General features: G+C 39.3%; 2 protein-coding genes across 2 annotated transcripts in view; one reads left to right on the top strand and one right to left on the bottom strand.

The window, feature by feature from the left end:
- The window catches only part of LOC114464081 (uncharacterized), a 22,354-nt gene extending 15,108 nt beyond the window's left edge, over positions 1-7,246 (top strand). Inside the window, exons 10-11 of the mRNA XM_028448151.1 lie at positions 4,592-4,709; positions 6,878-7,246. Coding sequence (XP_028303952.1) covers positions 4,592-4,709; positions 6,878-7,073 — 314 coding nt within the window. The 3' untranslated portion in view covers positions 7,074-7,246. The remainder of the gene's footprint in view (positions 1-4,591; positions 4,710-6,877) is intronic.
- A 27,017-nt stretch (positions 7,247-34,263) lies between these two features.
- On the bottom strand, positions 34,264-50,816 carry mdfic2 (MyoD family inhibitor domain containing 2). The gene is made up of 2 exons (XM_028448169.1): positions 50,575-50,816; positions 34,264-34,517 (listed from the first exon to the last, which is right to left on the bottom strand). Exons 1-2 carry the CDS (start codon positions 50,669-50,671, stop codon positions 34,264-34,266), a joined length of 351 nt encoding a protein of 116 aa, XP_028303970.1. The 5' UTR covers positions 50,672-50,816.
- Positions 50,817-72,089: the final 21,273 nt, after the last annotated feature.

The raw sequence follows: 72,089 nt of genomic DNA, 5'->3' as shown, positions 1-72,089 counted from the left end.
AGCACAGCAGGAAATACAAAGTGTTGTGATTGCGTCTCGCCCCGGTGCTTTTGCATCATAATAAACATCCCCTCTCTGCGGAGCTGTGTGGAGGATGTGGAACGCAACCTGAGGTCCAACTTGAAAAGAGGAGGGTTCCTGTGCAGGGGGGAAACCTTAGCCCCAAACGCCAGCGGCCCTTGTTTGAACAGCGGAAGACACTTAGTTTAGCACGGGCCCAGTAAAAGCAGCGTGGTAATGTTTGTGCTGCCAACAGGTTCCTCCAGAGGAGCAGCAACACTTCATCAGCACTATGAGAGAACGGCCAGTAAAGCGCCATATGGGCCCCCAGTCCCAACTGCAGGGGCAATCTGTAAAACAGGAGCATGCTGGTAAATAGAGGCAGGCATAAAGAAAATGATCAATTACTCACATTACATCCAGTCCTTCAGGAATTTACTTTATTGGTCTGGACATCTGTTATAATATTGTCATGATGTGTAATCAGATGGGACCTGTTCCCTCCAAGTGGAGCCTAAAAAGGAGCCGTAAATGTCCAATTAAAATGCACAATGACAGCTTTTTGTCCATCTGCTGACGAGAATGTGCACGTGTGCCCACAGACACACACATACACACACACACATAGACACACACACACACCAACAGCAGATTTTTTTTTTCTTCTTTTGAACGATGGCCAGCGGCTCAAACGCAGAAAAAAGCCGAGCTGATTTGGTTCTCCTGGCTGCACGCTGACCTTACAGAGGGATCGGAGACTCTCACACTCATATCTGCACACCTCCACTGCATGGTAATGTTCTCTCCAACCAGCAGAAGCAGCTTTCTGGCAGAGTGCATCATTTGAACTCCTTATCGGCTCAGAATGTAAAGGCACGCCTGATAAAGAGATGTTTTCTCCCTTCTGAAATGGGCAATAAGTAGCAGGTTGAATGTTAAAGAGGGCTTTGGAGAATGCTCTCCTTTTACTCCCTTTTCCCTTCTCTGGGGATTACAGCTCTTTAAGACGGGGGAAAACATCAATGCAGGTTTTTTTTAAAGGATGAAGGCGCCTTCTCAATGGTATTTTGAGGCCGTATCATCTGGTCTTGAGTGAGGATTAGTGCTGTTAGGCATTTTTGAGCTGTGTTTCCTGTCCTGATAAGTCGGATTTTACCTTCAATCTGCGTGTAAGCCCTGGGCTCTGCTCCTCCCCACCTGCTCATCTGAGGTCCTAGCCTAGCCTTATCCATCCGCCCAGCCCAGCCTTACCTTGTTCCGCTATCTCCCCACAATCCCACTCTCCTCCCCTCACTCTCAGCTCACCACTCCTCCACCCCAACCTCCTTTAAACCATATTTCTTCATCACTTCTTCTTCACAACGTTTTTATTTTTTTGCACCTCAACCGCGCTTGTTATTTCTTCTTTTTAACTCATCAGAATGCGAGCCTTTTCCTCTCTGGCTCGTTGCAGCTGGCCAGTATTTATCATTGCAGCCTCACTAAAGCCATTTGGCAGTCAGTCCAGCAGGTGATGAGGTTAACTACTAAAGTTGTATGTAAGTTGGAGCCGTCCCTGTGATGATTAATCAGCCCACAGAAAATGAGCCTCTCTCAGCGTCCCATGTGGTGTGCAGCATCTGTGATGGTCAAGGCCAAACATAGGCAACTGGTGGCCTGGGGGCCACATGCGGCCCTTGCTCTAATTTTAAACGGCCCCTAAATTAAATGCACAGAATGACTTAAAAAAAAAAGAAATACAGAAATATACACTAGACCAGTGTTTCTCAGGGGGTACTTGAGAGAGAAAGATAGAGGGAGTGGAAAATTAACAAATTAAGAGTCAGTGATATGACTGAAAATTATAAAAGCTATAGAAATAAATCTATTCAGGAGCTACTAAATCAGGGGTTTTCAACCTTAGGGTCACCTGAAATTTCTGAAAAATTAAAATAGATTCTTGACATTTTTTAATTATTATTCTTTTTTTTTTCAAACTGGAACAACACAATCTTAAACAGCTGTATTTCTATACTTTTATGTTGTGAAATATAAATCTGGTTCAACGAGAAAAAAAAGAAAAAAAAAAGAGCTCAAACATGGTCAAAAACTAATTCTAGAAAAAAAATTTTTATTTGGGGTCGTCAGAAATTCTTGATATAAAAATGGGGTCACGATCCAAAAATCTGCGCAATATAAATAAAGTTGAATTGAATTGACACTAACGCCTGTGCTTCTGTTCCAGTGGGGTCATGCTGACTGTGCTCTCTGTATATGCCTTTCCATGTAGCTCATGGGGAAGCTTCAGGCTTTCCACTATAGGTCGACCGCTATGGGATTTTCAAGGGCCGATGCAGATACCGATAAAAAAAAAAAAAAAATCAGCCAATATTTAAGGCCGATATACTTTTTTAAAGCACATTATTATGAAAGACAATTGAAACACTTAAATGCACCAATAGAACACTTTACATTTATTGAACTTCAAACATACCCATACACAACCAAGTAAAACAAAAAATACAGGACGGGTAAGTAGCAGTAAAGCACCACAACAATATGTGGAAGTAGTCAATTTAAACTATTTCAAGCTTCTTTCTTAACTTAAAGTATCTAATAATTAAGTTCACTAAATATTTTCAAATATACAATCAAACAGTAACCTGAAAAGTGGTTTGTAAGCCTATTGGCTTCTACCTCTCCCAAGCACATGCTATTATTATTATTATTATTACTTTTGGGGTTTTTTTGCTGTATATTCATACATCGGAATGGATGGTTTTTATGTTCTTCCTCTTTTCCTTTAATGGCTACTCTAAAGTGCTAAATAAAAAATATACAAAAAATCGGCCAGATATATCGGCCGGCCAATATATGGGTCGACCTCTACTCTCCACGCAGCTGCTGGAATGGCAGAGTACCCAGAACAGAGCCTTACCACCAAATCTAAAATACATGCTAAATAAAGCTATTTGACTTAAGTGTCCATGACTGAAATGAGAGAAACTGACACAAAATGACCACAAAAAACTAAACTCAACAATAAATGAGACCAAAAACACATGAAATGATTACACCAACTCATTGTTCTTCCCTGTATTAATGCTCAGATCAGAAAATCACATTTTTGTGGTTTCTCACCTCTGATCAAAGCAAACCAATGGCTCCCCCACCTTTGTGGTGGAGGATAGAACATGACTGTGTACATAGGCGTAAGATACTGGGGGGATGGGGGGCTACTACTTCCCCAATATTCAAACCTCATAAATTCTAAAACATTTAATTATAAATGTCCTACGTTGATATGTGATGTATTTTACAACTATTTAATGATATGTAACACATTTTTATGCCGCACCCCTTTCTCGCTGCACACTTGGTAGCTTCCATCCCCACACACGAAGCCTTCGCCCACCCCTCCTCCTTTTATCTTCCCTTAATCGCAGGTGCATGGAGGGGTCAAAAGTTTGCTGCGGCTGCTGCTCAAATTAAGAGGTTGTCAAAATCTCAACCAACAATTCTAAGTTGTTGGGGAAAAAATGCACCAGAATGCAGGACATTGCATGCATTTTGTAAACGTTTTTCTGGGGGAGGACCCCAAGACCCCCCTGAGGGGATTAATTCTCGACCCCCGACAGATTCAAACAAACGTTAAGCCCTTGACTGTAAATTAGGGCTGTGTGATATGGACCAAACTTCATATTTCGATATTTTTTCTCAAAATGGTGATATACGATATAAATCTTGATAATTTAAATAAATTCTTACCCAGAAGACAATTCAGAGTTAAATTTGCTGATGCAAACAAAAAAACTTTTGCACGTATCACAAACATGGTCAACTAGCGGCCCCAAAAGTAAATGCACAAAATGACAGCAAAAATACATCAAATTACTGCAAAGACACAAATTAGCAGAGAAATGCACTGAAGAACAAGACTAATTCTTATAGGACAACAGAATGCCCAAAAGGAGAAAAAAATTCACAATGGGACAAAATAAATACAAAAAAGAACAAAAATAAACAGAAGGACAACAAAAGACGCGAAAGGAGTAAAAACATACAATGGAATAACAAAAATCTAAAAATACCAAAAAATACACAAAACGACTCAGAAGGACATCCAAAATTACCAAAATATACATAAAAGAACAAGAATAATACACAAAAGGAGGAAACAAAATACACAATGGGATTGGGACATTTATTAACAACCAGCTGCCGAATATGTGCCGCTTTTTCTACTATAAGGGACAGCATGTGTGAGTGAGTTCTGTAGTGTGGCTTGTTTAGGGGAAGGTCTGGGTTAGGACACACTCAGTGATCATCTAACTGTGCTTTTCATACTGTTCTTAGAAGTAACAAAAACAACGACTCCTAAAAACGAGTATTTTGATACAAATCAAGCTATAAAGTAAAAATATATCGATATAGGCGATTTTGTAATTTTCTATATCGCCAAAATAGAAAACTCGATACATCTTGCCCAGCCCTACTGTATATTATAAATTAATTTAGCATGCACCAGCAGAGAATGTGCGCAATGTGTTATTTCAGGCTTCTGGGAGAAAATTAATATTTTTATGTCCATATATTTGTCTCTGTCCTTCAGTTCCTCATCCTCAGAAGCAGCTTTCCTACAATACATCCAAAGCTGGGGTGGTCAAACTGACTCAGACGCTGGGCACGGAGTGGATCGACAGAGGTGTACGTGTCAACTGCATCTCACCGTAAGTATATACGCACCATTTTAGGCCTAATCCTCAGCGTTTAGTGCCAAAACACACGTTCCCTTCTCTGATCTGAGGAGCCTGTTTGTCTTCATGTGAAAAGCCTCATTCCAGAATGATGCACTCATTTCTGTGCTCAAACAATGCTTCCACGTCTAATTAGATGACGTCTTAGGGGATGAATCAACCAAACACTTGATCTAATTGTTCTGTTCAATTAGGGAATCAAATTTGCAACCTCACTCAGTGTCAGCCCACGAACGCTGAGCTGTTTGGAGCTTTTCGTGTGTGTGTGTGTGTGTGTGTGTGTGTGTGTGGGGTGGGGAAGTGTGTTAAGTGGAGCATCCCTCAGCCCCAGCCATTCGCAAGTAAATCCGTCCTGTGGCAGTGGGCAAGCATGATGCTATAGTCACAGCCCCAGAACAAAGCCGCCTCGCAGAGACACGCGCCACGCTCGCCTTTATTTATCCGCTGCTTGTTTGCTAATTTTAATTTGCAAAAAGAAGCAATTCTCCATCTGTGTCTCCCCCCCTTTGCTAACTGCACGTCTCAATAGGCTGCTGATTTCTTTGAAGTGACAGTCGGTAAATATGCATTAAAAAAAGGGACACAATTAGCGCCGGCGAGGTTGACTGGAGCTCGATTCCATTGGAACCTTTCGCCGCAGCGGTGATAAGCTGCATTATCTAGAAATTGGTTAAGGGAAAACAGTAGCTCTGATTGCCAGGAAAGGTTCCAGATAACAGAGCAGCTGAAGAGAAATATAATTGAGGTGGGATATGTTAACCAAGGTGTCACACGCTCTTTGCTAGCGCTAATTCATCCAAATGCTGGAGTTCCATATCAAGGCATCGAGATGCATCGAACAATGACACGAGCCTTCGACCATTAGACACAGGTCAGTGTGTTGACATGTTCATCCCAATAGAAGCTGTGTGACAGAAGGGAGCCACAAACCCTGAAACCAAGGTTCTTTAATGCAGGGGTTCTCAACCTTGGGGTCGTGGGACACAGGGAGGGCCGGATGCCTTCAAGAAAAAAAATAATTTTGAAAAAATTACAACCCATTTTTGCTTATTTTTACGCTTCTTCTGCAACTATACCAAACTTCCCATATTTGATTGCTTTCGTCACTTTTTCTTGCCAAATTTTTTCTCCTTTTAATGCATTTCTGCCACTTCTCCATCACATTTCAGTGCCTTTTCTGCACATTTTTTCCACTTTCATGACATTTTTGGCCCCTCTTAGAAACCCATTCCACCACTTATTGTCATTTTTTAACCTCTTTTATCATATTTCATGTTTATTTTTGCCAATTTAACCACATTCACGATTTGCCATGCCCATTATTTGTCAGTTTAAACTAATTGTTCCTACATTATCCAAACCCCCAATCCCCCCATTTCTGCCACTTTTAAGTCAATATTAACACTTTGAACCCTTTTTACTACTTTTTTTGTTTGTTTTTGCCCACTCTAATTTGCAACTTTCAACCCAATTTATTTCTGTTTAAAACAAAGAGTTACATCTTTAAGATGACTATATACTATGGTGCAAAAAATAATAAACTTCCTGGATAACAGCATATATTATTCAGATAAATGAATAAATGTGTTTATCACAGATAAATAGAACAATGGACTATTATTTTACTGACCTTAAAAAGCTCTCCCCTTTATTCCCCCTTATAGATGACCCTGTCTCCATGACTGTTCTTCAATGTTCATGTCTGTGTTCAACCTCCTTCAAGTACAGTAGGGGTCTCTGGAACCTTTATTTTGGGAAAGGTGGTGAACCACTGGTTTAATGAACCAACGTTCCACCATGTGAGCATCAAAGCAGCTCCTGTAGATCTCAGCTAGTGTATACTATATAGGAGTGATCAGGAATAACAATGATCAGTGTCCAATAAGTAAGTAACCAAAGGCTAGAAACAAACAATGCACACATGGGCTCGTGCCAGTCATTACCAGTGCCACCAGTCCCACAGTGAATACCAGCAAAAGTGCCACGTTGTGCCCTTTCTACAAAGCATAATTGGCTTTATTTTTGTCACCAAAGTGGTGGCTCTGAAAAACACTGTCACTCCTGGCTCTGAGCTGTGATGCCTTCTGATTTGGGTTCATGTCTGAGACCCCTCCTCCTCCTCTCTCTCTCTCTCCTTTCAGTGGGATTGTTGACACTCCTCTCATCCACTCGGAGAGTCTGAGGCCTCTGGTGCAGCGCTGGCTGTCAGATATCCCCGCTGGTAAACTGGCTCAAGTGACAGACCTGCAAGCTGCAGTGGTCTACTTGGCATCTGACGCCTCCGACTACATGACAGGGCATAACTTAGTCATAGAGGGTGGGCAAAGTCTGTGGTGATGGGTTAGAAGATGAGTTAAAGCCACTCCCCTTCCTCTTCTCAGGTTTTGTCTTAAAGATGACACATGGCCTCTACAGCAGGATGAAATGTTACTGAGTTTACTTTTTGATGTACCGATACTTTAGTTATATACTTTTGTATACATTTAACAAAATGAAAATAATGAGCATAAAAGACACACACAGTTGAAATAATGATGTCCTGAAGAAAGAGAAAAACCTCACATGCTAATATCCAAACTGTCTTGTTTTTTACACACTAAAAACTGTGAATGTGTAACAACTATGACTGTGAATTGAAGAAATAAAATGATACTATTGAAGATCAGTTTTAATTGTATTTTTTTCCAGTAGTGTGTATGTGCGTCCGTGCATGTGTCCGTGCATGTGTGTGTTCAATCAACAGTTAAGCATTTTGTATTTTTTCTGGGTTTGTTTGGACTTACCTGTAGTAATATCAGTGGTGTTGACATATTAGTGGAACGTGATTTTCATTCATTTTAAAATGTATAACCTGAAACACATTGAAATTTGGAATATAGTCAGTTTCAATCCCAACATTTACACATTTTCTTTGTTATAGATAGAAAGTTTCAAAAACTTGAAAAACAGTTTTCTGGCTTATTCTGGTTCAGACCATCAACATCCTCGAAGCAGACGCCATAATGAATAACGATGTAAAAGGTAGTTGTGGTAAGACATACAGTACTTGGTTCAAATGCAGGGTTTTAGAGTCAAAAGTGCTAATTCTGAACATAATACTATGTTGTACTCGTTTGTTCCAAATTGTAAGAAATATTTCCACAGTCAAATATGTCTTTTGTTCTATACCCATTCAATTAATCACATGTTTTTCCAGTGACCAGAGGTGAAAGCAACGGCTAACAAATACTCACGTTACTGTATTTGAGTTTCTTTCATGGGTATTTGTACTTTTTTGAGTATATTTCTAAATCAATAATTTTACTTAGTAAGTAATTATTTACATTTCTACACCCAACCGTTACTGAGTAAATTGTGATTTTTTGTTTTAAAATTATCATCAGACATTGAGAAACTACAAAAAATGACAACAATCAAATGCATCACATCATAGCCGACCAATCAGATTAAACAGCTTTAAATGCAGGTTATTTTCTCAGTTTGTTAGAGTTAATAAATGTATTTACACTAAGAGCCTGACATTTTTTTTCAATTGAATTAATTGATGTTATTTCTATTTTATTTTTTGATTCTATTTTGACAAACCATTTATTATATAAAGATGCCTTTATGGAAAATAAAGTAAGTTCCAATTGTGCAAGATTTGGTCTCTTGCTTTTTAAGTTTATATATGATATGTTTACTGTATGCAAGGGAACCATGGCAAGATTTATTACCAAAAATAAACGTGGAGGGTGAAAATAACTAGTAACTAAAGCTACTTTTGACTTGTAGTTAATTATTTTATGTATGACTTACTTGTACTTCAGTACAACTTCAAACAAGTAACAGTACTTGTACTTGAGTAGGATATATCAGTACTCTACACCTCTGCCAGTGACTAAAGAAATTGGCATAAGTGCGTACCATTGCAGGTTCTATGAAGGCCATGATCATGGGACAGATGCTGTAAGTCATGGTGATAAACAAAGCAATGGAAGTTTTTGATTATTCAAAGCTTATAGAGTAATAAAGCCTATACACTGCCCTGTGTATGAGTTTGTTTGTGTTTTTTTTTAAGAGGCTTTCAATGTTCAGAAGCCAAGAGTGTTTTTGCATACCCTACAGTGTATATTGTTATTAGAAGTGGAAATGTGCACTCTTCTCTCCCAACGGCCCAGCGACTCACATGGCTGGGTTACAGCGGCCCCCAGTCCGCCTCTCTTCAGCTCTTTTCTTGCCAAATGGTCCCCAACAAGAGGTGCTTGTGAGCGTCATCTTAATTGCTCCATTAACTGTTTGTGTGCTGAAAAACAATACTTAAAGGAGAGGTCGGGCGAGGATGTGACCTCGGTTGCTGCAATTATATGAAAAGTAGGAGCCAATTAGCGCTCTCTGCAATGAGACACTGTTGGTGTTTATGTGAGCAACTTCAAGTTCTGACTGTTAGTGAACGATCTGTGATTTACATAATTGGGGGATTGGTCATTAATGGGAATGGCGCGTGAGAGGATCCCATTAAGATATGGAGTGAGATCTGATCATCTCTTGCTCTGCACCATTTATCTGCAGCAGCATTGGCACATTGGCAATAATTGGGATTCTTATCGTTACATTTTGTGGTAAAATATCAAAAACTTTGGCCAGCGTTTGGATGTGAGACCTTATGGAAGGCCAGATTTGCTATTGTGGTGCCTTGCCACTGAGGGGCAGTATGAAGACAGGCAGCTGCAGCGCTCCAACAGGGACACACAGGTACAAAAATAGGTTATCCCACTATTGGCTGTCCTCTAATGTTAATGACAGCGAGCTTATACATGTATGTGAGCACAATATTTGAATAAAAGGACACCTTTTCAATACTTGTAGGCAAACAACTCAACATGAGAATACAATAAAAGCTGAATAAATATCTATTTTCAATTAAATTGGATCTGATAGTGGTTGGTTATATTTCAAATGCATTAAAATGTAATTATGTCCTGTTGCTGAGCTGAGATTGTAATAAATGTTTAAAGTTCATAGATCCAGTGGTTGGAAATATATGTTCTCAGTGTTCGTTTGCATAAGCAGACGCTTAATCTTTGTTCCAGACAAACTCAGCTTTTATGTGTTTTAATTTTTATGCAGGGAAAGATGAGGCTGAGAGGCATTTTGTCTTTACTACTCTCCCTTAGAACTAGAAGTGTGTGTCATGGTGCTGATAAAAGTATTCAATCCTATATTTTCATAATAGCCTACCCCAATGGTACTTGCTTGACAGAACATATGGAATTTTTTTTTTTACTATATTAAACTAAAAAAGAATAGAAAAAAAAGCTTGTTTCTGAAATAAAGTCTGGACCATTTAAGCAATATATACTATACATCTCATACTTGTAAAAGTCTTGTGTGTGTTTCAATCTTTTGTTTTTAGGCCAGGCTACCGAACTCAAAACTTGGACATTAGTCCATCCTAGTCAGAAATATTTATCTTGGTCTCAGCTTGTCGAGGTCTGGAGTCAGTATCAACTCCCAAATATCTTGGTCTTGTCTTGGTCTCAGTGCATTCTGGTCTTGGGCAAGTGTGGTCTTGCGTATTTTACACTGTTGTGCAATGTTGTGCTCAACAGTTCCTCAGCCAAAAATGCACTTGTACTCTTGATTCTGCAACTCAGCATCCATGCTGAGCTTTGTCACGCTTTCAACGTTTTGCAGTGAAGTCCATTTATTTTTTAGAGCACATTAAAAATAACAGTTGTTAACCAAAGTGCTTTACAATAAAAACAACAAATAACAAAAGGCCATTGTGGAACAACATGAGGAGATGTTGTTAGAAGGGCTGTGTGCTGGTTAAAAGAGAAGTCAGCAGTTTATGGATGATATTTGACAATAACAATAGATTATTTTAATGGATGTGAAATCCTATTCAACGATGAGATGTTAACTACATTAACCAGACACGGCGTCGTGCAACAGGAAAAATTGTTTGTGAAGGGTGACATCAGCTTCTAAATAAAAGATTTAACTCAGTTTGAAAACAGAAATCCTTTTAATCAGCTAATGGTTCCTCAAAATATCAGTTTTACTTTGTTTTCAGTGTTTTAGAAACAAGACAAACAACTGTTTAACTGAATATCCTTAGAAACCAAACAATGGTATATTGGGTTTCTACTAATTCCTTAATCGACTGATGAGTTAACTTGTGTGTCTGTGATTGGACTGATTGAATGGATGGATGGATGGATGGATGGATGGATGGATGGATGGATGGATGGATGGATGGATGGATGAACATCATAAACTGCCTGTATATTTGCCATTTATCCAAAGTTTAATGCAGGGTAAATGTTTCAGCGTTCAGAGGAAAGTTTGTGGTTATAATGGTGTGGATTTGAAAGAACATCAAAGAGAGTGGGTGTGGCATAAGTCAGCTGGTACTTTCAAATCTATCTTCTGCATTTTCATACGAAGCAAGCAATCTCCGTTCAGTACAGACTGTATTTAAAATTACGTCTCACCGCTCTTTCTATCTTCAAATATAGATATTTGTTGAAACATTCATATGAAATATGTTTATCATTAATGAAAGTTTTAACAGATACCAGTGCTCTGAAGGAAGCAAGATGTCTTTTCAAGTATTATTGTTGAAAAAATTTCAAATTATTGTATTATCTTAATAACAGAGACCATATTTTAGTTTCCAACAAAAGATGGCACTTTGCCCAATATTGGCATACTCAAAAAGTACTTCACTTTTAACTTAATATAGTTTCTAATAAAATGTACATTGTATTAGGTGGTAAGTACTGGTAGTTATCTTTAGTAAGTTTTGAAAATTATTTTTCTTAACAAACACTTTCTAACTATAACCAAACACTAAAAATGAAATAAAAACTTAATTTCAAATCAGAGGTGACTCAAGTCAACTGGCTTAACTATGTATAATAATAATAATAATAATAATACATAAATGTTATATAGCGCTTTATCATAGACACTCAAAGTCGCTTTACAGAATTAAGGGATTATTCTTTCACTCCACACTTACTGGTGGTAAGCTACTATTGAAGCCACAGCTGCCCTGGGGCAGACTGACATACTGTAAGTGAGGCTGCCATAGTGCGCCATCGACGATTCTGACCAACACTCACTCACACACTACATTCATAAAATCTGTCCTTGAAATACATTAGAATCTCGGAATCATTGAAACAATATTAGAACATTATTGAGAAAACACTCCAAGCTTACAGAACAGATGAATAAATAGACACAGGCCCACATACAGTATAAGCAGCGCTCCCATTCTGGCTCCCTGCTCCTTATTCTGTCTGTGGCCTGTGGTGTCAACCAGAAAATGGGAGGGTCATATGATATATCATAGTTTTCTGATAAACTGAATTAGCACCATGAGTCAAATGATGGGATGTCTCCTAGAACTTCCATGGAGGTTTAATTTTCCTGGAGGGTTTTACTTTTTATTGATTTTTTTTAATCAAAATCAGTCGTTATTTGGTGTTTTTCATCTCTTCTTGTTCTCTTTGTTTCTCTCTGCCCCATGTCCGAAGCTCTCGTCAAACAAAGCAGTATTTGTTGCCTGCGACACATTTGCATTCTTGGGAAACCCAGACAGTTCCATCAATTTACTTTGAGAAGAAAAAAAAACACCTTGCTCGGATGTGAAATGTTGACATGTCCAAATGAAGTTTGGTCAACCTGAGCAAGGTGTCAAAGATGTTTTATGCAAACCAGCAACCAAATCCAATTCATGATTGAAAAGGAATAAAAAGTCAAATGAAATGTCTTATAGATTTATTGTCTTTTGAATTTCTTTTTCTAGTGATTGCATACTGCACTTGACTTGCCGACATCATCGGATCCTTGTAGGCCAGTGTTTGTTGGTTAATGGATTATTCAGTGAAAAGCTGTTTTGCTGTTTGCAGACGACACCAGGACTCAGTTTAACTGACTGCTTGTTTGTGATCACCTGTTGTTTGCATGAAAGCTGTGAAAACAGGTGATTTATAGTCACATTCTCTGTTTATAAGTTAATCGCGTACCTCTGAACCATGGTTTACAATAACACATTAATCCAATAACATTACATTAGTGCTTCTTTTTCAACATGTCTTCTCAAGAGGTCTCTAAATACAATCCAAATGTCCACATCCTGTCTCCACAGTGTAAATATATCAGGCATTTATTCAACATTAATACTGAGCCGGGTAAAACATTGCACTGCGAGTTCTCTAATTACAATTCAGCTAATGTATCATTTCCTCTCCATGTGGGATTACTTTCATCTTTCCCATTAAGATGCACATTTTGTTTGGATACTCAAATTACAAACCCCATATTAAACCTGACTGTGCAAAAGGCATTGATCATAGCCCCGATAGCTGCACTCCAACTTTGATTTAATTTGCACTTCCATTAATATCTATGAGACGTCCCATTGTCGTCTTGGGCATATTGATGGTATTGTAAGCCCTGCCTTCATATAATGTTCCCCAGCGGCAATAAGGAAATGTTACAGAGAATTAGGCCGAGAAGAAGGCACAGTGGAGCTGGCACTGCAGTCGAATATTCATTATTCTAATAAATAGAGGAGGGGAGAAATGCAAGATTCTGAAGAGAAATTTCACTCTCCTTCACACTTTCAACCTCAGAAGACACACAAAAGACCTTGGCTTTAGCCTTATTACTGGAACTTCTAACTAAGGTGCTTCTCATTATTGCTGCCCAGGGGACTTCGATGGACCCCATGAAGTCTTTGAAATTAGCCTGCTGATTCAATAGAAAGGCACTCGCTTACTGCCTGTCCATCACAAGGTTTATGTCCGCACACTGAGCTGTTTAGATATACATATGTAGCTGCATCTCTTTTAGTGCATTGTTCAGAACGAAGGCCAAATCTCATTAAAATCTCCACAACACTGGTTTGTAACAGAAATGGTTTAAAGAGGCTACAATACAACTTCCACATCAGACTCAACTGGAGACGTGTCAAGTCTGGCTGATGTCTTATGTTGATTAATGAAGTACCAGTGGAGTGTGTGTACTGTTCTCTTTCTTTGTTGAGGCCTTGACATCCTGTTTTCTATAGGGAAAACACCACTGGAGCCAAGAGACACGAGTTATGCAGTAATTAATGCAATCATGAAGATGAAAATAGCTGTTGTGGCAGCCACAAATTGACAATGAGCGCACGTGGAGAGGACGAAGATTCATAGTTAGGTGACTGCATGTGTCATCCCGATGCCTCCATTCGAGGTTTGACGATCTATCTTTCCTTGAGCAGCATCTGGAAGACAACGATATTTTACTGCATTCTTTGCTCCTGCTCGAGCAAGCTTTTTTCAGTGGATTGCACATTTTCCATTTTGTTATCAAAAAAGGGGGAGGGCTTTGGTTCTCCTACGTTTATGTCGGAGTAATTCATTTGCAGGTCATTAAAAAACTCGTCTTTTGAAAGCGTTGGGCTGCTCAAGTGGAGAAGCCCACGCAGGGGGAGACGAGTCATAAATAAAAGCAGCTACATTTCAAATGCCATAAATAGGGGACACCTAAGGACCTTGCATGATTGCAGACATCTAATCATTTAATTTATGCGTGTCTAAAGGAGCCCTCATTAACATTCAAGTAGCACTCATCTGTCTCGCGGAATCACTCCGAAGGCTGCATCACTATTGGATGAAACGGATATATTTGGGCAACACAGCATGGCTACACACTCGGCAAGCACCTTCTCGCTTTCTCTCTCAATGTCAGGAGAGACACAGTATGTAGCTCTCATAACTTACACTGTGTGATTTGTGATCCAGGGTTTGTGTTGCAGTTAATATGGAGAACCTTTGACAAAGTTAAAGCTATATTCTGTAGGTCACAGTACACTATGGTGGACCAGCTATCCTCACTGTGTTGGCTCAAAAGTCTCGGGTCAATTTTGTTGATGACCATCATCAGCCTATTAATGCTGATTTGATTGCTGTTATTCTTATGACTGGAGACTGTCTGAAGTGTCTTTTAGCTCTGTGATACGTAACACACTCATGACAGAAACTCAATAACAAAGCTTTTGATAGGTGTTGTTTGCTGACAGCTGCTTTGTTCTGTGGTCAGGTTTCATTTTTACCACTTCAAAGAGTTAGGAAGCTTCACTGTGTCAGGACTGATACCCAGTCTGACATTTAGTGTTTAACTCACATTGGAAACTCTGATGAAGGAAAAAGCCAAGCAGCATTCAGGGCTGTAGTTTTCTTCTCTTTACCTCTTTTGTCGTGGAGGAAAGGCAGGTTTTTCAAATGTAATGTCACATGTTTGATAAAACTAATAATCTACTGAAAAGCAAAAACTACCACTGTTCCATAAGGAGTAACAAAACCCAGAGGTTTTGGCTGACATGTGTCGAGGCTGGAAATACATGTTTAGCGTTTCCTAAGCTCACCTATGGTCATGAGATTTGGGTAATGACCGAAAGGACAAGATCGCGGATACAGGCGACCGAAATGAGTTTCCTTCACAGGGTGGCTGTGCGCACCCTTCAGTCACTCAGGAGGAGCTCGGAGTAGAGTCGCTGCTCCTTTACTTCAAAAGGAGCCAGCTGAGGTGGCTCAGGCATCTGTTTCGGATGCCTCCTGGTCGCCTCCCTCGGGAGGTGTTTCAGGCATGTCCTATTGGGAAGAGGCCTTGTGGAAGGCCCAGGACCCAGGCTGGAGGGACTATGTCTCTGAGCTGGCCTGGTGTCGCCTCGGGGTTCCCCCAGAACAGCTGGAGGAGCTATGCGTGGATCCGGAGGTCTGGGCATCTCTGCTGAGACTGCTGCCTCTGCAACACGGCCCTGGATAAAGTGGAAGAAAATGGATGGATGGATGGACTGTGTTTATGGGTGGGGCTTCTGGAGCAGTTAAGACACACCCAGTCTATACTATACAATCTCCAAAGAACAATCTATGCTATGCTAACTACACACTAAATACTCGCTATACCTCTCTATTCACAATTTTCTAAATCCAACGTATTCGCCACAGATTAGAGTCAACAACTCCTAGTTTTTATTGAAGGGGCGGGGCCAATTGTGGTGGTTCATACATAAGAAACAACCAAAACATCACAAACCACCATTCTCAGCCAATACCAACATTTTACTGTAATAGTCAGGTTTCAACCCATAGAGGGCAGTCACTCTTACATTTTTTAGAACAAAATATGATAAATTTCAATACTTGGACTAAAATGTCAAAAGTTGGACAAGAATGAATCAACAACACTACTTCCCACATGAATGCATTTGGGGTTTAGCTACTCTAAATATTTCTGAAAAAGTGTTTGAAAGGAGTTTATTTATTGACCTCGTAGCAAAAAGGTTTCAGGCTAAGTTCCTGGGATGGGATTGGTCATTTTCTAAGGGGTGAACCTGATTTTTTCTTCCATAGTCCAAAACCCTCAAGCATAAATAAAATTTAAATAAAGGTCTCTGAATTGGCTGTAGGTGTATTAGAGAGTTAATGTGGTCTCTTCTGGTGGAATGACATCAAGTCCAGGGTGTACTGTACCTCAGTAAGTGGTATGGCCATGCATGTAGAAAACCAAGGACCTTGTAGTGATGGGAATTCCGGCTTGGCTCACTAAAAAGAGCTGGCTCTTCTGGCTCCCAAGTGGCTCCTTAAGAATTTTTGGTGCTTAAATTAATTTAATACCAACAATAATGTAAAATTAGGCACAATATGAATTACTAATGTAAAAATACATGTACCATATCAAATATTTATCATATAAATACACCCTTATTTATACAATCGACAGAGTGATAAAAAATAAAATAAATTATAAAGTGCAAAAACAAATGTTTAACTATTTACAAATGACCTTAACGGACTTTTAGCTTTTTACTACTAAACAAAGTTAATGTGAAACAGAAGCTTACAATCACATAACAAAATATAAATTAAAATGTATTAAAGAAAATGAAAAAAAATCTGCATCCAGGAAAAAGTTTTCTCTTTCAGTGAAGTTTTACATTGACAAAAACCAAGTGCCTCAGCTTTGAGGGGTTGATCCTGGTGGGTGAAGTGATTTTGCTCCACGAGCAAGCAGGAAGTGATGTCGAGCACGCATGGAGTTACCAAGAGTGCGCAGAAAGTGACGGTGCATGTAAACGTGCGAGAATTCACCTCATAGAGGGACCGCGAGCACATGCCCGCTCACTAACTACTGGTTTTATGAGCGCACTTGTTTTCACGCGTGTGGATTTTGAAACTAATGTGAAACCATAGCCCCTCCCCCCTCTGCTCAGCGCAGACAGAGACGACACACACACATTGACCAATCAAATGTGGCTTGAAGAGAAAAAAAATAAGAGAGAGAGAGAAACAAATCGGTTCAAATCAGGAGCGGGCTCCCGTCATTCACGTCAAAGTTCGCGATCGACACATCACTAGGACCTTGGGATTCATGCTAGCTACTTCTACAAATATTCTTTTGAGAATGAGCCTCAGTGAATTCTATTGTGGTAGAGTCGTGAAAGGATGCCATCTGTGCATAAAGTTCAGCCGTGAAATTTCCTCTCTACTAAATATTCCACAACGAACTGTTAGCAGTACCATAACAAGGTGGTGACGATTCGGAAAAACAGCAACTCGGCCACAAAAAGCTTCGTGGAGTGGGTTTTAATGGCTTTAAGCAGCTGCATCCAAGCCTTACATCACCAAGTGCGAATGGAATGTCACTCAAATACATTTGGTCCTATAGTCATAGTGTATGCCTGACTAATAAAAGTGAAAGTTGGGAAATGGAAATTAATTATTGTTGAAATGAAACCCTTCATTATTCATTGCAGCAGAACAAAAAAGTATTTAAACTCTGTAGTGCATGTTGGATCCAGTCAAACATCAAACAGGTAAGATAGTCCTTAGTCTTCGGAAAGAAACATTTGCACATAACTTGTTTTTGTTGCATTTAGATTTTGGACGAGAACCTAAACTCTTATGGAATTTTTTGGAGACAAACTTGCCAATCAGATCCACACAAGATTTATTGTCAAAGTTGCAGATGCAGAGACACAAACCAGTAAAGTGCGGCCGGATTCTGCCTGAGGTACGAATTCATTCAACACAATCAGACGAGTCAGGGTTCTGCTTTCTTGTCAAATCACACTTTGTGCCTTAGATGATCAAATATTGTCCACGGCTTCTTTGAGCTGACTTCTCTGCTTCTGCCCAGGGGCCACACCACTTTGTTCACAAAAATAGAAAGCAGAAGAGCAATCAGCCACTGTGCCATACGTGTAGTCAGTTTCTCATTGCAGAGCTGTTCCTTGAATCATGATCCCCTGGTTCTCTGCTAGCTCTCTGCTGACACACACATCACACATGTAGCTTCAGTCATATCAACAAAATATGCTGTTTAACAGTTTTCCCTATATTTTGGCCTCTGGTCACATTAGTAAAAGCACAAATGGCAAAAAGGTCATTCCGAGTCCTTTTTCTTCAACTCGTCCAACATTGTCTGAAAGAATGTCTTGTGTTCGAATTTTCTGCAATTATTTTAGCTTCATAAATGAAAGGTTCTCACTGAACAGAAATACTTGATTCTCCCATACAAACTGGTAATGTATCCTCAGACGATTTGACAAGTAAAGACAGGAATTATGTCTTATTTTGTGTCCACTCAGAAAGCCCAGAGCAGAGTGAAGATATTTCAGCCTGATATATGTTGAGTTTACTCATGAGCCTTAAAGAACCTCAACACCCCATCTGTAAGTACGATAAAGCAAGGCAGGGACTTTTTAATGACTTTGAGTTAAATACCTCATTTTAGCTGATGCGTGAGCAGTGAGAGGTGTGTGCTGTATAGGCAGTATCCAGCAGCATTTTGATGTCTCTAACAAGAACACAATAAATTGTTCCTCATTATTCAGTAATTAACTCCAATGCGCCGGGTCCCCATCCCCCTGTGCCACGCTCTAAATCACCACCCTCCTCTCCTCTTCTCCTGTCACGCAGCTCTTTAATTTCCTCCATGCGGTGGGGGGTACGGGCAAGAGGAGGAAGAGGCAGCGGGGGTTGTGGCGGTGCGAGGGCAGACACACAGCTCTATGCACTCCATCATTCCCGTGCCACCCTCAACTCTCCCCTTCGCCCTGTCCTTAGCCTCATCCTTTATGTGTGCTCTCCCTGCAAGATGTAGAAGAAGAAAAGCTCACCTGAGCCCGACCAACACACTTCAGTCACGCTTAGCACACAGTCACACTCACTGCAACTATCAAAGCATCAAAACTCTCCCTCCAACTCTGTGGGTATCATTCTTCTATAGGCTTTCCCCCCCTTACCCACTCCCTCCTCTGCTCTTAATTGTTAAAATGAGGTCATTAATTGGAGGCTGAGTCAAATCACCTGTCATTTCAACTGGGGAATCATCCACTGATTGAAAGGTACCATAAAAGACTGCCCAGGGCCTAGTTTTTTAGTGTCGTCTGCTGGGAGCTCCCTTTTTGTTTTACCAATCTCCGCCCATAGGCCCACATCCCTTCATTACTTTCTGTGGTGCGTATGAGCCGGGTAGTCCTATGTGACACACATCCACGCATTTGGCCCAAATATAGACTCTAGGCAGTCAGTATTGTCAGGCACAATTCCTGGAGGATGTTGTGGGGAGTGTTCAGTCTGCGCTGCACCATTAATGCTCATGACCTAATTGAGAATAATGTCCAAATACGATCCGCCTCTACTGTATATGAGTAAGGTCAGGTTCATTTGAGTGTCTAATTGTCACTAGCTGGGTTTTCATTACCCTTGGAAATGTGCAAAATCTAAATAGTGCAATAAGAACACCTGAATTTCGAAAAGCACTCAAATATCGCAAAAAAGTTTTCACGCTTTAATGAGGAGGTATTTCAGACGTTTCAATATTAAAATGTGTCGCAAAAGTGCTATGGAAACACTTTTTCCGCAAATACACAGTACCTGGTCACATGACCACTGCTCTCCGAGAAAACACGAGGCGGTACGTGTAAACAGAAGAATAGCATTATACTTTAAAATGATTACTGCCACATTAGACGTGACACAATAAAGGAATACAGAGTGTTAAAAGGAGGTTTGGAACGTCCGTCTTTCTGCAGCGAAGTCTCACGCGGGAGTTACAAGGCTCCTGTCTGAAACAACGTTCAATGGAAACATGTTCAAAGCGCAATTATACTGTGACATTTGGAAATATCGCTATTTTTTTGCAAAAATCTGTAATGGAAACACAGCTACTATGATTAAAAGGGACAATAGAAGAAATGACAAACATTCTTACGACTTTTAATCTTTTCCGTTGTCGTAATAGACGGTGCGGTCAACCTCAAACCAGTCAAACATTTCCCAGCTTGTGACATCTATATGATGCAGAATGCTGTGTTTTAACTAAATACTTTATATGGGGATAAGTTGTCTGAATTAGCAAAGAAAAAAACATGAGAAAAACCAATGTAATTTATTCTGATGGTATGATGGCTACATAAAGCTATGGGACTTCACATTTCCACATGGACCTAATCTTAAAGAACACGACCAGGGATGCTGACAAACCCACTGTTTGAAATAAAAACCCTCTAAACACATGGCATTAATATTTAATGGTGTTGCTTTCTCGGGGGGGGGGGGGGGGGGGGGGTCGCTCTGAGCAGGGCTGGGTCTGAAGGGAAAAGGTATTAGAGCTGTGTGCTCAGGAGGAAGAGCTGCTTACTACTAATAAAGCCGCTGAGGCCAGTGCTTAATGAGGAATTTCATACCTGATTATCCAGCAGAGATACATGTAAACATGGCCAAGTAGCACGCAACTTGATAACTTTGTTAATGGGAGTCTTGTGTTACTTAACACATAAACAGAACATCACGCTGTGTTTGATTTGTTGTGTAACAACTCAATAAAATAATTTGCTGTTTCTTTTTTTATCTGCTTCAAGAGTTTAGAATTAAGCTTAGACCCAAAGGAGCAGCAAGAAAGCTAATGGGCCAACACTAGAACCAAATGATCAAAAGTCATTTGTTTCATGTTCTGTTAGGTAGTCTGGAAACTAATCTCCTTGTATTATTCCATGTTTAATACAGGCGATTAGTCTGGAAGTCTGGAAGGCATTTGAATTTTGGGGGCGGAGCGGTGCGGAACAAACACACGCAAGTAACCAATCAAACGAAGAGCGGACGTGACGATAACAGCACGACAAGCGTAAATCTTTTTCCCTAAACCTTCCAGTTGGAAGCACGGTACAAACATCTTTCTTCAATATAAATGTTTTTAAAGCCTCTTCTTGTTGTTGTTTCAACAATATATCCAGGACTTTTAAAACAGAGCAGAGCGCAGCTCCGAACATGTTCTCCATGGTGGGGGCCATGTTTGATTTGACACCGCTTGGCACAGGATTGGCTCAGTTTATTTCAAAACAATGAAGTGAGCAGAAACGGCGGTATTACCATTTCTTACAAAAAGTAAAGAAGTGGGTGTGGCTTATTGCCAGGCTGTCTGTCCAAATCAATCAATAATTCAATGGAAATTTCTGGGTTTCCAACAGAATATGAACATATCGTCCGCGTCACATTTTTGAAATTGCACTTTGAATTACCCTAATTCTGCCAACATTTGCCCTATTGGAAAAGATCTTACAGGTTCTGAATAATAGGATGTTGGTCTTTGCAGCCAATGTGTTTCATTATTGTAACAGAAGGCAATGAAGCGGCTGTTCTGTTCGAAGAGTGTCGGACACAGGGTAGAGAAAAAGGAGAGGAATAAATGATGAATAGAGACCAAATAACGGCAGATTACACACAAAAATGTCAGCAGGAACACCCACCCAGATGATTAAACCTCCATGGAGATTCAGAGTGGGATTTGATCATCAAGGAGTCATAGGAGGGAGGGAACTTTTGGGAAAGAAAGTAAATCAGAATCAGAAATACTTTAATAATCCCAGGAGGAAATTATTTCTGCTGCAGCTCCAGATATACAAACAATATATATTGTACAAGCCACATCTATTAAAAACAATATAAATATATAAAATGTCAACTGTACAATTTAATTATGTGCAGAAAGTGCAAAAAGAGCAAAATTTTGAGTGTTTGAGTCAGATTACAGAAGGGGTAACGTTACTTCAATTTCTGGATTAATAAATCCTATTCTGCTTTTCTTGAGCTAGTCTCTCATTTATTTACTTAAATTGAATGTGCAAATGTGTGGTGCGGATTTTAGAACAGTGTATCGTAAAGGAGTTGTCCTGTGATCCAAAGGTTGTGGGTTTAATCCTAAGGCTAAACTGGTTGAAGTGTCCAAAGTGTCTTTGGCCAAGACAGTGGACTCTAAGGCTACGTTCACACTGCAAGCCTTAATGCTCAATTCTGATTTTGTTTGCTCAGATTCAATTTTGTGTTTGTCTGTTCACTTTACCATTTAAAATGTGACCTGTATCAGACTCCAGTGTGAATGATTTGCGGCTCCAAATTTGTCGCGTTTGCCTCAGTTTTTGTTCAGTGGAGCCGGAGAATGAATGGAGGAGGATGAGGAAAAAGAAAAAAAGAGAGAAATATTATGTTTTGCTTTTAAACACAGAGCATTTTTATGATATGAACCTTCAAGCTTTGACCCAAACTTGACGGAGCAAAACCGATACCGACAGGCTCGACAGACATTAGGTATTTATATCCGTGCCCGACCCGTAACCGACAATTAAAACCTTTTTTTTTTCCTCATACAAATGACATATTTACGTTTGTTTTAGTGGTAAGCCTGCTTTTATTAACAAACAATGTTTAATGTCAACAGAACAGATCAGCGCACGGGGTAACAAGCGCACGTCAAACACACACAGACTCGCAGTGCGCACAAGAGAGACAGTGGATGTATTTACATAATCCATGTATCAAATATAAGGATAATCCATGTTCTTGTGCAGAAAAAGGATTGTATCAACAGTGGATGCTTAAAGCCTGTCCCCCTCTGCAGAGGACAGTGCACAGTCTGCAGCACTGCAGCACTGCAGCGCTCACAGCTCCAGCTAATAATGATCAACGTATCGAACGCGCATTAAATCCGCCTTGACCGTTCACACTGAGGTCACATTGAAAAAGATCCGACCTGTATCTGATTCAGGATCACATATGAAAGTGCTCTAAATCTGATTTGAAGAAATCAGATATAGTCACTTGACTCCCAAAAAATCGAATTTGGGCCACATTTGCCTGCAGTGTGAACGCAGTCCCAAACGATTGACTAGCGCTTTCCATGGAGCTCTGTCTCATTGATGTGTGAATGAGGTCATATTGTAAAGCACTGTGGAACTACTTTATCATAAAATGTCCATCATATAACTTTTTTTTTTTTGGCAAAATGAATTGAGACACCTCTGATTTTTATTTTTTCAGTTTTTGGTCGTAAAGAAAAAAAAATAATGTGGACAGAGGCGTTTTTTTCCCTGTAGATTCCAACCTGCTGACTCTCTCTACCCTCCATTCATATTGTCCTTGTTTTTCTACTTTTCTTAAACTAGATGCAGCAGCGGCATATTGCATTGCTGCCCCCATAGGTCAGCGAAAAACAATATGTAATGGACCATAAACAGTCTATGGTACAGAGTAGACTGTGTGGACTTTTATTAGAGGTCGAGCGCTATGGGATTTTCAAAGGCCGATGCAGACACCAATTTAAAAAATAAATAAATAAAAAATCAGCCGATGGCCGATATACATTTATTTTTTAAAGCACAATGATTATGAAAGACAATTGAAACACTCATGATATAAATGTATATATTAGAAATTAAATTAAATACACCAATAGAACTCTTAACATTTATTGAACTTTAAATATACCCGTACACAACCAAGCAAAACAAAAAGTACAGGATGGGTAAGTAGCAGTACAGCACAACAACAATATACAATGTGCAAGTAGTCGGTTTAAACTAAATATCTGTTTCAGGCATAACCACTCACTTCTTCCCTCTGTTCACATTTTATTTGGCAGATGGTCGATCTTGAAAAAAGTCCATATATCGGCCTGATATATCGGCCAACCTCTAACTTTGATGACAATGATGACCATTGTGTTGTTAAAGTTTCAGACTGGCAGGAATTGTGAATCTAGCAGTAGCACTTTTAAAATCAAAAAGTCTTTTTTTGATGTGTCTGTTATTTTTATATTCAGTTTGAAACATGAAAAGCTCATACAGAAGTCAAACAAATTAAAATTGAATAAATATGCTAATAATCATTCATAAATATGTTTTGTTTTTTTTCTTTTTCATAATATTGTATCACATATCCTGAATCTAATACCATGTATCGTGTATTATCTAACCCTACTACTTATCTAAGACATTGTATAACTGTTACAAAATATATTAAAAGTAAACATTTAGGTTTTTTTTAGTACGCTGAGGTCGACTCAAGTGTCCTCTTTTTTTTATATAAATAGAAATACTTCACCTTCTCTAACACTGCTCTCTGAGAGCCCATTAAGGTACAGCATGTGTTGTGAAAAGTCCCTAACCTTGTCCACATCCGCTTGGCTGAGACAGGCAGCATTTGAACCTGAGCAGTAAAAAAAAGACAGGCCATTTGGATGTTATTAAAAACATTGCAGTTCCTGAAGCCCCTGCTACACTCCCACTGCCATCAGGTAATTTGAAAGAGATCCAGCCAGTTTAAGATGTGCAGATGTTTTGGCTTTAAAACTGGCGTCTGTTTATGCACACACACTTTATGTTTGAAAAACCACCAAGGACCGCCGATAGCTTTTATGGAGCAGTATCGGCCAGAGCACTCAGCTCTGTAATTGTGCAGCACCAGGTAATGAGAAAATTGGTCACAAGCAGTGCTCCCTGTAGATGCAACCCGTAACATACAATTTTACCCAGCATGTGCAGTATCCACCTTTATTTGGCTGTGCGCGCCCCTGTGCAGCTGTGCAGCATTTAGGAGGTCAAACATGGGCACGGTGAAGAGCCTCATTTGTATCAGAGGACTAATTGTACCTTTAAAAGACACACTGCTACGCTTCAGTTAAACTTTTTACAATGTCGTTTAAAATGTGCATCTGGCTCACAGGAAGGCTAAATGCACATAAATGATAACAGTTTTTTATGTAAAAGTACAAAAACAAAGTTTCATTTGATTGCATACATTCTCAATCATTTAACCCTTTGTTTCAAGTATTCATGAAAGTATCAAATGAAAACAGCTGAGCGGGTGTTGAGGGTTGGTGCACATTTACAATTTTTTTTCACATTTCTGCTGCTGCGGCTGTGAAACCGTATGTGTTGTCAGTGTTCTATTCTATTTATTGATTTCTTTTAAGTGTAACTAAACGCTGAGGTTTTGGTTGAGCTGCGTTAGACAGGTTAGTTTTACCCTACTAATGATGTGTTGTTGCAATAGTAACTGGCTGGAAATGAAAAAGAAATGCCTTGATTATGGGCGGGGCTCCTGGAGCACTTAAGTCACACCCAGTCACTGTAACAGCCCCAATCAGTTCGTCTAAAGGTGCTAGTTTTTATAGGAAGGGGCGGAGTCAACAGTGGTGGTTTGTGGTGTAAGAAGCCACCAAAACTAATTTCAGCCAATAGCAAAATTTGATTGTAATAGCCAGGTTTTAACCCATAGAGGGCAGTCACTTTTACATTTTTACAACAAAATATGCCAAAAATAATACTTTGACCAAAATGGAAAGAGTTTAACATGAATCAATAACACCACTTTATTCTGAAATCCATTTTTGTGGTTTAGTTATGCTTTAAGAGCTTATTGATGGACTCAGTTAAGGAATTTTGTTATGAATGTCAGTTAAAGTATCTCTAAGATGTTGAATAATCAGCTTTTGTACATTAAAACTGGTTAGGAAAAATAGGAATAACTAATTGCAGGATTCGAATCAGTATTATAGCACTCTGTGCAATGCATGTATATAATATTCTATAAAATACAAAAAATAGTTTCTAAAATCTGTCCTCACACAGAGGTCGTTTGTATGGCTATCCTAATGTTTTCAGACAATTTTCCAATTTACACTGCAGATCTATGCCCTATGGCTTGGATACACAAATTCAATTGTTTTGAATGCACCTATCCCAGAACTATTAAACAGGTCAAATAAAAAGAGAAATGTCACTCTTTGGAGAAGTGGTGGTGAAAGACCCAAGCACTGAGACTGATTGAGACAGCAGGCAGGCATAGCAGTCATATAAATAACCCATGTTTAATGATCAAAACCCCAAATCTGAAGAGACACAAAGAAAACAGGGGCCACAAACATAGCAGCACACAAACAGGGTAGCATTCACAATGAACCAGCCATCACTCTGTGTCCAAACACTCAGCTAAATGGTGAAGGAGTCTTGACTGGGAACAGGCCACACCTGGGTGCATAACATGTGACAGCTAATCACTTATCAACCCAAACACACTGACATCACTGACATCACTGGGACATGAACAGGAAGACCTGAGAAAACAAAGACAAGAGTTAAAACATGAAAACAGAATAAACAGAAAAACTAAAAGAGGACCACAAGGGCTAAAGACAACTAAAACCAAACAGAACCTGACAAAGTCACATTGCACCATGTTTTCATCGCTAGTTAATGCATAAAAATGTACTAAACCAAAATACATTTCAACTTTTACTACAGAAAACTTGTTAACACTTTACTTGAAGTTTTGTACATAAGGGCTGACATTATTATATCATTATTATAACATGACACCTGTCATTAGCATGAATAAGGTGTCATGAAGGCTTTCATTAGAGCAGATATCCAGAGTTTCTGAAAGAACATCTCGATGTCCCGCCCTCAACAGCTCTACTTCCTCTTCTGCCTCTGCCAATCTACCAGGAGCCACGCCTCTGCGTTTGTGCACGCGCATTGCAAAACATAACAAAGTCACATAACTACAAAAATGACACATTTATTGTTAGAGTGCCATAACTTTTGATAAAAACATGTTTATCACCTGTCCATGAGAAATGTTGCCAAATCTTGGTCCGTTCGGAATCCTTTTAAAAGAAGCAAGTCCCTCCCCCTAATTTTTTGCACTTTATTAAAGGGAGAATATAAAAAGAGAGGGCAGTGTTACACCTTAGTGAGGAGGTGGGGGAAGGGAACAGGGGGGAGAAACTCAAGGTGGGAAGTAGAAAGGGTGGGGAAAAGTTGATTATTTTAAAGTGAGAATGAGTTGTGAAGCTGTAGTTGTGTATATTGGGCTTATTGTGTTGTGTACTCAAGCCAGTCTGGTGACAAGTATGAAGCATAGGTATAATGGTGGTGGCTGTGGACAGAGGGAAGGAGTGAGTGGTAATACCGAGAACAGGTATTTGGGATCAACGTGTCTAAAGTTAAGCCCACCAGGAGTTTTATCCCACAGCCCAAGGCTTGCCAGTGCATCGTAGTCCAATGTATGTGCAAAAACTGCTACTGCAAACCCAAGCGCTTCCCGGAACCGAAGATGCAGCCAGGCTAGCAGTGCCAGTGCTACCTGTTTGCTGTTGTGACGGTGCACACGCATTCACTTTGACTGACAGTGGCCCATTCCAGGAAGTCGAAGCCTATTGGCTGGGAAAAGTCGGCACTTTCTTGCATTTGTATAGGGGTCTATGGACTTATATACATTAATGTATATGAATGACCACCGGCAGTAGACCATAGTAAAAGACTAGTTAGATATATTTTGGCATTTCAAAAGAACGATACATAAGCATAGATTTCTCAGAAACTCTGTATATCAGCTTTAACTGTCATTCGTTCTAACCCTTTGTTACCCGAACCCTAACCCCACCTAAGCCCACTAGATCCCTCCACCTAACCCAAAAAATGCCAACATAGCTCCAAAGGTGTCATAATTTAGCGAATGACACTTAATGACAGCCTTCATTGCAGATGGCAGGGTAATGTCAGCCTTATGTGTAAAACTTCAAGTAAAACTTACAATATGGCCCACCTGCAAAACCTTCAGGGCCCACCAGGGGGCTGCAGCCCCCACTTTGGAAACTGTTGATCCCACAGGATTTTCTCTCTTATCTTGCTGTTTGTGGTCAGCAATGATAGATACACTTGGATTGCAATGTGTGGAATGATTAACATCTCAAATAGAGAACATGGACAGATTTATAAAGTTTTTGAACTGAATCCTAAGAATCACAGTGATATTGTACGCCTACTGTAGCGATGAGTGATGGAGCAGTCTCAGTACTACACAGCATCTCTCAGAGCACATGTTACTACAAAGCAGGAGTGCACCATAAGAGCCTCCTTGTTTATGGAGTGCAACTACTCTCTCTTTATATGTAATGGTAGAAAACAAATGTTTGGCACAGTAATTGAACATAATCCAGTAACAGTGAGCTGTGCGCACATGCACTCACGCTGACCTCAAATGATGCTCAAGAACAATGTAGTCCTGTGCACTGCTCCTCACACCCATAAAGCTGCTTTGCTCTTGTGTCCTTTTCCCATTATGTGACAAGGACATATTTGAGACTGAAGTGATCCAAACAGTGATCTGCCACTCGACACAACTGTCTTTGAGAACGGAGGTCGAGGGGAGTGACAAGGACAAGTGTCCTACAAATGCCAGATCCACCAGCTCCTGTGGTTCCAATGGCACTTGAACTCAAATAGGCATGTTCGACAGGAGACATGCTTCAAGTTTTTTCCCATCCTTTCATGAAAACAATCTGTTGAAGACAAGCTGGTGGCTGGTGTGTCGCTGTGTGAGGATCAACAGGGCAGCTGTGGAATTAGGGGCATTGTGATGATACTCCCTGGTGCATTACAATTGTTTCAGTGTTTCAGAATCACATTTATATCTGTTAACATTCATGGAAAAAGTTTTTTTTTTAATTTTTTTTATTGTAAATCAATACAATTAACATTAACCAGTGACCACAATTTGCGCTTGTTAGGGGATATTTTCACCGGCGTTTATTAATTTATATGTTTGTTAGCAGGACATCATACTGCTCACAACTTTTCACACCATTTACAGTGATGTTCACCCCATATATCATTACGTGCGACCAGTTCAAGACAAAATCTCGTCTGTAGTTTTAGCATTTCAGAGCATGGAGGATGCCGCTAGACGTTTAATGTTAACCTAACCACTAGGAACGAGTGTATCATGTTTTTCCTGCAGTCTGTGCCTTCTCCTCGCCCTCCGAGGGCTCTCTTTTCTGTTTTAGGTGTCTTGATGCTAGAGCTAGGAGTTCTTGACCAATGGTTTGCGGCTCAACTAGTCTGGGACACTCAAATGGACTATCCTTTTATCCTATCCTGTTTGCAATTATGTCCACTAACCCCAACCAGTCAAAGTGCATGGCTGCCACCTCTGAACCTGGTTCCGCTGGAGATTTCTTCCGACAAAAAAGAGGGATTTTTTTCTTCTCACTGTCGCTAAATGCTTGTTCATGTAGATCTTGTTGGGTTCTTTCTTTCTTACTATGGACTCCATATTTTGTTAAGTGATTTGAGATGACTTTGTTGTAATTTGCGCTATATAAATAAAGTTGAATTGAATTGAAAGTTGAATTATGTCAAAAGTACTTTTAACTAGTAGATTTTGACTAAATTTTAACCAAAGATAGACCTTGTGCCATTGAAGATCCCATTATATTTGAGAGAATATCCGGATGAATATACTGATTCTGGATCAATTAAATTCTGTCATCATTTGCAAAATTTTAAAAACCACATCTTGGTTAGTAATTGAACAATGTTTATGAAATTGGATATGAATATGTCGGCTTGGTTCCTTAATTAACCCACTGAGTTTCATCTGGATCAGATCTGGATTGCACATTTCATCTAAAGAATTGGGGTGCTCATATCTTTGGACCTACTGTTTGGTTAATATGGGATAGAAATTTCTTCCAAGCTTTTAAAGTGTAAATGATCATGCACAATGATCACCATCACTGATCCAGATAACTGCCAATAACTGGTAAAGAGGAGATTTGGCACTTGTTGGAGGTTTGCGTTCTCTGAGTGCTTTTGTTTTCATTCAAACATTGTGAAATTTAGGGGACTTTGCTAATATACCTTTGCTCCTCTTTCTTTTTTTAATCAGGAAAACAACAGTTTAATAACTGAGCGGATGAGCCAATCATTTTTCAATAGAAACAAAGGCTGCGTTCGAAACGTCATACTATTGTAGTACTTATACTGACGCCAAAATGAGTATGTGGTGTGCTCTATGATGCATTGCAAGCAGAATGTAAAATCGTCCTGGGACTGGTGTCATGTACTGAGTGCGCATTGTACTGAGATTATATATGCGCATGCGCACTCCCGGGAAAAAAATAAGTTGCTAAAGAAATAATAATTCATTTTTGTTTACAAAGTGAACGGACACGTGTTTTATTTGTTTATTGAATTAGGTTAGGGTTATAGGCTCAGTACAGAGATAAACTCAGTACGTGAGCTTCAAGCTAAAAATCAAACATTCCCCTTTCAAAACAAAAGCACCTCTTCTTGTCTTCCATTCGTTTTTAACACTTTTATAAATAGGGCTCTTGTTTTGAAGTAAACCAGAAGTTTTGACAGTTGCACAATGGCGGCTCTCCAAAAATCTCTGAAATGTCGGCATTAAATATGTTTTTTGGTGTCATGTGGCCTTTAAGTTGTACTTAATGACATCTAATTTAATTTCTCACACACACACACACACACACACACACACACACACACACACACACACACACACGGAATCCCCTCTACTGATACTTTTTTAGACTATTGCTTATTTAGGAAAATAATCCAGATCAGACAACATATGGGGAAAATAATTGTATTAATATTATGTTGTTTCTAAACCAAAAGTTATCATGAATAAAGTACAATAATAATGGTTAACTTTATCTTTAAACTTAGTGTAAATTCTGTCCTAGGGTAATAGAACTAATTAATGTCATGAAAATGTATTCAGACTTAGCACTTTGATGATGCATCAGACTTTATTGAAAAAAAGTACAATGGCCATGTATTTACTTGGTATCACATTGATATCAAATCTTGCAGCATTTAACACCGCTAATGTCTGGCCCTCTAGCTATAGCTTCCAAAAATAAGGTAATGACATAAGGTGTTGATCTGATTAGTCCATATCAATCAATCAATCTTTATTTATATAAAGGTCATCTCATTGTGCTATCAAAATATAAAATTCATAATAATAAGGAAAAACCCCAACAAAATACATATACCCCTACACAATGTATCACAGGATATGCTAAAATCAAAGAAGCATTTTACACAACATAGAGTTGGGGAAAAAAGAAAGATTATTTGGTCGAATTACTCAAATTCCAGTTTAAGCTCTCTCGTTACCTCCATTTGCAAAGCAGTACCTGCTGAAGTTTAAGTTGTGTAAAATAGCACTTTAGTGTAGTTGTGTACCGCTACCTTCCCAGTTATTGTTTTATATACTTCATCATGACTTCAATGTACTGCTGGCTGAGTGTCTTCTGCTTACCGGAGCTTTTAAATGAATAGACTAGTGCACTAGTATCACCCAACATGTGGTAAGAAGTTGAGGTGTTGATCGCTTTCTTTAATGTATACATCTATGTTGTTATCAGTTGTTTATGAAGTAATGTGGCCCACGAGTGCAAAAAAGACCACAGCCCTATGATGACGAAAGACTGCCATGAAGTACAAAGATATTATATGATGTTATAACTTATTTGCCCTTCCAGTCTATCTATCTATCTCTAAAGCAAGGAACCTCTGTCTGTCTGTCTCTCTCTCTCTGTGTGTGTGTCTCAAATATCTCTGCGAATCAGCCTCAGATTGACTTGAGACTTTCAACATGGCTGCTGCTTGGTTCAAGGGTGTGCACCGTCGGATTTGTTTGGACTGCAATGATACCGTTCATTAACATTGTCTTAAATGCAGCTTTGCAGAAGGGCTCAATGTTGACAGGTAGTCATGGTAACTCAGGATAAGTCAGAACAGCTCAATGTTGACAGGTAGTCATGGTAACTCAGTATTAGAAGAGCTCAGTGTTGAGCCACCACTAAACAGGTGGATACATAATTTTCCATTTCTTGATCTATTTTTGGTGAACATCTTATTGGCCACGGTTATATGAATCAGAATCAGAATCAGAATCAGAATCAGAATCATCTTTATTGGCCAAGTGTATGTTGTACACACGAGGAATTTGACTCGGTCAACTGTGCTCTCTCCAATAGTGAAACATTCAATAATAAACAATCAACTAGAAGAGATGATAATAAGTATAAACATAAGTATAAATATAAACAGTAGTTAGACTAGAATGTGCAAATAACAAGATGATAATAATAATAATAATAATAATAATAATAATAATAATAATAATAATAATAATAGTATAAAAAAAAATAAACAAATACAAAACAAAAAAAAAATAAATAAATAAAAAAAAAAAATAAGATAAAAAGAAGGAAAAAAATAATAGAAAAGAAAGATAATAATAAAATATAATAATAATAAAAGGAAAATAGTGCAGTAGAGCATTGATAAGTAGTGCAGGAGAACATTTAACTTAAAGGTATGTACATGAACATTCTCAGTGTCAGATTGATCCAGGGTTGTTATGTTTGGTTCCAGGGTTTTTCCACAGAAACAGGACTGACACTCTTTGACTGTTTAGTGTTGATCAGAGTGACAGCCTGGGGGAAGAAACTGTTTTTATGGCGGGTTGTTTTGGCGTACAGTGATCTGTAGCGTCTGCCAGAGGGGAGGAGTTTAAACAGATTGTGTGCAGGGTGTGAGGGGTCTGCAGTGATGCTACCTGCCCGTTTCCTGACCCTGGACAGGTATAAGTCTTGGATGGAGGGCAGATCAACACCAATGATCTTTTCTGCAGTCCTGACTATCCTTTGTAGTCTGTGTCTGTCTAGTTTGGTTGAAGATCCAAACCAGACAGTGATGGAGGTGCACAGAACAGATTGAATGATGGAGGTGTAGAACATGATCAGCAGCTCCTGGGGCAGGTTGAACTTCCTCAGCTGACGCAGGAAGTACATCCTCTGCTGTGCCTTTTTCCTGGTTGAGTCTATGTGGGAGGTCCACTTCAGGTCCTGTGAGATTGTGGATCCCAAGAACCTGAAGGAGTCCACGGTAGCCAATTCCCTATTTAAAATGGTAAGGGGGGGGAGTGGGGGGGGATTTCTTCTGAAGTCCACTGACATCTCCACGGTCTTGAGCGGGTTCAGTTCCAGGTGGTTCTGACTGCACCAAAGAGCCAGCTGTTCCACCTCCCGTCTGAAGGCAGACTCGTCCCCGTCCCGGATGAGACCGATGACGGTGGTGTCATCTGCAAACTTCAGGAGTTTCACAGAGGGGTCCCCTGAGGTGCAGTCATTGGTGTAGAGGGAGAATAGCAGTGGGGAGAGAACACACCCCTGGGGGGCGCCAGTGCTGAGTGACCGGGTGCCAGATGTGATGCTTCCCAGCCTTACTTGCTGCTTCCCGTCAGTCAGGAAGTTGGTGATCCACTGACAGGTGGAGGCCGGCACTGTGAGCTGGGTGAGTTTCTGGTGAAGGATGTCCGGGATGATGGTGTTGAATGCAGAGCTGAAATCCACAAACAGGATCCTAGCGTAGGTCCCTGGGGAGTCGAGGTGGTGCAGGATGTAGTTCAGACCAATGTTGACTGCATCCTCGACAGACCTGTTTGCCCGATAGGCAAACTGCAGGGGGTCCAGCAGGGGTCCTGTGATCTTTTTCAGGTGGCTCAGAACCAGCCTCTCAAAGGACTTCATGACTACAGACGTCAGAGCAATGGGTCGATAGTCATTAAGTCCTGTGATGGCAGGTTTCTTGGGGACTGGGATGATGCTGGAACTTTTGAAGCAGGAAGGTACTTCACACAGCTCCAGTGATGTGTTGATGTTTTTTTTAAATTCAGAATTAAAGTATTCTGCTTTGTGTTTACATGGTAATATGTTTATTTGCATTTATTCAATTCCCCTTTAGGTCTGAGGGTTGGGAAGGGTTCTGATTGGACAGGGGGCAAACGTGACGTATTCATGTCTACCAGAAAAAAAATCACAAAACAAACCTTTTCTTTTTGGCTACGACGTGGAAGACCACATAAGTATGTCACTAGAGCGTCATCATGACAGGAAGAACACGCGCAGAAGGACCTTACTTCGAATTCAAATTTAATTCGAAATGGCCATTTTCATTCAGAATGAGGTTTTTACAGGCGTTTTTAACTTTTACTCCGAATTAAAGGGAAATTAAAGCTCTCATGCAAACGTAGCCATTGATGGAAAGTAAAGAAAGAAGGTCAATGAGCAAATAATTAACTTCCAAATAGTCAGAGCTGAATCCCTACATACATCAAACCTCATCAGCTACTTGCATTTTTCAAAAGTAAAATAGTAAAGCAGTTAAAGACTCCACACTATCAGTAAGATGCAACAATTGACGATGCAGGAACTACACGGTGAGCATTCTGGGTGTGCAGAAGCATGCACAAGATCATTTTCAATAAAATCTCATTCACATGTTTAGTTCGGACAATTGCTGATCACTATCCGTTTCCAACTAGTGGTAGCAGAGTTGAGAGACTTCCATAGCGAGCTCCAGGCAGTCACCTGCGTCATGGCAGCAACTAAACAGGCCGCAGTCCAAATCGCACACGTCGTCCTCGTTGCTGGGTGTGGACTCTATAGTGGTGATGATGTGTTTGTAGTTGGGGCAGCAGTGATTGACGAGTCTTGCACAGGAGTCCGGCAGCATGTGGAATAAATCGCAGAACTGGCAGAAGAGACAGTTGAGGACCATCCCGGCACAGTCAACTGAAAGAGAAACACACAAATTATGGGATGCAGCCATATACATGGAGTTTGCGGGGGCAGGGAGAGCATTACCCTCTAGTGGTCAAAGGTTTTCATTACAGTTTTCCCAAATTAATTTGAAAAAATACAATTCCTAATGTTATGTACATAATATACAAATGTTTTAAGTGCCATAGTGACTGTACAAAATATATATGAATTAATTTGTGGTTCTTTTAAAAAGAAAATGAGTTATTTATTGGCACTAAAGTCATGTGACCATAGTCTTCCTTTCAAGGCTACAGACGGGTTGGTTCTTCTTCTGTTGCGCAATTCTTCTTCACAATGTAAATGGTGAAGCTACACTGCACCCAGCAGTTCATGTATGGTACTGCAGCAGAAACGAAGCAGAAAGCGGCCGTCGTCCTGATTTTATCATGAATTTACAACATTAAACAATGGGTCAACGCACATTTTTGTGGTCAGCATTATCAAGTATGTTACTAATAATCTTTGCATTATTGTATACTAGGGATGGGCGATATTGACAAAAAAAATGTATCCCGATAATTTATGGTATTTATCACGATAACAATCACAATAAATAAAAACCATTAATAAAATAAATAAATTAAAAAAAATCACAATTTAGTGTAAACAGGTTCCTTACAAACACAAATAAATTGTAATACATCAACACGAGACACATTTAAAAAGGCTACAATAACTGCTGACTCAAACAGCTCATGGGCTGATATTTTATGGAATATATTTGTGCATGTGGATTACTATTAGTGCTATTGTATGTCATTCATTTATTTCCTCACATGAAATGAAATTATTAAAAAAAAAAAAAAAGCACATTAAAAGCATAAATAACTTGAACAGTGTTTTTACTGCTGAAGAAATATAATTTTAAAAAAATACAACATTTCACAAATTGGGATGAATGAATAGTGATTTATTATTTATTTCACACGTGTGACATGTTTAGCTTTTATTCTTCCATACAAGTATTAAATCTGACCATAAACAAATTGGTGGCGCTCATTGGTGACAGTTAGACGTGTTCCTTTTACTTGGTCTATTATTCCTTTTATGGAGTGGTTAGTAGGGGTGGGAACCTCTGGGTAGCTCACGATACGATACGCGATACAGAGCTCACAATAACGATTATCTCACAATATGACGATACTGCGATTATCGATATATTGCTCAGAAATCAATCTACGATAATCTATGACATAACAAGAAAAAAAAGATTAAGTGAAAAAATACAATTTTTATTTTGTCTATCTCTGAAAGACAATAAATTGAAAAAGTGTCCTATGAACAGTGACACTATTTTAGTGCAACATTTCTGTAAATAAGTGTCAACATACCAATGTAAACGAAAAATGGTCTTTCTTACCAGTGACACCAGTATAGTGAAACATTCCAGTAAACAAAATATTGGTTTATTCAACAAACAGTGACAACATTTCTGTGATGATGTACCTGCATATTTTAGTGAAAAAGCAGAAAAAGTTTTGGAAAAAAATCGATACTTAGCGGGAGCATATCGATAATCGATCGTGTGGAAAAATATTGCGATATATTCCTGTATCGAGATATTGTCACACTCCTAGTTCATAATCGTTGCTGCAGGTTCATCTCTGTCCCCGTGTTTGTGGAAACTTTTGGTGGATCTGACGGAGGAAATGGAATTGGTTCCCTTTGATGGATGGTTATCTGGTTTTAACCAAGTAGCGGCCCATGATGTATTGCAACATAGTAGCTTCTGGTAGCCGTGACGAACACCTCACACACACACAGACGGCGGTGTGTGCGGGGGGCGGTGGCGTTGTCCACCGTGCAGAGCTTCCGTAGACAACGTTCCGCTCCAGAGAATAATAAGTTGTTGACAGTTGTTGGCCCGTGGAACACGTTTTTTTTGGGGGGGCATTCTTGGTTAAATTGAGGGACAAATGGCCCGTGGCCCTCGATAATTTCAGACATGGGAATTTATCGTTTATATATCGAGGGATGACAAATTCTTACCGGTGAGAATGTTTTTGACGATAAATCATAATCGATAAAATATCGCACATTCCTATTGTATACTGTATGTTACACACATGGTGGTTGGCGCAAATCTCAAGATGGTCTTTATATTTAATCCTATTTTTTCTTTTGCCCCCCTGGCAAGAATCTCAAACTTCGCCTATGGATGCACCATTTTTTTTTCAATATATATATATATATACATACAGTATATATAAAGAGTTTTTCTCCATAAAAAGCTCTGTGTCTTTCGTACTTTTGTACTTTTTCAACATCTGGTGTAATGTATGATGAATTGTGCTTAAACCATATCTTGGGACATAAATCATCTTTGCTGCCATAAAAGCTTCTGGTCTTCACTTATACCACTTTAGAAGCCCCCATTCCTTCCTTTACACATACATTATTTAGGAAATCATGCCTCGCTCCCGCACAGGGAGACAAGCAAGAAAGCTGTTTGGAGACATAATCAATTATCGGGAGTCTCTCTTGTGTACTTTGCCAGCAGCATTTGCAACGTGTATTGTGGTTACAGCGAAGCAAAGCTATGTGTCTTCCCAGCAGCCATTGCCAAATGGTTCCCCCATGGGTGCTATGAAGTGTGAGATCATCAGATGACACTGACCATGAGGAGACAGTTACTCACTTTAGGCTTGTCATAGAATGACCCTGTGACTTGTATAGCCAAGGATAAAGCTGGGCTTTCTCTAAGGCAGAGATGGGCAACTTCTATCAGAGCAGGGGTCCGCAAAAAATGTGATTGTCTGATCCGAGGGCCCGATTATCAACATTTACGTTAGAATTTATAATAATGACTAAAATCTGAAAAATCTAAAGGGTTGGTCTTTGTAGTAGTTTTGTGTGGGATTTCTTGGTGTTTTTAGACATTTCTTGTGTTTTTAAATTTATTTTATTTCATTTCTTGTCAATATGGCACATTTTTGTTGCGTTTTTGTGTGTTTTTGGAGTCATTATGTGTGTTTTTGGAACAGTTATTGTATTTTTGTTGTGTTTTTTTTCTGTCATTTTGTACATTTTTCTGCCATTTTGTGCAATTTCATTGGCAATTTGTGTCTTTGAAGTCCTTTTGTATGTGCTATTGTTTTGTAGTCATTTTGTGTGGGTTTTCTTTGTGCGTTATATATATATATAGTTTTTTAGACATTTAGTGTGTTTTTTAATTGATTTTGTATGTTTTCTTGTCAATATGGCAAATTTTTGTTGCCTTTTTGCATGTTTTTTGAGTCATTACAGGTGTTTTTGTTATATTTTTTGTGTTACTGCTGTCTTTTTGTGTTTCTTTTCTGTCATTTTCTGCAATTTCTTTGGTATTTTGTGTGTCTTTGAAGTTCTTTTGTTTTTGTAGTCATTTTGTGTGTGTTTTGTTGAATTTTTTGACATTACATGTGTTTTTTAATTCATTTAGTCACCTTTTTGTGTTATTGTTTTTTTATGTCATTTTGTACATTTATCTGTCTTTTTGTGCAATTTTGTTTGCATGTTGTGTGTGTCTTTGAAGTCCTTTCGTATATGTTGTTGCTTTTGTAGTCATTTTGTGTTTAACTGGTTATTTAGTGTGTCTTTGTTATCATTTTTTGTACTTTTGTTGACATTTTGTGCATTTTGCTGTCGTTTTCTGTGTTTCTGGAGTTTTGTGTGTTATGTTGGGACCAAGGGCCACATGTGGCCCCCGGGCCGCCTGTTGCCTATGTCTGCTCTATGGCAATATGTATTTGTTCGGTTTGTTTAGCGGTTCAAATCTAACTCCTGCCCTTTCCAGCTTCCAATGTCACAATTAAAATACATGTTTTCATGTGTTTTTAGTTTAACTTTTCATCTTACGGCTAATTTACATTCTGAAAACATCATCGCTCAACCTTTACACATAGTGCATATTGATTCTGCTGCAAGTAAACATTATTTGCAATATGATTGATAGAAAGAGTTCAAAGAGAGTTCATGTATGATGATTAAAACCATATCAACTGTGTTTAAGAATGTTAGGCAACGCTGAAATTGTTCGATGTTTTTATTGTAACTCTTAACCCTGTTTGCTGTTTTTAGTGTTCAGTTGGTTTTCACTGAATAGAAATCTGTATTAGATGTATATGGATGTAGGAATTCATTAATCTGTAAACAACATCCACCCTACTCTTTGGCCCCATTATTTCTTGCATGATTAGCTGGCATGATATTGCGTCATGTTACTATGGTAACAGCGAAAAGAAATAATTAGAGAATGAAATATGTTGAAACATGACCTCTACAAAAGGGATAAAAATCATCCTTATTACTAACTGATTATAGCTGTGAAGCTGTTGCACAACTGTGATAATATTTATATTTACTGTAGAAATAAAATGAAAGAGGTCAAAACTACATGTGCTGCATCTCTGCTTACTTAGTAAAGAAAAGCAGGTTACACTTCCTGCTAATTTTACAGCTATGGTGTATTCAGACCAAATAAACTTTTTTTTTTTTTTTTTTACTTTGTGGTATCATTTACCTAAAGGCTCTGAATGTACCTTCATAAATACTGATATTATTAAAGTAACTCAGCTAGCGGACAACCTAATAAAACAATGAATTGCAATTATGATATACTGAATAGAATATGATAACATGTTTTTTTTATTTTTTACTGTTATGGATTACAGTTTTCCTGTGCTACGTGAATTTGATGAACTGTTGATGCATCCGAGGTGTGCAACGCCTTCTGCTTTAAAATGTATATTATTTTAAATACTAATTCTACTTTGTCTGCTATACATCTAGAAAAAGCATAAACACAATAGAGGTGGAGTCCATGATCCTGTTCAGAAACATATTATGTTAAACTGGGAGCATAGGCGGAGTTTGAGATTCTTGCCGGGGGGGAGGCAGCAAAAATAAATAAATATATAGAACGTCTCAAGTTTCACTTCACAAATTAGGAATGAAAACAAATGTACCAGTCTAACTGTTTTCATTATTATTATTTCAGCATCCAATGTAACTTAAAGAAGGAGAGAGTAAAGTTGCTCTAATTAAGCAGTGTTATTATTTATTATGTTCTACACGATATATCATGCAACACTCGATACATGTGCGTTCAAATGAGATACACTTTAACATGGAGGGACAGACTTGCTGTCAGTTGTAAATCACTAAGTTAAACAACAGATAAGATCAAATAAAAGGATCCATATGGATTAAAAGCATTTAAAAGTCCAACAACGCAGATAATGGCATTTAAAGTCTCTAACAACGTAACTCCACCTTCACTGATTGTCTATGTGCTCCCGTGGTCGGTGGATGTCGATTTTGTCGCGGGCGAGTAGATTATCACAACAACCGCTCAATCCACCACTTTATATCCAGACAAGTGCGCACTGAGTGCAGGGTTTGCTTGTTCTCTGTTCCAGTCGACTTGTTTTCTCGGTGCATCACTACAAACCACAGACTGATGGGTCTACAGATCACCCACGGTGTCCGCCGTGTTGCAAACAATTAAAGCTCTGAGCTGCTACGGAAAGCAAGAGGGTCAAATGTCATCGGTTGCTGGTCCTTTAAAACTTTTTTTACTTGGTTTTATTTTGTAAACCTTTGCATTTTATATCGCCATTTTTATAAGTTCCTAGTCAAAGTGTTTTTGGCACTTAACATATGTGTATATTATGTACATTATACAAAGAATTACATTTTTTCAAATGGGCTTTGGGAAAACTTAAATGGAAACTTTGCCCCCCCTGCCCCCGCAAACTTCATGTATGACTGGGAGAAATGGTCTATCCTGATAGTAGTCAATACATTATGTATTCAGAAAAAGGAACGAAAAGAATCAGAACTCTGTAGCAGCTTATATCCTGTAAAACTCTGACCAATCCCTGCCATTCGGACTGAATGGAAAGAACCAATCAGATGCATTCATGTCTTGTCCTTCCCATGCATCTCTATTTTATTCAGAGGGATTTGTTTTTATATTATGTGCATTAAAGCTTGTCGGGGCTTGGCTTAGGACGGTGCCTGACAGGACAATATGGGAGGGGAAGGAGCATAGAGGAGGTCTTGCTAGCTTTCCAAAATTGCGTACTACACCTTTAAAGTGTAACTAAACCCCAGGTTTTTGCTAACCTGCCACTAGGGGGAAATTCAAAAAATGCCTAGATTATCACTACAATCACACACACACACACACACACACACACACACACACACACACACACACACACACACACACACACACACACACACACACACACACAATCTCAACATGACGCTCACCCACGCACACACAACCCTACAGACACTATAGTATGCATGGGCAAATAGGCCCTTCTCCCCAGCCATGAGCCCCAAAAAACCACCTCACACACACACACACACACAGCGACAAAAAGTACACACACGTCCATGCACATGCAGAGACAGACGGGGATAAGCACACAATGTGTCTATACATACAAACACAGCTTGATGAATCTTCAGATTAGAAGAGAATCAGTTGTTTATAGAAGCACAGAGTCACAAACATTACATGGAGATGTCAATCAATGCTCACAGAGAGCAGGAAACTATAGTCCCTCATATAAGCTTTTATAAAAGGGGCGGGGCCAATAGTGAAAGTTAGTCACCCACGATGGTCCAAATGACACCATAGAATATATATATATATACCAATATCAAAATTCAATAAACCTTTTCACACTCTAGAAGTGGGCATGCACGACCGGCAGGGGTCATGGGTCAACACAACGCTGCTTGTGCTATGCGCTGAGAATTTCAGCAGACTTGTACGATGAAAGTAGGTCTAATTTATTTGACATTCCAATATATTCAGACTGCAGTCACTCACTTAAACCAGCTTTCAATTAACACATTTCACTGAGTATTTTTGCTTTTATTTGTAATGGACGAGGAGTCGCAAAAAAAAAAAGTACCTGGCATAATCTATGATTAGCTGAATGTGTGAATAAAACTGATAAATATAAATGATAAATTATATTGTTTCATATTGTAAATGATAACTAAATATATGTTAATGGTAGTGGTACTGTGAGATGGTGAAAATACACAGAGAAGAATAGAATATACTGTATCGCCTGTTTCTTGACTTGGTTTAATCTTGATATGTTCATGACTAATAATTGATCCATATCACAGACATGTACTGTACATGTTTGTATATAAACTAGCTATTATATGACACCAGGGATGTGGACCAGGCAGGTATTACAGTATGAGTTGTCACTTTGAAAAGGTACATTTATGAGATACACCATTCATTAACATTTTTTTGATTGAACTATTAAATCATTTTAATTTACAAATTTGAAGGAAGTGCACAAGATGGACAGGTCATTTCATTTGCACATTTTCTTTGTGTGGTCTTGCTCCTTTTTATCTGCGTGTGTATTTATCATAGTTGTGTTATTTTTTAATACACAGCTACGCTGTTTGAATATATTATACATTATTAAACCCCTCGGTGTTTATTAAAGTATTTTCTGATTCTGATTAAGAGAAATAGTACTGATCAGCCGATTCATGTTTCCAAAATTTGACTATAAGTAGTCCCTCGTTTATCGCAGGGTTACGTTCTAAATAACCCGCAATAGGCGAAATCCGCGAAGTAGTCAGCTTTATTATTATTATTATTATTATTTATTTTTTTTACAATTATTATACATGTTTTAAGACCGTAAAACCCCTCCCCACACACTTTATACACTTTTTCTCAGACAGACGTCGACATTGTGGGTTTTGTCGGGGAGAAAACTTGCAAACATACAGCACTACAGAGTTTGACGCAAAGCCCCGCCCACCAGCGACACATCCAACTCGGTGAGTTTTCCTTTTTCTCCTCTCATAAACATAAACCACCAGTGAAAAAAAACCAGTGTGATTAGCGGCTAATGCTATCCTAGCTCAGTGCTACAGATAGAACTTTTACCTGCTACTACCACCTCCTCGCTGATTCTGCTCCTTCCTCGTCCGGTCGTGTTTATAAAGGCCGTGTCATACAGCTCCTGGTGGTCACACACAGCTTCTACTCCATGGTTGACAGACCGCTGTCCGTGTTGACGTGACGTCATCTTGAACAAATGACGGGCGGACCGGGCCGCACCGGAAAGATTTACCTATCCATTGCGTTTGTATGTAATCTGGACGTACGGACATTTCGTGACGCATCCGGTGTGAACGCAGCAGCCAATCAGGACGCAGAACACAATGCGCGGGTTCCCCCCAAGCCAATCAGGACGCAGAACACAATGCACGTTCATACACTGTAAAAAAAATTGCACTGTAAAAAATAATCTGCGAAAGGTGAACAGCGTTATAGCGGGGGACTACTTTTAACCCGGGTCACTGTTGAAACGTCAGGCAAAACCGGAATTTTCATCTCGTGTGCAGCATTAGCTTTAGCAGCATTAGCTTTAGCAGCTAACACGGTCTTTCTGCCTTGGAGACTGATACCACGTTTGCGTAAAATATCTTTTAAGGAATCAACGCTCTAACGGCAAAAATAATCAAAATCTCTGTCAGACTCGCTTCCTACATCATCAGCCATGGCGAGTTTATCCCTCTTGACCTTTGACCTAATGTGGAAGAAGTGAACCAGAGCGAGTGTGAACAGGCTTATTGTAAAAGCTGGCGTTCATCACTTAGAGCAGTGTATCTCAAATGGGGGTACGTGTACCCTAAGGGTACACAATGGCACTACAGGGGGTACTTGATAGAGAGAAAGAAAGTAAGAAATTTACAAATGTGAGCGTGAAAAATGGGTTTTATGTGTTGTATTTTTTTGTTAAAAATGATAATCATAATAATGATGATGGAAACAATCTTCATTTCATTAGAACATGTAATAAAAATACAAAGGTCAGTCTTGTCTCACATTGCAGGTGGGAGATGACCAGAAATGATAAAAAGTATAGAATTTATTCTAGAGGCACTAAATCAGTGTTTTTTGTCTGGAAATTAAATGGGGTCGCCTGAAATGTCTAGTAAGGGATGAAAAATAATAACTGATTAAAAATATATTCTTTAACACTAGCATGACCAGAGTGGTGTCATTTGACACCTATACCTATAAAGTCCAAGCTGGTGTCATTTGGCGGGTGTGAACAACTCAGCTTGTGACCATTGTTATGTTACTGAGGCCACTACTCCCCCCTCAGCTAGGGTGGGGGGGTGGCTAGGTAGGTTTCAGGACACAAAGACCTTTTGTAATCTCCTTTGTGTTTCCCATACAGCAGCTACATAGAGGTTGCAACTTATATTTCAACTTTTGCAACAGAAAGTAGTAAGTAATAATAGTGAGACGGCAACAGTTTGTTTGCATTCTTGGTGAAATTTATTTAATAGAGATTTTGTGAACAATTCTGGCACTGCCACACCTCCTTTATGCATTTGCCACATGCAAACTTGTCACAATACATACAACGCTTGGTGGCACGGTTTTTCCTGCAGCAACACTTCACCTGGCACAATGCCCTTTTCCCCACATCAGGTGTGGGTGGTTGTTGCTGAAGGTTTTGCTCATTCACCTCCTTGGCTGCCATATGAGACTGGGCAAGCTCATTTGCAAGCTCCAGCAAGAAGTCCACCCTTCTCTCCTTGACCCCAGTGCATGCCTGATAAAGCACATGTGCGTTCAGCGCTGCAATGTCAATCATGTTGTAAAACACAGCGACTAGCCAACGCCGTGTTCCTGAACGCACAGTGTACTTTCGAACCATCTGGTCCATGACGTCCACACCGCATTTCATGCTGTTGTAGTCGGTGACTGTGTTCGGCTTTTTTTTCCGAGTAGCCTCAGTCTCCACCACGCTGTGCACGCTACTGAGGAGGCAGACAGTCTTCTTTCGTTTGGGCACATAAACAGTCAGTGTGGCACCAGAGGTTGAAAACACTTGTGTGCTGAATTCCTCACGGGCCAAATTCTTTTTAGCTGAATCTGGAAGCTCCCGGCGAATCTTATTGACTGTGCCAAGGAGGGTGGTCTTCCGGCTGTGCAGTCGACGTGCTAGTGACAATGAAGTGAAAAAATTGTGGGTTGTAACAGTTCTTCCTTTGTCCATAAACGGTTCCATAAGCTTCATCACCACATTTTCAGACAATCTCTCCCCAGGTGGACGACTGGGGTCTTTGCCAAGATATGGGATGATTTTGCACACATACTTGGATTTAAGGTCACATGCCACCCAGAACTTGATACCAAACTTGTCCGGCTTCGTTGCAATGTATTGCAAGAAACAGCAGCGAGTCTTAGTTGGAAAAAGTTGCTCATCTATGGTGATGTGCCTGCCTGGGTTGTACGAAGTGATGCAGTTGGCAACAAAAGACCCCCAAACGTCAGAGATTGCAGCAAACCGGTCAGTCGCAACTCGTTCACCGCGTGTGTCCTTGTCGTCGAAGCGTAGATGCTGCATGATGTCCTTGAAACGGTTTCGAGCCATAATCCTGTTGATCAGGGGCGGTCCCAGATTTGCTGACCATGCGTCATGCAGCGATGGAAGGCGGACAATCCCCCGCAGAAGCAGGATGGCAATGAACGCCATTAGTTCAGGTATGGCCATGAACCAGTTCTCATGTTGTGTCTGGAGTGCATGCTGGACAGTCCACTCCTGAATGGTCCGAAGCATTTCCAGAGTTATGAAGCAGAAGAAACTCTGTAAGCGACTCGTCACCTTTCTTCTGGCCAAAGCAGTTGGCTCTCCATCTGTGACGTGACCTTCAATTGGGCTGTGATGGAGAGGCCTTCCGACCTGTTCTTCACGCCACACTGTGCCGTCTTTTGCCGTCTCTGTCAGCCACTCGTGTGTCTCCAGGCGACCTCTCTTTTCTGAAGGTGGCGAATCCTCCTCATCTATAGGGTGATCATATTTTTGAGATGTGATTAATGAAACATTAAAAACACAACTGCCATAATCAGCAAACAAAAAAAGGATGTTTAGAAAATCTTACCGGAAGAAATTTCAGAGTCAGAACTCAGATGAAGGGATATTTCTTCTCCATCGGAGTCACAGGGGTTGGTGTCATTTAGGATCATCTCCAAAGCCTGCTGAGAGCTGTAAACTTTTGACATCCTTGCTTCTCAGTTGCCAGAGTCAGTGAAATATCTGCCCAGAGTTGGCTATTTTTTCACCTTGAGGTGAATTGTGCTTTGTGGAAGGGTGGGCGCAGATATCATCATCGTTCACACCTTCGCCCACCCTTCCACAAAGCACACACGATAAGCCTTTTCAAACTTTCACAATGGTTCAGTACTTCCGCATTGGGTCAAAGGTCAAGAGGGATAATGTCAGCATAACTGATGGTGTAAACAGAGATTGAGATTGTTTTTCCCTGTTGAAGCATTGATTCTTTGTGCATCTTGTGCACTTTCTTCAAATTTGTAAAATAATAGCTTAATAAAATAATTCATGGACCTGGTTAGTGAATGGTGGATCTCGTGAATTTACCTTTTTAAAGTGAGAACTCAAACAGTCCTTTTCACACTCGGAAATCTTGCTTTACCATAAATAGCAACAATACATTTGATTTATAAGCACAAAAACAATAAAGGTAAATAGTGAAAATACAGGAGTAGGAAACAGGAGCTTGGTTGCTTTATTACTGTTTTTCTTTTTTTAATTTTATTTATTGTGGTTTATTAATTGATCACAACACACATGGCTCATATTAATTTGGCCATTCTTAGCCAATAATTCCATATAATGTTATTTGGATTAACAAACATCTACCTGGGAGAAACTGGTTTCTCAACACTGGCCATCATTTACACCAACCCCCAAAGTTTGTCACTGCCCAGCTGCACATTCCGATCGAAAGGCTTTATTTACATAAGAGAGGTGGCCCCACTGAGTTGCAAATGAGTGTCATTTGGCGGCCTCTGGGCAGGGCAGCAGGAGTAAGAAAACCTTGGGCATGCTAGTGTTAAATTTAAAACTGCACACAATTTTAACAGTATTCTATACTTTCACTTTCTCAAATAAAAATCTATTTAAAATAAAATGCACTACAAATACTGTATATCTGAGCTGGCACAACTTGCCACTATTCCTGTGTATTTGTTACGCAGTAAATCAAACATGATCAAAAACGAATTCTAGAAGAATGATATAAGTTAGACTAGGATCAATCAACAGCTCTATTTAATACCCAAATACATACAGTATGTGTTACAGAATAAAGTGTGTTTGGTGTTTAGTTACTCTTTAAGAGCAGTTGGTGCAGCCAGCAGGCAAACGTTCCATTTAAAGTAAAGCATCATGTGGGAACATGTGTGATATTAGGTAATAATAATAAATAAATTACCATGTAACTATATTGCAACATTAAAAATAACAACTATTTGACATCCTGCTTATTCTAAGAAAATACAGAGCATTTTATTTGATCAACGTTATCAGCCTTTAGATCATTGATCATTTTATTTATGGAAACTTGTTCTAAACATAAACCGTCTCAGTGGAATCTATTATTCTGCTTGATCCAGAGACATTAGTCTTCTTTGGTGGCCCTTTTTTATCCATTAATCTTTCCTTTTTTTCCCAGCAATTTGTAAATTATTCACACATTTTCATAATTGATTATATGAACTGTATTTAAGCATTCTCACAGCATGGTGAGACACTAAGCTTGCAATTGATCACATTTTCTATTCTGTCTGGTCTCGGGCGTTATTATTCTGCATATTAATCTTCATTTATTCTTTAAGTAGAAAATATGTGTGTGGATACATTGTTGATTCCTGGAGGATTTGAGAGAAACTGATCTTTTTAAATGCCTTAAATGTCAGTATTTGGTAGATCTTAGTGCCTACAATAGAAATAAACAGATAAATAAATTAAAAAAAGAAGAAATCTAATATATTATTGTATGTTGCTGTACATAAAATTACAAATAGTGCATTGTTATTGTTGATATGATGGTTTGCTGGCGGTACTAACCTATGTTGCTCTGCTGGGAGGAGGACAGTGAGTCTGAGGGGACTGATGCTGAGGAGGCAGATTTCTGCAGATACACTTTAAGAGAGAAGAAAGGTAAAGATGAGCTTTCATGCTCATTGGATGGTTTAGCACTTGTCTGCTTGCTGCTCTCCCCTGGATCAACTTCTGTAGAAGATGGACTGAGTCTCTGATCGCTGAGTTGAGCCTCTTTTTGGATTCTTTCTGTCCAGAAAACAAATAGTTAAAAGGAATAGAAATCAAAAGACACATAAGTGTAAATAGGTGTATGAGAAATAATTGTCCTGGGGTTGTATTAAAATGTCCCAATATACTATATATATATATATATATATATATATATTGTATATCATCAAAGTTAAGTTTATCTTCTTCCTACATGTATTATTTTAATTGAATTGTATTGTTTTTTTTTATTTATATACATTTCTTTTTTATCAGAATTATGATTGTGTACATAACGTGTTCGAATAAAAAAAATTAAAAAAAGGTTTGAGTGACTCAACAAAAACGTTTATTTTGTTTAAAGACCATAAAAACATAAAGATAATGGCAAAAAAGTTAATGATAAAAAAAAATATAAAAAATATAATGATAATGTGGACATTGAAAGAGTAAATTAAATTAAATTCCTCTGTGTCACTTTAGACATTCAAATTTGTTGGAAACTACAAATTAAATGTTTTTGGGAAAAATTGGCACATAGAGCATTGCTGTCGAGGGAAAAACAAAGCAGATTATTAACCAGAACGCACCATATGTATACTATATATTGTGCACTGTTTTTACCTTATCTGACCTACTGCGTAGCAGCATGAATGGGAAAGACGTATATATATATATATATAAAAAAATCTTCAAACAATAAATACACTACAGAAAAGCACCATTAGATTCATCAACAAAGCAGGATTTAGAGACCACATAAAAATACAAAAATCTAATTGGGGTCATGGGCAGCATAAGCTTATGTTTAAGTTTCTTACTATAAATTCACTCAGAAAACATGTGACTGATGAAAAAAAAACACGTGTGGGGTGCTGAATGTAGAGATTTGATGAACATTTTCTAGCTGTTATCATTTCAATATTTAGTTCACTTCCATTTAGCTCATTTTTTTCACATTTAAGATGGAAATTTGTCATTTGGAATTGTAAACAATATGTTTGTATGTAAAAAAAAAAAAAGAAAGAAAGTTAAATACAAATATTTTAAATGTAACTGTCACCGATTGTAAACCTAAATATAGAAAATATTCAAATCATCAAGTAAGCCACTCCCATTCCAGTGGCTCCAAATTGTGAGGCCCCGCCCACACTGCTATACGCTAAACTTTGTCCCCACAGAAAGTTGAAAATGTTGTTAGACTTTTGGAAACAAAAATGGAAACAGAAGCAATACGATGTTGTGTTGCCTTTCTGTGTGTATACTGTGGGAATATTCAGCGTTGCTTTTACATAACATTAAATCTGTGATTATTTATCATAATTATTGTTGGGGAAATAATTATTGCAATAGGAACGTTTTTTTTCGGATAATAAAAAAGGGCGTAAATAAATCCCTTTGCTTAATGCATTTTATTGAAATGGACAAAACATGAGCAACAGAAATATTCTTTGTTTTGAACCTCACTAACCAGTTGATAAAGTTATCCAGGTTTAACCTATAATCTATGTTTTGCCTCTAATATTTATTGCATTGCATTTCTTTGCTGCCTCTCACACACTTCCTGTCCACTACACTCGTCATGTTAATAAAACCCACATAAATATATAAAGAAAATAAAGTGCTTATAAATTGAAATTCCATTCAGTTTTATTTACTAAACTGAATAACCATATTTATGTTTTTATCATGCATTACATCTGCCATTGGATGTGATTAGGGTCGGACTACTGAGGCAAATGGACAAAAAGGAAAGGAACTCAAAAAACTGTGACAATAAAAACAGACTGAAAACATAATAAATCCCACAAGCGTTTTTAATTAGGAAAGCAACGTCATCTCAGGACATCAGAGAGCACATCATAAACCAGCCTGTGGAGGGTCAAATCAGTTCATAACAACACGCCATGCCAACATGTTCACCAACTTTTTTTTCATATTTAATAGTTTATAGTCAAAAAACAAATGTGTGTATTATGTTTATTTCAAAGGTCGTCTTATGGGAATTCCTACAACCTATGACATCTGCGCTCTGGTCACTCTCGTAAAGGAGATTTCAGTTATTATTTGTGAGATTTTTGAGCTGGATTGGGTGTTTTTTTTTCCAAACATTTGATTTGAATTGATAATAATGATGCAATCACAGGCTGCAGGCTGTGCACCTTTTTTTTTTTTTTTTTTTTACAAACTGTTCAAAATAAAACATTCTCCAACATTCTCTCTATAGTTAACCATTAATATCTCCTGTTTTTTTTCACAGCTGAAAGTCAAATAAACTTTTTTTTTTTCTTCTTCAATTATTCAAATAGAAATACAAATGGATGTTGCTCAGGGCTGTTATAAAGATTTTATAGGGTTTTTTTTCTTCTTTTTAAAGAAAACAAATGGCCATCTATGTCCTGATCTATATCTGTTTATTATATATATTTTTTTAATCTTAGAACAGTTATTGTATTTTTTTCTTTTGTTTCAAAAGTTAGCATCATGTCCAAGTATGTTTTAAGGTGTTTACAATTCTTGATAATTAGCATATACTGTATCTAATGAGTAATAATGATTTAAAGCTGGTCCAAACCCAGAACCATAATGTAGAAAAATAAGCCTGCAGGCATGTTATGCATTTTTTAGGTTTTATTGTTCCCGTCCTTCACAAAGCCACACTCACTTATTAAACACCATGTAGTGTGTCGGGGGATAGTTTTTCTTTCTGGTTTAACAACAAATTCAATTGTGCAAATTTTAAAAGACTAATAAACAAGCATAAATCTCTGTAATGATGGAATTAAAGGAAGAATCTATTTGATAAATGTTTATTTCCTACAGAAACTGCAACAATCTTTTTCAGTCAATCGCACCAATGCAGACTGCGTTCCATTTTCTAAACAGATTCCCATCGAGCTCCTGAGTCACTTTACCTCCTCTCGCTCGCGTAGAGCTTTCCTCGTCTGCGTTTGCCCTCCTTTTGTCCTTCACTTCAGCTCCCAAGTTCCTTTTATCTGCCATCTGCTCCATTGCATCACAAATAACAAATGCACTCCCAACGATAAATCTGATTTCCTCCAGCCCAAAATACGTGGCTTTATATCGACAAGGCCCCACAGTCTCTAACACAGCAGTGTTATCATCACAGCAGAATCTCTCCTGTCCTGGCTCAGCAGGAAGCTGTTTACTTCAGTAAAGCGCAGGAAAATACCCAAGACAGTATATCCTGTACATTACAAAGGGTGCATTTGGCCTGCTGCCTGCTTACTGTACTGTAAGCCTCTTCAATGTTCCAGTGACGTTGGCAAAAAAACCAAAAAAAAACACTGAAGATCTGCTTCTATCAAAACACCTCTAGGACAGTCAGCAACATTCTATCAGTTGAAATTATTCTAATTAAGTAATAATGAAGCCAAGGGCAAAAACAATGTATGAGATATGAAAAGAAATCCTATTAAAAGTATAATTTTGTGATCAAATGCACTGTTGTGTAATCAGGCAAAATTTCCAACATAACAACAGTAACATTATACATGATTCTTTTATTGTGTTATTCTGACACCTGGGAAGCCGTAGGCATCTGAAGCAACATGTGACATTTGTTTGTCGGGAGCAAAATATGAACAGAACCACATTCCAATTCCGCCCAGTTTACTCTAATTAGGCTCAATACTAGAGTTGCATTTTAATAGATGCCCCGCTGTGTTTGCATATGTTTAGAGAACAAAAGTCATGCTAATTGAAAAATTAAGATGTGAGGGTATTTGTCTCACAAGCTCCTGCTATGCTGCTCTCAATGCTAATAAGACTCCTGAAGAGAGGTTGAAGTCGAGTTTCCTTCTTCCACCTTTTGCTGTGACACTGATACAAAAAGTAAAAAAGGAAAATTTCTGAATATTAATAATGCATTTACACCGACACAGCAGGTTTCCTATGATCAGGGCAAGTTACGTAGTAAACTTATAACACAATCTCACGGCGGAATGTGACACTGTCACCAAAATGAGTGCTTTTATATTCCTGCATACCAACACGATTTCTGCATTTTTTTGGTGCTGGTCAACACGACTTTTTATCGTATGCATTCCGTGCAATTACAACTTATTAGGGCTGGGACTTTAACGCGTTAAATGCGATTAATTAATTACACAAAAATAACATCCAAAAAAACAAATAACGCAGTTAATCGCTTTTTTTCCCCACTCCGAACAGTGTGCCACCATTCTCATTACACTAGTTCTTGGTATACCCATAATACTGATGCACAAACTACAGGAGAACTTGAGGAAAAGTTGTTGCTGTGTACAGATCCTTGCAACATTATCATGCTGCAACATGAGGTGATGGTTGTCAATGAATGGCACAACAATGGGCCTCAAGATCTCATCACGGTATCTCTGTGCATTCAAAATGCCATTAATAAAATGCACCTGTGTTCATTGTCCATAACATACGCCTGCCCATACCATAACCTCACCGCCACCATGGGCCACTCCATCCAAAACGTTGAACCACTCACCCACACAACGCCACACACGCTGTCTGCCATCTGCCCTGAACAGTGAAAACCGGGATTCATCCGTGAAGAGAACTCCTCTCTAATGTTCCAGATGCCATCGAATGTGAGCATTTACCCACTCAAGTCGGTTACGATGACAAAATGCAATCAGGTTGAGACCCCGATCAGGACGACGAGCATGAAAATGAGCTTCCCTGAGACGGTTTCTGACAGTTTGTGCAGAAATTCTTTGGTTATGCAAACCGATTGTTGTAGCAGCTGTCCGGGTGGCTGGTCTCAGACAATCATGGAGGTGAACATGCTGGATGTCGAGGTCCTGGACTGGTGTGGTTACACGTGGTCTGCGGTTGTGAGGCCGTGCTGTGTGATTAAATTGGACATTTTTAGAGTGGCCTTTTATCATAATCAGAATCAGAAATGTTTTAATGGCCAAGTACAGTTTTTAGGACAGTATAAGGAATTTCTCTTGGTAGTCGGTGCACGAAACAAAGAACAAAGAAACAACCCAGCAACAATCATAATAATAATGATAAATATAAAGGATGAGGGATAAATAAAGGATAGAGAGAAAATAAAGGATAAATAGGATAAATATGTATATATACAGTGCAGCAGATAATGTCATCATGGAGGTGGTGATCGGGTGGTGTGGGGTGTGTTCATGTGGATGGTGGCAGAGGGAAAGAAGCTGTTTTTGTGTCTGGAGGTTCTGGTCCTGATGGACCGAAACCTCCTTCCAGAAGGGAGAGATTGAAACAGTTTATGACCGGGGTGGGAGGGGGTTATTGTGGCCAGCCTAAGGCACACCTGTGTAACAACCATGCTGTCTAATCAGCATCTTGATATGCTACACCTGTGAGGTGGGATGGATTATCTCTGCAAAGGAGAAGTGCTCACTAACACAGATTTAGAAACATTTGTGAACAACATTTGTGAACAATATAGAAACAGGTATTTTGTGTATATAGAAAATGTTTTAGATCTTTGAGTTCAGCTCATGAAAAATGGGAGCGAAAACAAAAGAGTTGCATTTGAATTTTTGTTCAGTGTATGTTTAGGGAACATGTATGTTGTGTATGGAACATGTCACAGAACCCTAAACATGCATATATACTATGTGTATAAATGTAACGATTCACTCAACTCCCGATACGATTCGATTCACGATACTGGGTTCACGATACAATTCTCTTACGATTTATTTTACAAAATGGGACTGTAGACATATGATGACTGAAAAATGTTCCTTTATTTTTTTGGGTTCAAAACTATAAAAAACTGTACTGTTTTCCTTTTATTTTTCATTGTCAAAATAATCCCTTGATAAACTATTCAAAACAATGCAATTTAACTAAAAATAAATCTTGAATGAAATAAATAAAGGAATAATACAAATGAAGAAGAAGCCTATTAATTTAAATTCTGGTTCTATAGTAAACAATGCAAAACTGCATAATAGTTCCTTTTCTTTTTAAAAGTGCAACTGAAAATGTATTTTGTGCCTTAACAATTGGACTTAAAAAAAAAAAGAACAGTCATTGCACTGTATTTAGGTCAGATATTTGTTTGGACCAGCGGGGGGCGCTGGTAACCCAGTGGTCGGTTGGCATGCAGATATCTTGCAGTGAAGAAGAGATGCTATGCTAGCAGACAGAGCTAATAGAAACACGTGACTTTTACAGATATTCACATAATATTACAGATATTCTTTCGGTGCTAAAGGGGAAAGGAATCATTTATGAATATGTTTAAGAGTAGAAGGCGGCCAGAAAGAAAGTAGTAGCAGATTCCGCCCGACGCCAACACTTCTGGATAGCGCCCTCTGCTGTTTTTAAAAGAAGTACTGCGATTCAATTTTCATAGTATTGATGTGAACAATCATACCTATGAATCGATATTTAACTGCCTTACGATTAATCGTTACATCCCTAATATATATATTGGCCCTACAGACAGTGAAGGACGGGGAAGTTGTCGCTTGAAGTTGCTTGAAAAGTTAAAATTTTTTAACTTTGAGCAACTAGGTCGCACAGGACCTAGTCGCCCGAGTCATTCAAGTCAGGTCGCTTGAAGGGAGTTAGCTTGAAGTTGCGTCATTTACATAGATTTTGAATGTAATCTAGTCACTTCAGTCGTTTCAGTCGCGTTCGGTGTGAACGCACCTTAAAAGGGAATCACAATGTTTTACCGAAAGAATTTTCGGAAACAAATATGTTATGCAATAATAAGTATACTATCAATCCAATCCTTTGCATTTTTTTTTTGTCTTCACCAGGGGTTTGCAACTAATTTTCACTCAGGGGTCAAATACCGAGCCGTTTCATTTCAAGTTGGCCACAAATTTTAGGTAGAGAAAATATCGCAGCAGTTTAATCATGAAACTGACATACACAGTATATAAGGCACCGACAAGATACAAGGACCAAATTAAAGGTATCGTTCTCTGCAGGCTGAGATGGATTGACACCCTGTTCAGGGTGTACCCCTCCCTAATGCCCATTGAAATCGGCACCAGCAGACCCCCGCAACCCTGACAAAGGGAGCAAGTGGGTCAGAAAATGGATGGATGGATTCCCTGATCTTCACTTTGAAATCCCTTAATTTTTTGACCAATGTTTGTGTGATTTAAGTGAATTTTGTGGGTTTGTTTGTGAGAAATTGCAGGAATTTTGAAAATGTAAGTTCTTTAAACAATTTGCGATTAACTTCTATATTTTACTCAGGCTCGGGTTGTGTTTGGGTGCTGCCTGGTAAATTTGCGGTCAAGTGATGAGTTTCGATTAGCGCGTGGCTGGCCTCTGGAAAATAAATAAAGAATGTTTTGAAAACGTTGAGACAGCTCATTCTTGAGCTGTGTGTGTGCACAGATTGGAATGGTGTTGAACCGTTGAGGCCCATTACATCTCTAATGGGCTTGAGAAAAATTGCGAGAGCAAATATTGAGGAATTTCTGTAAATTTAGAGGGACTGAGATAACTACTACTAAATTATTTGGTAAATTACACAATGATGAATGTTTTCTCTGGCAGTTACTTTCTCTTGTGGGCCAATTTGGTTGCTCTAAAAGGCCGTATTTGGCCCTCGGTCCCAGAATTTGACACTTGGTATAAACTTATTGAAATGGAAACTGTTAAGCATGTCTGTTGTTCGTCTGGGCTTGCTTTAATATTTCTTAGTGGTGGAACATGCTGGTCTTCTTCAACCTGTAATAAGCTCTATAGAGACTGACTGTCATGTCTTATTGATGGGGGGATGACAGCACTTGATTTCACTCTTTGATAAAATACTCAAATAATACTGACATAAACAGAGGACCAAAGGATGTGTTGGAGAATGCTTGTAAGTAAGTAATGTTTATTTATATAGAGTCTTTCACAGACAGAGGTCACAAAGTGACACACCAATGGGACAGAGCTGCCATGCAAGGCACTAGTCAACCACTGGGAGCAACATAGGGTTCAATATCTTGCCCAATCGAATCCCCAACCTCTCAATCAGAGGACGATCCCCTCTATCATCTGAGCCACAGTCGATGGATGGATGGATGGATGGATGGATGGATGGATGGATGGATTTTATCAAATTTGAGACATTCCAAAAGAAGAAAAGGAAAGAAAACATTTGGAAAAAGTTAGACCAATCTCTTTATTTCTATATAAAACAAGTTGCCTGAATAGAACATCACAGTTACTCATTTACAGATATTTATGTCATATTTATGGAGACTCCATAAAGAAGGAAATAAAGTGTAAAAATCCTGTGAAGATGCTGTTTAATGATATTTATAATGGAGCCTTAAATCAGCCTTGTTGGAGCCTCCGTAGAGTTTAGTGCAGAGCAGTTTGTTCTGATCCTCCAAAATGTTGTGCCTCACCTTGTTTGCTCCTGGGAGTGTTTTCCGCTCATCCCATTAAGAGCCCAATAATTCATTTTCAAGATCGTTTTGCACTAATTGAACACATCTCATCAATCCAATTTTTTCACCATCTTTAAGGACACCTGCCTGCCTTTATGACAGCCGAGCGGGGGTGGGGGGTGGGGGGAGAAGACCCTGCTGCTTGTCACCGAAAAAAGAAATCACATTTTCCAAATTAAGATTTCAGATAAATGACCTTACACAGTAAAAGAAATCAAAGAAGTATGGGAATGGGGTAAATTAGATTCTTTGGCGTCTAACAGTATATGACTTTAACCAACTGGGGATTCTCTCCACTGTGGAAGAAAGCAGAATTTCCTAAGGCATCTTTACCACATGGGACCTCCTGATGATCCATGGGGTGTTGGTAAAAAGCCTTCAAGTTATTCAATCCACTAAAAGGCTAAATAGATTTTTTTTTTCTATTAACATTTAGGCAGTATTGCTCTGATTTAGGGCTTCTATCCTGGTTTCAGGCAATTTATTTCATTTCTCTGAGTCAATATTCTCTATTCAATTTGAATAGCTTAATGACTGACTCTCTTATCAATTTTGATATCAACACTGATTCTAACAGTGCTAAATATACACTGTGTTGAATCCAATCAAAAAACATTTTACAGTGATCCTATTATTTTCTCCAAAGGTCCCCTGACCTTTGAGCAAAAATAATTAGATGGCGTGTAGCTTTTTGTGATTGACACATTGTTGGTCTTTGATGGGTTAGTGCTAAAACACAGGTAGAAACCAAGACAACGACCTTAAATAGGTATAATTATAACATTTGTCCAACAATTATTTCAAGTTTTTGCACCCAATGACAGCTGGATGGATGGATACAGTATATACAGCCCAGAATGGGAACAGAGTCTTTCTATGAGAAAATGGGTTGAACCAAAACCTAGTTCTACAACTTTTTTTTAGTTTGAACAGAAATGCTGTTCATATTCCTCACAATAATATTTGTCGACATGTGTTCACCTGATTATAATAAAAATATTAAGGCTAATTAACTCATAAAACCTCTGAAAATGCTTTTCTGGATGTTTTCAGAACTTACAGTGTGGGTGAAAGTTCAAGACATGGACCTGAATGTGATCTGAAGGTATTGCTGTGTAGGAATGAAGACATTGGGCCAATCAGTATTTGCAGACATGCGGTATTGAACTGGAATCTCAGCTGAATAAACACTTTTTGGAATGTCGGAGGAAACTGGATAAAACCTCATGTACACTTTAGTTAGAACATGCAAACTCAAGTAACATTTACCACTAATCGTCCCCCACACCAACATAAATGATAGAAAGAAAATATTTGAAGTGCACTTCTGCACTTTTCTTTATGATCACACATCTGGACGACTCAGTCGTTTGAATACCTGTAGTGCTATAGCCACACAGCTTTAATATAATACTGTTGGTTTGACTCCCATGGTGTAGGGTTGTACTGTTTTTTTCCCAGCCCAGTCCCAATGTCACAAAAATGACTTTGTCATTTTCTGTGCATGGCAACATGATTTACATACATATTTTGTGCTGCAAGGAACAACTTTTTTTCATGCTTTTCCATGCTTTCATACTGCGCGACACCATTTTTTTCGTGGTTTGAGGCACAAATATGTGTAGAGCTGCTGGGAACCAATTGCAAACCAATGTATGTGAATGGGATTTATCCCTTTAACCATAACTCTTACCCTAACCCTGAAGTAAATGTTATAATAAGAGGTAATAAGATTGCACAAAACACCATCCAATTGAAACACATGAGCTTGAAAGTCGGAAATCATGTTGGCATGTATAAATATAGAAATATCACATTTTCCTGTGAGATAATGTTTATTTTCCAGATGCTAGCCATGATTTTCTGCAGTTATTCCAATTTCCTCCCACAGACCATGAATATGTCATGTTATGTTTTCTCTGTGAAATGCTTGTGAAAGTGAAAGTTGTTTTAGGGCCGGGGTCTACGACCTTTATTCTCAAAGAAGCCATTTTGCCTAATCTCGCCTGGATTAAAGTCCTTCCGGAGCCGGAAAAAATACCTTCTCCATGAAGACAATACAGTGTATAAAATTCTATACAGTTAAAATAGTATGAAATAATTTTATGAATAAATAGATTTGATGGGCTACAAAAAATTACTTGAATTTGATCAGGTGACGTGAAATGCTAATTGCTAATTTCTTGCAACATATCAAGCATGCATATTAAGGCGGCATGTTGGCAATTAAATCAATCTTTCCCAACACAATTAAAATCTGTATTTTCTTCCAGAATAGTGTTTTTGTTGGTTTAATTATCTTACTCGGGAATTAAACTTAAGGTTAGCCACAGGTGCAGGAAAGTTGATGGTCTGTAGATGTCGGTGGCCGAGTTATTGCACAATGTGATTTATTTTTAGGTTAACCAACTGTTTTATCATAATTTAATTTGAAGTTTATGTCATTATTAATCAATACCCTCTGTAAGAAATAAAAATCCAATTTTTTTAAATATTTTTTAAAATCTACAGGGAGCCATTGCAAAAGAGTCAAAGAGCCACATGACGAGCCGCAGGTTGCAGACCCCTGTTTTAGGGGGATCATGGGTTAGCGATTGGAGTCTCGCCCTGATTAGAAAGAATTTCACAACGGTGATGAATAAAGTAGACAAAAAAAAGAAGAAAAAATACCATCCTGACAACTCTCTTACCCCCTCAAAACATGCTTCGCATGCCCCATGGTATCCCACTGGGTCAAACAGCAAAGAATCATTTTATTGTATATGTCTCAAGTTTAAGTCTAAGTTTGTAAACGTTTGTTTTCTCTTTTTGCTCAATTGACAGATGCCAGCTAATTAAAAAAAAAACTATAGATGATCTTTCTGTCACAATGGATTAAATTAGTAATTATTGCATAGTAAAACTTACCTGAAGTAGTAATGTTCTGTAGTTTTTCTCCGGGATTATAAATGGATGTGATTAAAAAAAAAAAATGAAATCTGCAGTATCTGGTCAAATTCTATAGACATTTTTGTCAATTGACCTTTTTTTTCTTTTTCTTTTTAAATGTATATACAGACGTGGTGAGACGGACCTATTATCAGACACCAATTTGCTCCTTCAAATAATCAATGTTGGCTGCGATTCAAGCTCATCTCCAAAGGCTAAATGCTTGAATTGATCATTGATGCCTTCTCACCAATAAGCATTTAGAAATGACTAATTGTTGGCGCTAAGAGAAGCCTGGCCATTTGCTATTAGTGTAATGATGATATGACATCAGACAGTTTCCGTAAAGCATTGTCTTGTTGTTATTGGCCAAGACAAATTATGATTGGGTTTGCTCAGTGCACATTATGAGATGCTCCTTAAGTAATGTCTATGAAGCAAAGCTCTGTGCTGTGTCAGGGCGATAATAAGAGTAGTGATTCATTTATACTTTAAGAGTCAAAAGGTGCACAGTGTTGGACCAGTGTTCGGTGTTATTTGTCCTTGGTGATGGGAATGGTGGATGCTCCTTGAGACAAAAACTAACGCCCAAATGTGATGCACAAGTCATTGATATTCCAGCTTTGCTTAAACATGCTGTCATTTTATCTTTCTCATTACAGTCATTAACGTTATACATCTCTGATACATCTCATTACAGAAACAGAGGATCTGTGGCCCTTCATGGTTGCATATCTTTTAAATGCTCAGATAAGCACCTTGTTAGGTCCACACAACAGCTTGTAATGGTTTGTGATAATGTGGCTTCATTCCCACTGATATCTCACACTTTTCCTTTCTTTGATGGTTTTTTTTAGTTCCAATGGAAAATTAATGGAAGTTTAAATGGGTCCAATTTATCTGGATGCAGTCTTCATGAACTTATAATTGTACCCAGGCACGTCTCACCTGTGGGGGATGTGGGGGATGCGACACCTGCACTTTCACAAAAACAAAAATTCCCCCCTCAGTTTTTACAGAGGGATTCATTGTTGAAAATGTATTGGTCCAGTTTGATTGATTGAATGGTGATTAAACCAATCACAGCCAGCCATTTGATGAAGCTGCCTTTCCGAGAAGGTAAATAAAGAGTTAACAGCGATGAGTAACGTGTAAGGGGAATAACAGGTGGCAAAAAATGTTCCAAAAGTGTGGCAAAAAAAGAGTAAAAAGTGACTAAAATGTGCCAAAAGCAGTCAAGAGTGGCAAAAAATTGACAAAGAAGAGAAAGCAGGTGGTATGTAATGGCAAAAGGTAGCTTAAATGAGCAAAACAATAGTAAAAAAGGGCAAAAATGTGGAACGAAAAGGGGGAAAACGGACAAGTGTTATTTAATTGGGCAAAAGGTAGCTTATTTGGATGAATAGTGGCAAAAAATGGTAAGATTGGACAAAAATTGGATAAAAGTGGCAAAAAGAACTTGAAAATGAGGAAAAAGGGATATTTATTGGCAAAAGGAAGCTAAAGTTGCAAAATGGCCAAAGAAAAAGGTAAAAAGGTTTTCTGGGGGAATAATAATTGAAATTAAGGCATAAAGAACCACATGTTAAGTATAGCAGAGTAATAACAGCTTTATTATGGTTTTAGTAAATTCATTTAATAAACTAAAATGGGAGTCGACGGTTAGGCACCGGCAGACCACTGTGACCCTGAAATACAGGAACAAGCAGGTCTCAAAATGGATGGATGGATGGATGGATGGAAGGATAGTCGACGGTTGCCCTACCCTTAGAATACCCTCACTTTTAAAATCAATGCTCCACCCCTGATTGTACCTGTGCATCTCATGTGCACGTGGTCCATACATATGCTTTCACTTTAATCTTTCACTGTATTTTTAGCCATTTCTCATTTTTCTGTTGAAGCCCCAAAAAGTCTTTTCCATCTACAACTTAGTTCCTGCCAAATATTGACTTTGGGATCTGATTATTAAGCAATTTCCACAAAACTTCAAATTACTATCTGAACAATTATTTTAAAGACATTACTAGACCCAGTAGACCCCCAAGGTCTTGAAACTGATTATGCAAAAAGATAATTGCTATGAAGATTTAAAAAAGAATGAAATTGGTTTGACAAACCTATAAGTTGTTAACTACTGCTCACTGTAAAAGAATATATTTGCTGACAAGGCCACAAAGAAGCAGAACAGAGGAGGTTTTTCCCCGTGTGCTCAGGTGGGCGGGAGGTGCGCCTCTCTTTATTATCGCAGCTAATGGTGTTCCAGATCTGTGCTCAATTATACGGGATGAGATGAACTATTAATTAATAATTCTTCTGATAGATAAATTGTGCCATATTCTGCTTTTTACAGATGAGAGAGGCTATTGACCAACAGTGGCCCCTGTTTCAAGCCTGTCCTTACAGATGTGCAAGCTTTATCTCACTAACCCCCCCCCCCCCCCCCACCACACACACACACACACACAAGTATTGCTCTAAATGTCCACATGCCGTCAGCAGCCATCCATGTTTGTCTGATTTACTGTGTGCAAAGCCAATGTGGCATAATTTGTGTTTTAAGAAAAGGTATTAATCCTTTCCCACTTTGAGGAAAATGGTTATTTTTTTTTCTCTTTCCTCAGGTTAAACGTACACTGCCTGAAAAATGACACCTCCTCAAAGTACTTTTGAGCAAAGGCTCACTTGTATAATTTTCCCATAAGCTGGCAGCGTTTAAGTGTAGAACGGAGGAATTATATGCCTCTGAATGGCTTCCTTAATAGTGATATCACTTCCTAGAACAAAAGAAGGTGGTTTGAGGATGAGCCAGGGAGCGCTGATGCCGGCTCGATTGGGCCATTTCCATGGCTTCCATTAAGGTCATGCACTGCACCAGCGTGCCAGAGAGTGCATGAGTGACAACACAGCCAAGACGGATGGAGCACTCTCCCACAAACCTCGTTAAGACTGAAATCACTGGGAAAAAAAATAATAGTTATTAAATTAATTGCAGTCATAATGTCGTAAAATATGTGTCAAAAAATTATGTGTGGTTCGATTAACACATAACATGGGTGTCAAATCTGTAATAAAACCCTAATCAATAAAACAATAACCGTGTTGTTAAAAGCAGTCATTGAAAGGTGTTGCTGGCAGTCAGCACCAGGGGTGAGCAACCCTTTTAATATAAACGGATTTCATCTTTCCACCACCTCAACTAAATCACCTCAATGTTTGTGTATACAATTAAAATAAGATAATAAATTGCAGCGCTGGATAGATTGTGAATGCTCCTTTCGACCCCATAGATCAGGCTTTTGTCAGTGACCCACAAAATGTATGTCTAACAATCTGTTGATTACAATGCGGTGCAACCGGAGACGACCGGCACAGGATACATTATTTTAACATATTGTTATGTCCAAATCGATAAGTATTAAATGAGCGCTAACGACCACTATTAATTAAACTTCAGGAATCTTTTATTGGAAGAAGTTAGCGCTTGTGTTTCCTGATTTAATAAATGGTTTATTTTCTCCTTTTTGTCGGCACTAACCATTACGCCTGAACGACTGCTCTTTTATCTTGAAAATGAAACGAGGCGAGCCACAGTTTATTTGCGATGATAACGCGTCACTTGAAGGGCATATGGTGAAGTAACGGCGTCACACAAATTGCCTGCTGCCTACAGTGAAACCCCTCCTCCCTTTGTGCTTCATTTTTTCTGGCCCTTGAGATATTTTTATTTTATATCACACTCGAGTTTGTACAAAATCCTTTGAGCAAGGATGTCAATTTGGCAGTGAAATAGTTTGTGCAAAGGAATCATTTGGATTGGAATTTAATGGCATTGCAATTCAAACTTGGGAGTTGCAGTATTTGGCAGAGGTGTAAAGAGTACTGATATATCCTACTAGGGCAGGGTGATATGGACCAAACCTCTTATGTCGATATTTTTTTCTCAAAATGACTATATACGACATAAATCTCCATGATTTTAACTCAAAGTCTTACCAGAAAGACAATTCAAGGTTAAATTTGCTGATGAAAAATGCCACACAGATGCATTTATTAACAAACAGTTGCACAAAATGTGTCACTTTTAGCTTTTCCTACTTTAAAGGACAGCACGTGTGAGTGAGTTCTGTAGTGTGGCTAGTTTAGGGGAAGGTCTGGGTTAGAATGCACTCAGCAATCCATCTAACTGTACTTTTTATGCTGTTATGAGAAGTAGTGAAATCAGTGACTCCCAAAACAAGTGTCTTAAAACAAAATAAGCTATAACAAAAAAAAAAAACCCACTGAACAGACCGACGTTGAAACAACGTTGAAATGACGTGATGGCCTGAGGTTGAGAAGACGTCTTTGGCGGGTGCAAAATGAAAGTTTATACAACGACGTATTCTAGACATCCCAAAAAGACGGATAAGAAAGGTGGCACATGGTGGGTTTGATCCCTAGACCTTATGCTTTCAAGCACTCTTCCTTACCTATTCAGCTACCATACCTACACTATTAGAGCGTGGAGGAGAATCAGTGAGGAGGTGGTAATAGCAGGTAAAAGTTCTGTCTGTAGCACTGAGCTAGGATAGCATTAGCCGCTAATCACACCGGCTTTTTTCACTGGTGGTTTATGTTTATGAGAGGAGAAAAAGGAGCACAGCTCCTCGCTTCAGCAGGCAGTGATACTCACCAAGTTGGATGTCTCGCTGGTGGGTGAACGCAGCATTAGCCAATCAGGACTCATAACACAATGCGCGTTCATACGCTATAAAAAAAGATGCATCCAAAATTGCACTGTAAAAAATCTGCGAAACACGATATAGTGAGGGACTACTGTATATATATATATATATATATATATATATATATATATATCAGTGACGTGCCGTCAGGGTAGGCAAGGTAGGCAGTGCCTACCCAAGGGTGAATTGATATTTAGATTTTTTGTTTTAATTATAATATAATTAGCGTTTCATAGCCCAAATTACTAAACAGCGCTATTTCCTGGAACAGCTGCACAGCCTTTTTTTTTTACACTTTGCTGTAAGGCAGAGGGAGGCCACGCCCCCTCCCAAAGGCACGTTGCTCCTCTGCCTCTGTTCCCATTATTTGTTTTTACGTGTTTGCGCATGCGCAGTCAGGTCCTCAAGATGACAACCATTTATGTGGAAAGGCAGCGTGGAGAGCTGCCTTTGCACGTAACCGCGCTATGCTAAATGCTATACGTAAGTTCACAGTACATTAGTGAATAGATGCCACGTGACCGCTGCTGCTACGTTCTCTAGCTAGTGGGCGGGTTAACACTACAGGCAGGATGACAATGCCAAAGATGATAGAGAAACTTTTTTTTTGAGGAAAAACGACAGCTTTTAAAAGATGGGAGACCAACACCTGAGTTACCAGAGCTTCAGCAAAGGTAAGGTCAGAACATGTTTCTCTGGGCCCTCCCCTCGGGGGGTTGGGCGCGGGGGTGTGGGGGGGTGTGGGGGGGGGGATGGGGTGGGGGGTCTGGGGGTTGGGGGTTGGATGGGTGGCGTGGTGCGCTGGGTCCTTGGCTCCTTGGGGCTTTCTCGGGTGTGTATGGGGGGGGCGATGGCTGCCTCTCGGCTTGGGATCTTGGGGGCGTTCGGGGGGCTGCTTGGCCGTGGGGTGGTCGCCGGGGGCCCCCAGATTGCCCGCTCTTGCTGCTGGCCTGGCTGCTTCTTCGGGCCCGGGAGCGGCTCGTGGGTTTTGCAGTGGCGGTTCTTGGAAATACATTTGTCATGGATGCACTGGCCTTGGGCTGTGGGATAACACTCATACTGGGCTCAACCACAGACACGTTGTTCCCAAATACCTGTTTTATGGAATTTCCACTCACTTCTTCCTCTGTTCACAGCCACCACCATTATTCCTAAGCCGCACACTGTTCACCAAACTGGCTTGATAACACAACAATAAGCACAATATACACAACCACAATTTCACATCGCATCACTTGAAACCTAACGACTACTCCCCACCCATTCCATTTCCTATCTTGTATCCCTCTTCCCTGTTAACTTCCCCACCCCTCTCCAACCCCTCACCTTGGTGTAACACTGCCCTCTCTTTTTTACACCCTCCCTTTAATAAAGTATTTCTTACCCTTCCCTAGGGAGAGCTGGTGATGGTCACAATTATGCAATGAAATAAATAAATTTATTTAATTGCAATAACAAAATATGCATTGCTGTTAAAAGATTTCACTTCTTGTTGTGTTAACCTTCAACAGCATGTGCAGACAAAGGAAAAAAAAAAAAAAAGAACATGTTTCATACTTTTCACAGTGAATGGTACAAAAGGAAGGATTGGCTTTGTGGATGCTCCTCACTGAGGCTGTTCTGAGTTGTTGTCATTTTCTCTGTGTTTCCAACACAAACAACAGATGCGCTGCCGTGTCATGAGATATATCTTGTTGGGAGAGTTTGGAGGCTATATTAATTAATTGTTTATGTTTCTTTAATGGTGTTTATGATGTTGATTTTGTTAGATGGCTAAATGCTTGTTCATGTGGATCTTGTTGGGTTATGAATTTTATATTTTGATAAGCGCATTGAGATGATTTTTTTGGAAATTGCTTTATACAAATAAAATTGAATTGAATTAACACTTCCCAGCAGAAACATATGAAATTGTCATTGGTGGTCTCGATTTGCAACGTGCCTACCCAAACCTAGCGGTCACGGCACATCACTGATATATATATATATATATATATATATCGATATAGGCGATATTGTAATTTTCTCTATCGCTAAAATAGAAAACTCGATATGTCTTGAATATAAATATATTGCCCAGCTCTATACCCAACTGAAGTAAGGTACTGTTACATGATTGAAATTGTACACAAAATGCTCAAGTGCAAGTAAAAAGTAGCTCAGTTGAATAGTACTGAAAGTAAAAGTTACTAATTACTTTCACCCCCCATGTTTAGAAATAAACTCAAAAAAGTACAAGTACCAATTACAGGTACTGTATGTGCGTGCTTGTAATCCGTTACTATTGCGCATTGCAAAACATAACAAAGTTGCATAACTACAAAAAAGTACACATTTATTGTTAGAGTGCCATAACTTTTGATTAAAACATGTTTATTATGTGTCCATGAGAAATGTCCCCAAATCCTGGTTCGTTCGGAATCCTTTTAAAAGCACCAAGTCCCTCCCCCTTTGAAAAGCAGCTCCGAGATGAATTCTGCTGCGGTCACGAAGACGTTTATCCACAAGCTTTGTACCTGGACTTTTCTTTTCTTGTTTAGTAGAAGTTTTATACGTTAGCAATCGTGGAATGGGTAGCTGGAGTTTCGGGGCGCTCCTCCATGACGCTATGCTGCTTAGAGTTATACCTGTTTGAGACGCACGGCCTCATTTCCGTGCACAGTTTACATACGTTTCACTTTGATTGACAGTCCTCGCTCCAGGAAATCAAAGCCTATTGGCTGGGCACATCATTTCCATTTGTATAAGGGTCTATAGGACAAAGGAGGGACTTACAGTATATACATTAACGTATATGAATGACCACTGGCAGCAGACCATAGTAAATGACTAGTTGGGTATTTAGGTTTTTTTTTTGCATTTAAAATAAACATACATAAACATAGATTTCTCAGAAACTCCGGATATCAGCTTTAATCTGTGGTATTTGGTAACAATCATGGTAATGAGTGAAGATGGGGTTGTGGATTTTAAAAGAGGAAGGTGAGCCGGTGTTAACATTAGGGCTATACTGGTGAACTAACCACTTTTTCCCAGTGTGAATTCCATCGTTTCCAGTTTCTCCTAGAGCCAGTGCCAGTGAAAAAGGTCTCTGAGCTGCTTTTCACTGCTATTCCATTAGCCAACACAGATGAACAGCCTTTTGTGATACTGCTGCAGAAGCTCTTTGCTCTAAAGCAGCCGCTGACCGAACATGTGCTGTGGTGATAGAGTGGTTTATCAGCTCATGTTGAGAGTAGCTATAGGCTAAGTATGGCACGAGAGTTACAATTACCAGCAGACACAACACGCTGTTTGTGTGCCCACGGTTAATGTGATGCATCAGTGTGTGCCAGCGCAAAGATGGAGAGTGATGGAAGGATTCCTTAAGGTTGATTTGTTTTCTTTTCCTCTCTCTCTCTCTCTCACACACACACACACACACACACACACACACGCATAATCAGCCAATTGGATAATTTGTGAAAAAAAAAAAATCTTATTTTAGTGTTTTTTACAATTTATCCTGCAGGTTTGAAATCCACTCAAACCACAAACTTTCTCTATCAGGTATATTTTCCATTAAGTTGTAAATCACAACCAAAAGCTCATGAAGCAATTTTGACATTATCTCTCACTGAACACATAGTAGAGAGGTTTCCTAGATGTATTTATCCTGTTTCTTTATGACACAAGAGTCATTTCTTTAAAATTATCTATCACAACAATTAAATATTGACATCATTACATGCTATTCTTAATCTTTAAAATGTTGAAATGTTTCAGCTATCTGGATCATGTCGGGCTAAAGCATAAGTAGAACAAGAGATTGAATGAAGACCAGCTCTGTTTGAGATTGTGTGACTTAATAAAGCTTTTGAGATCAATTTCTAGAATGACTCCACAGTGAAAGCATAATTGGATGGTATTAATTATTTTACCGTATCCACTTGTAGAACTATTTTCCTCATCCTGACTCTGAAACGCTCAATCACTTAATTTATCATGGGAATAACCCTGTCCAATGCATTTTTCGTATGATTAAATAACTTAAAGGTCCAGTGTCATGCTATCTGTCACAGATCTAATTTTGTTCTAAGAGCCCCAACAACGTAGTATTTGAGGTTGAGTTTATTTTACCAAACTCGCCTGTTATCTGGAGTTTTAGCCCTCCGTCCGAAAAGTCACTTTCATGACGCTTCTAAAAACAGGTTTTTTTTGTGGCCTTCATGCATGAGTGGGCGTGTCTATAGACGCAGACTTCATGCCTCACTCTGAGAGGTTGATCAGTGATCACTATAGCGATTTTCTGTTGCTATCCGCACACTCTTTTTTATTGTTTTCAGCCAAAAAAACTCCACATTTCAGTAGTTAAGCAGCTTTTGTGCTCTACGGTATGTGTTTATCACGGTCAGTTAGCTGTTTCAAACACTCAGCGTAGCTGTTACATCACTTTCTTGTCATCCGCACATATTCTGATCACAGAGCTAGTCCATTTCAGACGATGGTCTATTGTCTAACCGCTGCGTCGCATTGGGTCACAAACACTTCAGATCATGTCAAAGGCAATACGAGGCAATATAACGTCTACTAAAAATGGAACTGATTGTGACACTGTGCTTTGGATTATCTATATACTGGATTATCTATTTGCTGAACGTAAATATATTATCTGTGGATAAAGGGACTAGTGGTTAAGGCAGCAGGTTTATAATCGTAGGCTCACTGGTTCTAATCTCTCTGGTTCATCACAGTGGGTTGTTGATCTGTCCCTTTTATTAACCTACACCGTGGCTGCCACTGCTCCTCAGGGAAGGGTTAAATGCAGGAAACACATTTAGTGTATGTAGCTTTACACATATGACAATAAAGTATAATGTATATTCTATATTAAGCCACAGTGTTTGTTTTACCTGTGAGGTGGTTTGAGAGGGAGGAGCTCACATTCTGATAGGGTAGGAGGAGCCAGGATTGTCAGGAGGCGAAGAGAAATCCAACTCGTCCTTATAGAGGAAACATAATTTTTTCAGCTTTGGCCCTCAGTGATATACAGTGGTGTATATCACTGTAGCAAAACCATTATAAAGTGAATTTTTCATAATACTGCCCCTTTAGCACTTGCAAATGTAAGGTTTTCTCTTCATCCTTCTGGATCTTTTAATTGAACAGCTCCGAGGACAGATGAAAAGTAATGTATAATTTCAATGAGGTTTATTCAGAAGCAAAGTCGATATTGCAGGATGACTATTACAGAGTGGTAGTATACTGTAAGTTGCATCAGTGTATTGCACTTATTCCAAACACGTGCTATTTAAGACTCTTACAGCAGTTGGAAAAAAAAACACTTTTTCTGTCTATTTGTCCTGGCTTTGATGGCCCTGTACCATCTGCCCGACGGCAGTAGCTCAAATAGGAAGTGGCCCAGGTGGTAGGAGTCCTTCAGGAGCCATGAAGGTTCTCCAGTGTGGGCAGAGGGCACCCAATGACCTTCTCAGCTAATTTGGTGACCCTCTGAAGTTCTTTCCTGTTTGCCACTGTGCAGCTGGCGAACCACAAACAGAGGCAGTATGTAAGGATGCTCTCCGTGGTGGAGCGGTAAAAAGACACAAGCAGTCTCTGGCTGATGTTGTTCTTCCTGAGGATTCTCAGGAAGAGGAGTCTTTTTTGTTCTTTCTTTAGCAGCTTGTTCTTATTCCAGTTCAGCTTCTCCTCGATGTGGGCACCCAGAAAGCGAAAGTCACTGACCCTTTCTACACAGGTCCCACCGATGAGAATGGGCTGAATGTCCGTTTTGTTATTTCTGCAGTCTATGCTGAGCTCCTTTGTTTTGGATGTGTTCAGGAGCAGATTCATGTCTACACCACACAGCCAACTGTTGCACCTCATCTCGGTAAGCAGACTAATCACCTCCTGTGATGCAGCCTACCACTGTGGTGTTGTCCGTATACCTAATGAAGGTGTTGCTGGTGTGGATGGGGGTGCAGACTGAAGTGTAGATGGTGAAAAACAGAGGGCTCAGCATGCAGCCTTGAGGGGAGCCGGTGCTGAGTGCGAGGGGTGCAGAGGTGTGGGGGCCAATCCTGCCCCTCTGTGGGCGCTCTGTTAAAAAGTCTTGAATCCAAGGGTCAGTCTTGGTCCCACATCAGGAGGGAGATAATGGAAATGATAAAAACTATAGAAATAAATCTATTCAGGAGCCACTAAATACTATTCCATTCTTTAAAATGTGTTATCACTCATTCATTCCATCATTATGCTCTATAGATGTTTTTCACAGAACCGTGCAAGGGAGGGCGGTGCCCTTTGGAAGGCTGGTCCAGACCCCTCAGATTACCTCGGATGCAAAAACTCACATGTGTGCCAGCAGGTGGTGCTATAAGGTCAACGCATTTTGGCCTATAACTCCCACACAGTATGTTGCAGATTAAAAAACCTCATATCCACAGATTCCCTGAATAGCACTAAATCAACTGGGCTGGGCCACGCCCATTTCCGCTAATAATTGTGTCGGCGCAAAATTGCAAAAACTGGAAAACCTACTTTTTAGAACTCTGCCTTGGGTTTTTGTCCAATCAGCGTGAAACTTAGCACGTAGAGTCTTCAGTTGGACCTGATCTGAAGTTGAGTAAAGAATTTTGCTTGGTCAGAATATGCGCAAACGAGTAAAGTTTTCTAGCTAGCTATAAAAACATGAACGGTTGCATATCTCGGTCAAAATAAATGTCGACAACACCAAATCTGAGATCCTTGGTTGGCATGTGACTATGGGGGTATGCACCAAATTTGAATAATTTTCGCCACTAGGGAGTACCGCAAATATGGGAAATTTATATCTCTTAAGTGGCAAGATGGATTTTTACCAAATGTGGTGGGTATGACCCTGGGTCGCTCCTGAGGCCACATCTCAAATTAAATAGTGATTGGTCAAAGTGGGCGTGGCAACAAACATTTATTTCAGCTGAAGTATTCTGTTGAGGGCTGTGAAATGTACAGGGTATATATAGAAGAGCTCACAGACCACTCATGCTAAAAAGTGTGCCACGAGGTGGCGCTATAATTGGCGCAAACGCATTTTGGCCTGTAACTTTCACATTTTATATCACATCGTCATAAACTTTATATCCACGTGTTCACTGCAAATGGCACATTGACCTGTTTCCTGATGCTCGCCCCAAGCCCGTCAACCTTTGTGACATACTTCTATGGGCTACTCGAAACCTGGGGGCTGAGTCATGAGGGAAGGCTTGGCCCCCTTTCATAACTGTTTGCAGTTCTAGTTTTAATTATTATTTTGTAATTATTATTATCACCCAGGAAACCTTAAAAGTCCCGTTTTTACCCCTTTTCAAAGAAGTTGTCACTTTTTTCAAATTTCAGCTCCTTTTGCCAATAATTATCCCTTTTTTCTTATTTTTTGTCAATTTTTCCGAGTTCGTTTTGAGACTTTTTTTAACCAAATTTTTGTCCTTTCTTTAATTTTTTGACAACTTTTCATCCAAATAAGCTAACTTTTGCCGAATAAATACCACTTGTTTCCTTTTTATCCTACATTTGGCCTTGTTTTGTTCCACATTTTTGCCCTTTTTCACTATTGTTTGCCACATTATACCCATTTAAGCTACCTTTAGCCAATACATACCACCTTGGTTCCTTTTTATTTACCCATTTTTGTGCACTCTTGACTGCTTTTGGGCCATTTTAGTCACTTTACACTCTTTTCTTGCCACGTTTTTGACAGTTTTAGACCATTTTTTGGCCACCTGTTACCATGTTTGCTTCCACTAACTCAAATCAAAGAAGAAAAAATAACTGAGGCACATCGCGCTGGCAGTGTCCAAAAATGTGACCTGTTGCACTTTGGGGGGCTGGCAGTGCGGCGTGCAGCGTCCCCTCGTTGCCCAGGGCGGCCGGGGGTGTGGTTGTTGTCCTCGGGCGTGCTGCTCCCGGTGCTGCTTCTATTCCGGGTCCTTCTGGCCTGGGGTCCGGTCCCTGCTGGCTCTGGGCTCACTGACGGGTGCCCGACGGCTGCCCGTTCGTCGCGGCTCTGGCCGTCTGCTGGGCGTGGGCCTTGGCCCCTCTGCTGGGGTCTCAGGCGGGGGGCTCTCTGGGCCCTCCCCTCGGAGAATTGGGTGCGGGGGTGGGGGTGGTTGGGTGGATGGCGGTGGGGGGCCTTGGGGTTGGTGGCGGAGTGAGCCGGCTTCTAGGTGCTTTCTCGGGTGTGTATGTGGGGGGCGGTGGCTGCCTCTCCAAGCATGCCTTGGACTGTGGGATAAAACTTGTAGTGGGCTTAACTTTAGACACGTTGATCCCAAATACCTGTTTCAGGTATTACCACTCACTCCTTCCCTCTGCCCACAGCCACCACCATTATAGTTAAGC

Source organism: Gouania willdenowi, chromosome 5, assembly GCF_900634775.1.
Source record: "Gouania willdenowi chromosome 5, fGouWil2.1, whole genome shotgun sequence".
Classification (NCBI taxonomy): Eukaryota; Metazoa; Chordata; class Actinopteri; order Blenniiformes; family Gobiesocidae; genus Gouania; species Gouania willdenowi.
The sequence above is the reverse complement of the archived record's forward strand: the minus strand, read 5'-3'. Positions and strand labels throughout refer to the sequence as shown.

What these genes read in the sequence shown, in the direction of transcription:
- mdfic2 (XM_028448169.1), bottom strand. Translation starts at nt 50,671, where the DNA reads ATGGAGCAGATGGCAGATAAAAGGAACTTGGGAGCTGAAGTGAAGGAC. An exon ending in CTCTACGCGAGCGAGAGGAG is followed by an intron (nt 34,518 to 50,574) that starts GTAAAGTGACTC and finishes TTTCTCTTTCAG; the next exon opens with TTGACTGTGCCGGGATGGTC.